The 71,315-nt window shown below is 37.7% G+C and overlaps 5 protein-coding genes across 8 annotated transcripts; 2 read left to right on the top strand and 3 right to left on the bottom strand.

Moving 5' to 3' along the window:
- Nucleotides 1-7,978: 7,978 nt before the first annotated feature.
- Nucleotides 7,979-8,784, bottom strand: LOC115966735 (protein MAIN-LIKE 1-like). The gene is made up of 2 exons (XM_031085907.1): nt 8,674-8,784; nt 7,979-8,554 (listed from the first exon to the last, which is right to left on the bottom strand). Exons 1-2 carry the CDS (start codon nt 8,782-8,784, stop codon nt 7,979-7,981), a joined length of 687 nt encoding a protein of 228 aa, XP_030941767.1.
- Nucleotides 8,785-12,938: 4,154 nt separating this feature from the next.
- LOC115975910 (nascent polypeptide-associated complex subunit beta-like) lies at nt 12,939-33,945 on the top strand. Of its 3 annotated transcripts, none has more exons than XM_031096952.1 (6): nt 12,939-13,139; nt 27,989-28,056; nt 28,597-28,745; nt 28,850-28,906; nt 29,237-29,275; nt 33,523-33,945. In XM_031096952.1, the coding sequence occupies exons 1-6, from the start codon at nt 12,954-12,956 to the stop codon at nt 33,690-33,692; spliced, it is 669 nt and encodes a 222-aa protein (XP_030952812.1). In that variant the 5' UTR covers nt 12,939-12,953; the 3' UTR covers nt 33,693-33,945. The 3 variants fall into 3 exon arrangements, with proteins under 3 accessions (XP_030952812.1, XP_030952811.1, XP_030952813.1); XM_031096951.1 differs by lacking the exons at nt 27,989-28,056; nt 28,597-28,745; nt 28,850-28,906; nt 29,237-29,275; nt 33,523-33,945 and adding exons at nt 13,566-13,633; nt 14,152-14,300; nt 14,430-14,486; nt 14,825-14,863; nt 16,399-16,779; XM_031096953.1 differs by lacking the exon at nt 12,939-13,139 and adding an exon at nt 27,441-27,573.
- Nucleotides 33,946-36,102: 2,157 nt separating this feature from the next.
- LOC115975909 (auxin response factor 8-like) lies at nt 36,103-38,471 on the bottom strand. Of its 2 annotated transcripts, XR_004088206.1 has the most exons (3): nt 37,532-38,471; nt 37,247-37,440; nt 36,103-36,650 (listed from the first exon to the last, which is right to left on the bottom strand). XR_004088206.1 is itself a non-coding variant. In XM_031096949.1 (2 exons), the coding sequence occupies exons 1-2, from the start codon at nt 38,444-38,446 to the stop codon at nt 37,315-37,317; spliced, it is 1,041 nt and encodes a 346-aa protein (XP_030952809.1). In that variant the 5' UTR covers nt 38,447-38,471; the 3' UTR covers nt 36,995-37,314. The 2 variants fall into 2 exon arrangements, 1 of the variants encoding a protein (XP_030952809.1); XM_031096949.1 differs by lacking the exon at nt 36,103-36,650 and having other exon boundaries at nt 36,995-37,440.
- Nucleotides 37,937-41,150, bottom strand: LOC115975908 (pentatricopeptide repeat-containing protein At5g66520-like). The gene is made up of 2 exons (XM_031096948.1): nt 39,145-41,150; nt 37,937-38,508 (listed from the first exon to the last, which is right to left on the bottom strand). Exon 1 carries the CDS (start codon nt 40,800-40,802, stop codon nt 39,195-39,197), a length of 1,608 nt encoding a protein of 535 aa, XP_030952808.1. The 5' UTR covers nt 40,803-41,150; the 3' UTR covers nt 37,937-38,508; nt 39,145-39,194.
- A 4,935-nt stretch (nt 41,151-46,085) lies between these two features.
- Nucleotides 46,086-49,285, top strand: LOC115975911 (nascent polypeptide-associated complex subunit beta-like). The gene is made up of 6 exons (XM_031096954.1): nt 46,086-46,293; nt 46,636-46,703; nt 47,164-47,312; nt 47,441-47,497; nt 47,782-47,820; nt 48,986-49,285. Exons 2-6 carry the CDS (start codon nt 46,636-46,638, stop codon nt 49,153-49,155), a joined length of 483 nt encoding a protein of 160 aa, XP_030952814.1. The 5' UTR covers nt 46,086-46,293; the 3' UTR covers nt 49,156-49,285.
- The last annotated feature ends 22,030 nt before the right edge of the window (nt 49,286-71,315 follow it).

Here is a 71,315-nt window from a genome sequence, read left to right as displayed (position 1 = left end):
GTAATTCAAGTAATGAATGCCACAGGTCATTGTTGAAGACAGTACAGAAGAATGACAAGACCAGCATATGCTACCATCTTCAACAAGGCCCCTAACTATAAGTTATCACTAATATATCATTATAACAAATCTAAATATTTCACTCACATAGTTAGGAAATATAACCTCCTTTATCCACATTCCCAAGCACATCAAGCAGCAGCTGCCTCAGTGGATACTCCCGAGCATCAGCTGGGTGTAATAACTCATCAGTGTCAAGATGAATTATCCAGTCCATGCCAGCATTCTGATGTTTTAATATGCAAGAGACTATATTGAGAAAAATTAACTCGGGACAGACTTGTAAAAAAAATAAAAATAAAAAAAGAGGAATTAGATACAGGAGAATACTATCTTTCATACCCGGGCCATTACAATAGCCATCTCCATATTGAGAGATTGCTTCACAAACAGCTCATAATTGCAAGGCTTGTAAAAGAAACTTGAAAGCCATGTCTCATTCCAAATCCGGCTGATGGTCCCCTAAAAAAAAGGAAAATAAATAAATAAATAAAGACACATTATATATATATATATATATATATATATATATATAAGTAAAAGAAACAAAATATCATATAAACAATTAAAGAGAGGTAATAGAAGAAATACTTCAATGTTTAATAATTCAGGAAGTTACTTGTATCAAATGCCTTTCCCATTTAAAGTTGCTTACATCAAATACAGAAATAACGTTCCAGCAAAAAGAAAGAAACGTAGGGGGAAGCAAAAATGTGAATGACCTGGTGTCTAGAAAACTAAAGAAACGTAGAAGAAAGACTAGTAAATATTCATATGATTAATAGTAGGAGAAAACTGCAACTCTCTATTTTTTTTCTTTATAAGTAATGAAAATTTTATTCAAAACAAAACAAACCCAAGTACAATGGAAATGTACTATCAGAGCAATACAATCAAGAACCCAAATTACAATGATCCAGCAAATCAGGAATAGAAAAACAAAAAAAAAGTTGTCCAAAGCTTTAAGAACAACATACTAGTGAGGAAAAAACTATGAAACGATACCCTACAGTAAGCTTCAATTCAATCATATGTGATTTGAAAATAACAGTGATCAAACCTCTTAGCCTGTTGCTCCTCCAGCTCTCTTGTTCTATATATCACTTTTACTCCCTGAGAAAACAAAATGAAGATCATGCTCAAAGAGGCTCAGAGAAAAAACATAATATAAACCAAAGTAGAACAGCTTCATTTTGAAAAGTTAGCAAACGAAAAGGTCAACAAATAAATGAATGTCAAGCAGTCAGAGAAGAGGATATATATCAACTTACTGGGATAGATTCCAGAACTTTAGACACAGCCGGAGATGCAGCCTTTCCCTCCACAAAAAGAAAAAAGGTTGAGACTCCAATAACCTTATTTTCAAAACATCCATGGCAAGAGCTGCTCTAAACCAGCTGAAGTACTTGTTGTACTCGTAATACATATCTGCAAGTTTAGAAGCAAACTGCACAAACTATAACCAATCATTTAATTCATTGTTAACTGTACAGATGTTATAGTTATTTACATTGAATTCGACAAAAAAAATTATCGTCCAATAATTTGCTTTATTGAATCCATAATATGACTATAAGAAGTAGAAATGGTAACTTTTTTTTTTCGATACAAGAAATGGTAACTTGTAACCCTTTTTTTATATAAATAATAGTATCTTTGAACAATCTGACGCAAATACCAATTTCCAAAAAGCAAAGTCCTAGATTAGATCAATCCAACCATCAATATTAGACCTCTGAACAAATTCTCTATCTCCTACTGTCACAACATTCAAAACATTTAATAGTTAATATATTAGACCTCTGAACAAATTCTCTATCTCCTACTGTCACAGCAATCAAAATATTTAATAGTTAACACCTATTAAGCACAGGTGTGTTCCGGGACTCGGGTGCGGGTGCGGGTGCGGAACACAACAATTTTTTAAAAAAGTGGATGCGGGTGCGACAAGACTCGACAATTAGAAAATTATTAAAAATATTTTTATATTGTGAATTTAATATTTTTATATAAAAAAATTCAATTAAATGGTAGAATTTATTAATAAAAAACAATTATTTATGATTTGTTTTTAATAAAATCAATACTTTTGATAATTGTAAACAAAAAACCACATTTCAAGTAGGTTCCTTTACTCATTTTCCAATTCCCAAGCCCACCCACATTAAATAATTGACTTTCTCAGCTACTTAATTTATATTCTTTTGTTACATACCTTTATTCTTCTTCCATCCTTTTTTTTTTTTTTTTTTTTTTTTGTCTTCTCATCTTCTTCTTCCTTTTTTTTTTTTTTCCTCTCACAAGGCCACATGAAGCAGAAGAATGGCAGCCGCCGCCCATTTCGACTTGTTTCAACGGCTATTTCGGCCAGAATTAGCCTGTTTCGATGGCCGTTTCGGCCGGAATAGGCCGTATCGGCATGTTTCAGTGGCCGTTTCGGCCATATCGGTTCCCGTTTCCACCCAAATCGGCCCATTTTGGCCCAAAACGGTGCGAATTTGGCTGAGTCGGCACAAATCCAAAAAAAAAAAAAAAAAAAAAAAAGGGGAGAGTCAGCGAGTCGAACGCCGGACACCGCGTCAGGCCGCGTCGGACTCTGGTGCGGCGACTAGGTTAACACTGAAGTTATCATATTTACCAAAGGCCACCAAATAATCATTTCAAAACAGATCCCAAAGTCAGAATTTTTCCATTGTTCATAGACCAGAACCAAGTAAACGAGCTGCCACTCAACCAAGCATTAATAAACTAATAACCTCAGTTGATCTAGTTTCAAGAACCAAGAGAAAATAAAGCAAAATCAACACTTTGCTTCCATTTACTTCCAGTCAATGTTCTCGGAAACTTAGCAACCACACAAACGGTTTCCTGTCAATCAAAGATCGTTTCAGCTCAAGTAGCACCTCCTAGTGTTTGACTCTTTGTTTAATTGCTGTCAACTTTACAATAGTACTGCAGAGATGCTAATGAATTTAGCCTGTACAGCATGTACAGTAGATACCTTCAGTCAAATTGCAGATGGTCTCAATTTCCTCCTTTGACAGCTTGAATAGTCTGTCCTTGTCTAAGAGATAACGTATAATCCAGGCTCTTGCTTCTGCATTGTCAAAATCAGTTGGTTAGCCATAAAATTATAGCATTGAAATTGTCAATTAATTAACTAAATATTGTAAATTGCACCGGAGGAGGGCAGGGGTATATAAAGTCTCCTGGTAAGTCGCCTTCGTGCTGCTTCATCAAGTTCTTGGGGTCAATTTGTTGCTCCTAGAAAATGTAACCATTTGTAAAAGTTATAGTACAATTGCCACAAAAGAGATTTGAATAGTAGACTGTTGAGAGTAGTTCATCCAAATTTAAAACACTTTTAAGAGTGGCATTGGATTTGAAGAGAAAGAAACAAAACTGATATCACATGGAACATAAACAGATATACTTAACTCCCACCAAATCGGAAATGGCACCAATTAAGCCCCAAAACATGGTATGATGGGGCTGGCTTATATAGCTTCTATAGTTTGCTTAGCTTAATAAGAACGATAGCAAAACGAAAACAAGTAGCAAGCTAATAAAACGTTAAATTGCTCAGAAAAATAAACTAAAACAAAACATTGAATTAAAGTTGAAGTTTCTAGAAACATAGTGTCTCTAAAAAATAAACTACTGATTTTAAGAACCCTTCATTTAAACAATTTACCTATGAGTAGGATTTGCTCACTGCCACTGTCAAAACCTTCCATTTCAATGAGGAACTGTGTTTTTAGTCGTCTACTTGATTCATGTTCACCTTTTGACTTACGCTGCAACCACACCAAATTTGCCAATGAAATGTAATTACAAGAAAGGAATAGCAACTAATGCAATCATAAACTTGTACTGGTCATTCAGCAAACCACAAAGTATAATCCTCAAGTTTTTTTCTTTTCTTTTCTATAAAAAAAAAATACATAAATAAATAAATTGATTAGTAACGATATTTTATTAAAAAAAGGAACTTACTTACAAAAGAGTAACAAAGCAATCCTAAAGAGACACGATAAGTGATAGTAATAATCTAGAATGGAATATATCTCACTGTCATCCAAATCACAATACTAATCCAACAAAGTTCTTAGGAAAGATGATTTAGCTGAATAATGAAGGCATCTACATCCTCAAAAGTATACTGGTTCCTTTCCTTCCACAAAGGCCATAAAAGACATAAACGAGCTAAGTTCTATCCAAAAAGTAGTTCTACTACACTCTTGGGCATTACCCATTGTACTCCAAAAACTGAAAAGGTAAAAGTCCACATTTCATGAGCAATATCATAATGCAACAACAGATGATCAACATTCTCACCTCTACTTTTACTTGCTACATTGATTTATTAAACTAATCCCTCACTTAATAAGATGGTCACCAGTTGGAATCTTTCCCCAAGCTGCTGTCCACACAAAGAAAGATACCATTTTTGTTGCCTTAGCATACCAAATACTTTTCCAAGGGAACAACATTTCCCTTGTGCCTCTTAAAGCCTCTAAATATGAGCTAACATCAAATTCACCATCACCAGTCACTGTCCATCTCATTCTGTCAAAACCCTTGCTGCTTGGAAAATCGGAGTATAAAATATCAAACAAAGAGTCAACAAACCCGAATTCTAAGTCAGTAACATCTAGAATAATCCTCAAGTATATACTGGCAAATTGCATTTGCTGAAATTCCATGCATATGATCCAGAGGTCTAAGCTTTAGCAAGAAGAAACGGTTTGATTGACAGCAAGAAGAAAATATCTAGCAGTATTCACTAAAATCCAGTCCACAAAAAGCAAAACCCAGAATCAGACAAAATTATCTTGCAAAATTTAATACCAAAGTGCTAAGACCAAGTCCAAGTTCAATACCAATTTGGTGTGCTGTTGCAAGCAACCAAAAATAAAACCTATACTCCTAAAAATATATGTAGTAGTGCGAGTAAGGATCGTTCCCACGGAGAGTATCTAGCCTACAAAATCTCCTAAAAATATTCTCAATAATAATATCCAAATCTAACTAATTAAGGAAAAATATTAAAAATAAAACAAAGTCCTAATATAACTAGGAAAGTGGTGTTTTTCAGCTGGAAATTTCGTGCACCAGATCTGGAAGCTTCTGAAAATAAACCCCATTAGATCTGCGTATTAGAATTGCAGGCAAAGGAACATTCCAGAACGTCAGCAGTGCAGGTGCAGCAACTTCAAGCCCGATTTCGACCTTGATTAAGCCCGTATCTCTCAAAACTCAAAACATGAAAGTTGTAGAGATTTGTCTTGGTGTTCCATAGCATCTTGAATCATCTCAATCAAAGCTTGGACGAGAGAGTTATGTCCAGATTACGAAGTGATGTCAAAATTGTCCAAAATCACCCAATTAGCTACGTTTTGCACTTAACGCCTCCATTTGCATCCTAAATCAAAATATAATAATAATGAGTACATTTAGGCACAAAATAAATATAAAAGACTAAACATTAAGGGAGAAAAATATGACAATTTGCATTCTCATCTCAATTCACAAATCCCACTACCAAACAGTCAACAAGATCACTAGAATCTCCAATGTATGACTTCACATTCACAAATCCAAATTCTTTTCCCAATATACATTCAAAAACACCAAGCCACATTAAATCAGACCAAAATTCATCAAGTCTAGTGATTCATCAGAAATTTACCTCTTTAACAAACCTCCTTTTCAAGGTTCACCAATTTTGCGTTTTTTAACTCTCGTGTAATATTTAGGCGGGGGATGAGGCTGCGAGGCATCATCCTTAGGCTCATCATCATGCTGCAAAGAAATTAGATGTATACAATCAATATTCGGTGTAATGATAAGAATAAAGTGAACTACAAAATATATCATTACATTGTAATTAATGTTATCATACCATAGAACAGCCTTGGTGTCCTATTTTTTGTCCACCTGTCCCTCAAGTGGGTACTCTTCTAGTGCGTTACGGTCTACCTCGTGGGGGTGATGGCTGATGAGGAGGATGCTCGTCCAATACATCAGTATGTGGCTATAGAATGTCAATCCCAACTGGAGGTTCTAAAGGGTCAGATGAGGATGAGGTAGTTGGGTAATGATGCTCTGTGTAGAGACCAGGAGTGGGTGCACTAGAGCTAGTGGGTGGGTATGAGGGTGTCTTGGGGAGAATAGGAGGGGTTAAATTTTGATCAATACCGAGATCAAAATTGGGCTACGAAGGTGGGGTGGGTGAAGGGACCTCGAGCTAAGGAGATGCATTTACCATGGGTAGGGGGACCTCGGACTGAGGAGATGCATCTGGGATGGGTGGAGGGACCTTGGGCTGAGGAGATGCGTGCAGGATGAGTGTAGGTATCTCAGGACTAGTTACAACTCGAAGGGTTGTTGCACGTCGACCATGGCCCCTAGCTGCACTTGTCCTTGGGCTTACTGTAGCATGCCAACCACAACCCCTAGCTACGCTTGTGCTTGGACTTGCAGTAGCACGCTACCACAGGTCGGTGTACTTACAAGTGCTACGCTTGTGCTTAGGGTTGCAGTGGCTGCTGATTCAGTCTCATGCCCATTGTTTACATGCCCATTTGCTGTAGGACCACCACCAAGCTCAGCCACATTATTTAGGACGCGCCGAACATGGTTGTGTTCTTAGCTGCCTTCAAGAAGCATCTCCTACAACACTAAATGGCTTTTAATTTGAAACGGAGAAAGAACCAGTACAATTAGATTAAAGACATTTATGTATCAATTATAGAATGGATAATATAATACTTATTAATCTACTCAAATACTCAACTAAGAACTAAAAGTTTTATTAGAATACTATATGTAACAGAAAGACTTTTTAATTGGATGTCAGTCAGATCAAACCAGATTTGTTGAAAAAAGAAATCAATTGATTCTACATTCGCACATGTACTAAAGAAAAAACAAAGCAGGCAATAAAATCTAATTAGAACACATTACCATCATATATAATTTAGTGTTGTTACGGTCGACATACTTTCGAGTGATCGGACGGTACCAGCGGTAATAGTCATGATCGCGAGGCATCTCACCAGTCTGAGGAGGTGTATGGCAAAGTCGTTGTTGTCTCATATCCCATGTAAGGATATACGGTCCATGCTCCTCCCTCCAATTCTTTTCCACCTTCCCACGTAAGTCTATTCTATGCAGTCTATCATCGTACACAACATGGTCGGGCCACTCCTGCACCAACCCAAACTGTCAAAGGACACGATCTAGGTGGTGTGTCTCTACTATGCAAAAACACACAAGTGACACCCTTGCCGTCCACGTATCCCTCCCTGCAACGCAAAAGTCAAGAAGGTGGTCGAAGTCTACCACATATGGCTGCCACATAATCTACAATAGAAACAAAAAAGAATTATCATGACATCTTAAAATGTGAAACAAGGGAGAATACATAGATAAAGGAAAAACAAAAATTAAAATAGAAGATATGTTAAAGCAATAATTTTAACATGTTCTTAAGAAAAATTAATATAACCAAACAAAATTTTTGTATATTATTACTTGCTCCAACCACATTCTAACTAATTGCTCGTGTTAGTGGATCAACGCCATGTCAGATGGCCTACTCTTCGGGCTTGGCACCCGTACCCACCTACAGTTACGAACGAATAACATAAGATAAGATAATACCACTTAGTTACTGAGAAAAGTACATTGCATAACACACTAAATATCAGGAAAATACTTACTTAAATGCAAGTGGAGCTTTTGGCCATGAGCCATAATCACATCCAGGTGGGGGCTCTATCCTCGAGCATAAGAATGGCAACCTCGCCCATGCCTAATACTAGACCAATTGCAATACCCCACCAATCTGCGATGCCTCTTTATCGCTTGCCCGGCACAACTCTCTGTACAACCATGCCAGGCAACCACTACCCTAACTATATTGTGGCGGATCACGAAGGTTCAGCAGGAACTCCAAGAACATCAAATGCACCCTATCTCCCAACTTGTCCATGAAAATCTTATCCCCTAGTAGCGCTAAAATATAGCATCGGGCATATTGATGTATCTGAATCTCCGTTGCGTTATGAGGTAATGGCTCTGCAATGCACTCAACAAGGCGACTGATGAGAATTCTTCGGCCCACCAAAATTTTGTTGTCATTCGCTGGAACTCCAAAACCAAGAAACTCCTTGCACATTTGCCTCCAATTCCCATCCACCACAACAATCGGCCCAACCAAGACCTCACCGTCTATAGGAAGTTTGAAAATGACCTCCACATCTTCTAGGGTGATTGACATCTCACCATGTGGAAGATGGAACGTATGAGTCTTTGGCTGCCATCGCTCAACTAAGGCCGATATTAGGCAATGACCTATCTCTTTGGAAGGGGCCCTAAACAATCCTTCTAGCCCCACCAACTTAATAATGTCAATCACCTGATTATCTTGCATCGTTATGTTTGACATCTCCTTAGCATGACCACAGCACGTAAGTGGGCCAAGGTCCTGCAAAATCGATAAAAATTATAGCGGTTGTTAGAACTAGATATACAACTTTGAAAAAACTTGCTAAAAGTCAAAGACAACGTAAAAATTAAAGCGGTTGTTAGAACTAGATATTTCACCTCGCCATTCCAAATGTCCTTTGATCGATGATTTCGTTGTCGCGTCAACAATGAAGGATCTTCTGAACTAGGGCGCACGATCTCTGGCTCCTCATCCATCCGAAGCTCCATACTGCAAAGAGTGCTACTGTGAGATCATACATAGTGGCAGACGTACATTATGATCATCGCAAATTAAGCATTACCACAACACACAATGATTTCCCATGAAGATATAAAAAATAGTTCACTGCATAAAAGATTTGAAATATTACAGCTGAACCACCTCTGATGCTCTAAATGAAATGATTTAATATTTGCATAAAAATTAAGAAATGTCTCCTCAAAGTATAAAATGCAGTATTATAAAAAACGTGTGACATCAATGGCAAGAAGAGGAACTACAAATGTGCAGAGATTTATGATTTTTATTTTGGATAAATGGGGATGTGGTTTTAAAAAAATAGATAAAATCAATCTATAAGTTAAAGAAAACCAAAACAAGAAGAACAAATTATTATTTTCTCAAAATATTTTTATAGATAAACGTAAATATACATGTTTAAAACTTGAGCCTTTGCCCACCTGTGCTTAACTCCGTTTGGTCCCCATTACTCACTTCACCCTTAGACATTAGGAAAACACCTTTTTATACAAATTTATAACAAAACATGGACCAAAAGTGAAGCCCCTTAGAAAACTCCTCATAAGACCTAGAAACTTCAAAATCCCCTCTTTGAATCTAATCTAGAAATCATGTTACATTTTCAGTCCATCACATTAAATCAATTAAGAACAATAATGAATGGGTCGAAGCAGCTGAGCCAATATTTGGCAAAATCGATAGCAATATTGGTGTTTGGAAGCAATGACTACCTTAACAACTACCTCTTGCCATCCCTGTATTCTTCCAGCTACACCTATAGCCCCTAGATTATGCAAACCTTCTACCCAATCGTGATACTCGCCATATTTTGGTATATTTCACAATTTTATTTTCTCCATCTTTTTTCTCTTTTATAAATTCATTGAATCATTTAGAATATATATGGGTCTTTATAAACACAATAATAATTTAGAGACTTTAACCTTTGTGTGGGATTAGTGAACAATTTATATGAAATCCCAATCTTTAAGGAAGAGATCGACGATCCCAAGTTCTTTTACTCGAAATGGTTTACTGCATGCATTGTAGGCACTGTACAGTATGGGATTAAGGAAGTTCTTATTAACAGGAGTGGGACTGCTTGGTTGCATCCCATACCATAGAGCTAGTGGTCAAGCCCAGCCAGGAAGGTGTACTGTGGATTATGTGAATCAGATTCTTAGTACCTTCAATGTGTAGCAGCAGTTTTATGGAATGAAATAAACTAATTGTGCTGATGTATCTTCATAGACCAAGAACTACAATACTTTTAAATCAAGCAAATCCCAAAGAGTTAAACAGAATCTTCTGTGTCGGATAGTAAGAACAAATCTATATGCTAAAAGCTGAGTACAGAACAAGGAAAACCCATGAAAGTAATGTCACTTTGAACCCAAGAAATTGTTGCAAACAACTTCAACTGTAAAAAAATCACACCAAAATAAGGTATCAAAACTCAAAAGCCTCAATTTTTTTAAAAATATTTTTGTAATTATAACCCAAGAACAAAAATAAGAGCACAAACAAAAGCACAAATTTCTCTAATTTTGAGCCCAATGAAGAAATTTGCATCATTTCTACACAAACTATAAGTAAAGACATATTACACTGCTCCAAAGAGTTCTGCAACATTTGCAACCACCCCATAACAAAGATTTTACTAGCATAAATCCCAGCAAGTAAACACATATCAAGCATTATTACCCAAAAACCAACAAAAAAGAGAGACAAAAACAGAGATAAAAACAGAACATGACAGCAACCCAAATCATACAACAAGTAACAAAACAAATCCGTCTAACTTAAATCTTACACTAACAAGAAAAACTAAAGCACTAACAAGGGAAATTATCAAACACAAACACTTGGGCTAAACCCAGATGGAATAATTATTTAAAAATCTCAAATTTTTATAAGAAAAACATACCTTCAAACTTGAAAAAATCTGAACTTCCGTTGGTAGGGACAAAAGGGATTTTCAAGGTATGGGTGAGGGTGAAGCCGATTGTGAGGAAAAGGGATTTTCAAGGTATGAGATTTTCAAGTTTGAAGTCGAGGAAAAGGGATTTTCAAGTCTGAAGCCGATTGTGAGGAAAAAGAGAGCGTTTGAGGGTAAGGGTGATTTTTGTTGCATGCCGAGGGGTTGAGAGACTGAGAGAGTGTTTGAGAGACAGAGTGAGAGAGTGTTTGAATTGAGAGAGAGTGTTTGAAAGTGTTAGATTGATATATTGTGCAGATTTCAAGTCTTATAAACTCAAAATCTACCTGGCTAAATTTCGTCCAACTAGAAAATTTGTCCACATAAGTGTATTGACAAACCGGGCAAAACGAGTTTTAAAAACTCGAGTTCTAATTGGATCTTGAGTTTTAGAAACTCGAGGCTAGTTTCATATATTCTTTCAAAACTGGGCAACTAATGAAATTATTACCATAGTAAGAGCATCCACATCAATCCGTGGATAATCTTGCAAAATACAAAAACAGCTCTTTTTACACATTCTGACCCAGAAATGCTCCACATCAGTGCTTCTAAAATTGTGTAAAAATGTGTATATCTCTACACAAGCTACAGTAACCGTGTAAATATACATGGTTACTGTAGCTCGTCCATTTATTATTTTATTAATTTCCCGTTTGCTCCCTTTTTCTCTCTTCTTTGTGCTCAACAAACTCAATAACTTCCCCTCTCCTCATCTTCTTCTTTTTCCTCAGATGCACACAAACACACCCACACACAAACACATCTACACAGAGATACACTTGCTCAAAAAAAAAAAAAAAAAAAAAAAAAAAAGATACACAAACACACCCACACACAAACAAACCCAAACAGACAAACAACAAAGAGACAAATCGATGCTTATCGGAACAATTGGTGCTTGACTGGAACGATCAGAGCTCGTGGGTCTCGCTTGATCGAAGCTCGTGGGTATGGGTCTTGCCTGATCGGAGCTAGGGAGATCAATGCTTATGGATCAGAGCTGTGGATCGGTGCAGCTGTGGATCGGAGCTATGGATCGGTTCTGTGGATCGGTGCTTATAACCGAGATGATGTGGATCGGTGCTTGCGACCGAGAGGGAGAGAGATGGGTATAGAGAGATAGACCGAGAGGGAGAGAGTGGGTATAGAGAGATAGAAGAGAGAGAGCAATAAATCAGAAAAAATGGGTAGAGAGAGAGCGCGCGTATAAAAATGGGTTAGTTGAGAGAAATAATAAAATAATTAAGAAAATTGATTATCTATATATATATATATATAAAACCGAAGTCTCTGCTGGCACCACAATTTTTCACGTCAGTACAATATTTAAAAAATAAAAAATAAAAAAAAAATAAAAACATTATAACACCTCAAAACCCTAACAACCTTACCCTTTTCTCAAGTTAAGAAATAAAACCCTAGCAACCTTACCTCTCTCTCAAGTTAAGAAATATAAAGCCATAGTTTCTGCAAACTCTCTCTCTCCAAACGTAAATATCAAATTCAACCCCTTTAATTTCTCTTTATATTTTTTAGGCTTCTATAGAGTTATAGTGAGTTATGCTGATTTTGTTTTTTGTGTATATGTGTATAAATGGTCATAATACTCCAGTATTCCAAGAGAAGTTTGTGTTTTCGTTAATTGAAGGCCTTAGAGAGATAAGTGTTGCACTTTGGAAAAGCAATACAAAAGACGATTTCATTGACAGCGGAAAGTAATTACTTTGTCTCATATTTTTGTTTTTTGAATTGATTTTGTATGCTTTTTAGACCATTTTGGATCAATTTTGTTAATTGGGTGTTTTTTTTTTTTTTTTGATAGGGTCCAATTGGGGAAGGTTCTTTCAAAGGGTTACGATGATCGCACTTGGTGTCTGTATACTAATAGTGGGGGGTAAGTACTATAAATTACTAACTCTTTTAAGTGTATTAGTTAGAATTATTTTCAAATGATTGTACCAATAAAAGTGAATGTATATAAATTTTGTTTAACTATCCCGTGCATCGTAGTTTAAATAAAAGAGATGATAGAATAGATGAACTGATGTGGGTATTTTATAAAGATGATAGTATAAAATAAAAAAAGTAAGTTTAAAAAAAAAAAAAAAAAAATAGGGGGAATCTTTTAGAAGAGCTGACGTGAATACTCAGTTATTTGGAAAGGGCGTTCAGCTAATGTTTCTTGGAGGAAAGAAGGGTAAAAAAGGAATTAGGCATTCGAGTAGAAGAGGGCATATTTATCCCCTAACTTCGCCTGTCAAACCGAGAGAGCTCTCTTTCTCTTGCCTGCGTACTGCCGCGGCGGCTTTTGCTTCTACTCGTTTCATATTCTGCCTTGCATATTTTATTACCAAAACAAAGGTACTCTTTTTTTTTTTTTTTTTTTTAATGTTGTCTCTGTATTAGGTTTTCTGTCCTAGTTTGATTCTTTTATTGACATTTCTTTGTTTTGCCTCTTCAGTTCACTGTGTTAAGTATTTTCGTTTTATGCAGAAATTTTAGCCCATTTTGCTATTTCTCTTTTTCTTTCCAGTAAATAAGAAAAAAGAAAGGCTCTTGAAATTTTCTCAGCAGCCTAACAGGGTACAGTATCTGCAAAGTGCTAGGGTTTTGGTTAATTTTCTTTTTCTTTAATCTATTGGGTTGAAAAGAAGCTTCTTTTATTTGAAAACCCTTATCCCCCAATTACTTTCATTCACAATTTTGTTGGACTTGGATTCAGATTTGGGACCCAAAAGCATTATATGAATAAGGGTTGTCATTGATTCAGTGTTTTTCCCTGCTCAGATGGACAGGGAGAGGCTCATGAAAATGGCTGGTGCCGTTCGTACTGGTGGAAAAGGAAGCATGAGAAGGTGTGACATTCTTTCTAGAATATGTATACTTTCATTTTGTAGCTTAATCAACTAAACATAAAAGTTTATTTTTCACTAGAAAGAACTGATCATTTTGTAAAAACAAATAGAATGATAGGTGGACCACAACATTGTTCAGTAATAGGAACCATTTTTTTATTCTTTACTTTTTATTTGAATCAATACCAGCTATTTGTTATGGGAGAAGGAAGTGTTATTTGAGTCAGACAAATGTGGGATATGATTATATATGATTTAAACGTTAACTTTGTCTGGAATGAAAATTATTCTATAAATTTTTTTAGTTATAAACCAGTAGGATTTAATTCGATAAACATTTGGAAGAGATTCTCCAAGCTTCATTCTTCTGATTCAAAATTTGATATCAGAAAGATTAAATCATGTGTACTTTTAATTTTCACAAAAACTACATAGTGTATTTGTTTGTTGCTTTTGTTTAATGTGTCAAAGTTTATTTGAGTTTGACACGTAACTGTCTTGTGTGCTTTTGTGCTCAGAAAAAAGAAGGCTATTCACAGAGCAACGACCACTGATGATAAAAGGCTTCAGAGTACGTTGAAGAGGATTGGTGTGAACACTATCCCAGCTATTGAAGAAGTTAACATTTTCAAGGATGATGCAGTCATCCAGTTTCTTAATCCCAAAGGTTAACCTCCTAACCTAAATATGCCTTTGGGATTGTGTAGCCTAAGCTTTTTATCCCAATAATGTTTTTGAAATTGATTTCCTATTTGGCAACCAATGACTAATAAATTTTTTTTATCTTGTATCCCAGTTCAAGCTTCTATTGCTGCCAACACTTGGGTTGTTAGTGGTTCTCCTCAAACGAAAAGTATTTTCTCATTCTCTTCTTCTACCATTTAAATTTGCTAGAATGCTTGTCTGCATTTATTTTTTGGTGGCTTTTTTTCTGTATTTTTATGTCTTTCAAGATGTGGTCTACATTAGTTGCTGAAATAGTAGGTGGCCCATTTAAATGTTGATATATTGCTGAGGGTCTTCTAACTTTATGCTTAGCATTCCCAGATTTTCATTCATGTCATATAATAAGCTTTAAATCAGATCTTTTAAAGGGGCATTGAATTTTTGCCACGGATTTTTTGCTGCATCACATCTATTTCTTTAATAATTTTCAGCGGAAAAGAACTAAGACTTGAACTTGTTTTTCAGAATTGCAAGATATTCTCCCAGGGATCATCAACCAACTAGGTATGATGCCATTATATTTATTTTCCTTACATTTAAATCATAATTTTTTGGTTCTAATAGTTCCATATTAGCATTTGTCAGCTTCCTGAAATTTGGGACCACAGTACAAACAAATTGCTTCTTTGGCTTGCTAACCTGAGGCCTTTTGTCTTTCTAGTTAACTGACATTAAATGTTTCTTAAATGTGCCTTGAATATCTAATTGATTTGTACATAGTAGACTAGTCAATCCAATTTTTCCCTTTTTCTTGGATTAGTAAGTTATGCATGCACCCATTGCCTGTCGTCGAAGTTTTGACATGATAATTTGGTAATTATATGCTAGTTGCAATAAAGAAAATTATGAAACCAGAGCATTGACATCCACTACAAGAAGGAACAATTGCAATAGAGAAAAGCATGAAAAGCCAGGTTTTCCACTACAGGAACTTTATTGTCTGTTATCCATTTCCAGTGAAATCAAAATCCCCAAGATTCAATTTCCTAGTCTTCTTTCTGAATTTAAAAAATCAAAGATGGTGAATCCAAATGATAAAATCTTCAGCTTTTGACTCTCAATTCTTAAACAATGAGATTTTATGTTTTTCATTGCAAAATCCTACAAGAAGTTGCTGGAGGATGTGTTCAAATGTTGGCAATGGCTTGGTTTCATGTGGGTTTGAGTCAGGTTTTAATCCCGGCTTCTGAAAAAAACTACTCAAATCTGGATTTCACCTTTTTATGAAAGAGTTAGGTTTATTCTGTAGAATTATAGCCCCCTTTAAATTTGGTCCATTTCTGATCTCCTTGTTTGAATGCTACATCAAATGCAAATCTTAAGGCTGTACAATGGAAAATATTTAAGTGATGTCTTTTTTTCCCTACTTGACTCTGATCAAATGACTTTATTTTTATTTGACTCATTATCCTGAGCTAGCAGATTACTTTCTTCTTTTTATGTTTGTCTAGCCCCCCTGAGAAACACACACTTGCACGTGCGCAACATGCATTTGAAAAAGGGAAAGAAATGCCCTCGCCCTAATGAATGAGAGAGAGAGGAAATGAAATATACATCTGGTTGGCCTAATTATTGATTTGCATTTTTCCTTGGGCGAAATATTTTATATATACCTTTGATTGTGAATTATCTTAACATACAAAGTTTTTATTTGCCAAGAAAATGACCCTTGGAAAGTTTATATCATATTCATGTTGTTGGAGTTTTTAAATGGGAAATGTCTCTTTTATTCAATAATCTATGCTTATGTGATTCAAATGAAGAGTATTAACAGCTTAAGTGAGAGTAATATAAAATAAATATTCCAGTGCTGATCTTTGATTGATTGACAATGTTAAAGAGGCTATTTTAACCCAAGGAGTTATATTAATTTTATTAGATTATATGGCTGCAGGACATTATTTAGCTGGAAATTACTCTTTTCTAGTAGTCTTGACAAAAACTAATTCTATGGACTTTCTGGAAAAGAATTTATTATGTTTTGTTATCTCAATCCAGTTGACTAACCTACACTGACATATATGGGTTTCAATTTTTAGGGCCAGATAACTTGGACAACCTAAGGAAGCTTGCGGAGCAGTTTCAGAAGCAGCAACCACCTGCTGGTGCACAAGCAACACAAGAAGAAGACGATGATGAAGTCCCAGAGCTTGTTGCTGGTGAAACATTTGAAACTGCTGCAGAAGATGGTCATACTCATACTTCTTAGACTGGTTGTATGAATGGTTTCCTATATCAATTTTAATACTTTGCTGGGCATTTCTTTCCCTTTATGGCCTTCTGCTCTTGTGATAGTCACTTTTCTTGATATGTGTTGTTGAATCTAGTGAAAGAATTGTAGCTTGTATGAGACCTATTATATCATTTGAATGGCAGTTTTATCGAGTCATGCGGCCCTTCCATACACTGCATTATTGCTCTTTCTGTTTCTTTTATTGTATACATTGATGGGCGAGTATCATCAGAGATTATACCAACCCGCCAACCTTTTTTTACCATATTGATTCTTTTTGAAGACATGGCTTCGGAAGTTTTAATGTATAACACTAAATTGTGTTGGAAAGTATCACAATTGCGCCTGTATGGACTTCGCATGACACTATATAAGAGCATTCTCATCAAGAATGCTATAAAATATAGCATTTAACATTTCAAAAAGTTTCTTATTCATTTTAACAACCTACTTTATAATACACTTAACATCAAAGGTTTTATTATCTTACCACTTCATTTAAAATTTTTTTTTTTATTCTTTATTCATTTAAATCAACAATTACATTCATTGTGATATGAAGTAGTCAACAAGCATGAGAAAAATCGTAGTAGTGAAACACCATAAAACTAACTAGTTCTTTTGGCTGGAAAAATCGTGGAATTTTGCATATATCCAGCTGCAAAAACACAAGCATGGGAACAGAAAAGTTTTGGTCCCATTGTGAGGACTGTGGAAGGTAGTCTTGTGTGGATGGAAATCAAATCTAGGAATGTTGTCCTAGAAATGGAGAATTAGAATGGCTTGATAATCAATCGTTCAGTCCTTGTGTATCATTTATAAACACAAACCCATCACTCCGTGCAAGGTCACAATCTTGTGATTGATAAGCTCATAAGAGCATTTGCAGCAGTGGAGCTATAATGCTATAATGCTAAAATTTAGCTCCTCAAACCCAAAAACCTTGCTGCAGCAGTGGAGCTAAATCTAAAAAATTTAGCTCCATTGCTACAGTGCACATCTATAAATAGATGTGCACTGTTTATAACATCTAAAAGAAAAAATATTATTTTATTAAATTTCTCTCTCCTCTTTTATTAAAAAATTATTTTTTCCTTTTTCTTTTTCTTTCTCTCTCTCCGGTGTCTCTTCTTTCTTCCTCTTTCTTCCTCTTCCAGTCCTCCATTTTAATCAAACCGACCTCAGTCCGTTGCTCCAAAGCCCAACGCCGACCACTCCTCACTGCCCAGCGCCGATCGCCGATCGAAGTTCATCCCAGCGCCGACCACTCCTCGCTGCCCAGCGCCGATCGCCGATCGAAGCCCAGCCCAACGTCGACCACTCCTCAACATCGATCGCTGATCGAAGCCCAGCCCAGCGCTGACCACTCCTCGCTGCCCAACGCCGATCGCTGATCAAAGCCCAACCCAGCGCCGACCACTCCTCACTGCCCAGCGCCGACCACTCCTCACTGCCCAGCGCCGACCGAGCTCCACCCTCTCTTTGCAAGGCCCAGCGCCGATGTGGGTTTGTGTTTATGTTTTCTGATCTGTTGTGGGTGTGTTTGTGTTTGTGGCAGTGGGCTTGTGCTCGTTAAGGTTTTTTTTTTTTTTTTTTTTTTAATGCTGTGGACTGCCGGTAGTGGTGGTGGTGGTGGTGGTGGTGGTTGTCTGTGGTTGATGGTAGAGGTGGTTGAGGTTGGTGGTGTAATATTTTTTTGGTAGTAGAATATATTATTTTATTGTAGTAGTTATAATATTTTATTGTGATATTTATATAATTTTATTATGCTGAAAGCTAAAATAGATCCACTGCTGTAGTATGTGTGTAGGTAAAATAGATAAAGTAACTTTTGGTGGAGCTAAATTTTTAGCAATTTAGCTCCACTGCTGTGGATGCTCTAACCTTGTGAGGAGTTGTATCCTTTCTAACAATTGCAAACATCGACAAAGTTTGTACCACTAGCACTTGTCATAGGTCACACCTATCTAGCCAGGCAATACACCTTCATAGAGAATGCATTGAGTGAAGGACCACAATTGTTATGGTACTTGTAGTGCCAAATATACATTATATATATATAATGTCCTCATTGGGAAATTTAGGCAGACAGTTCTCTAAGCCTTCTTCACCCCCCCCCCCCCCCCCCAAAAAAAAATTTTCTAAACCAACTCCTCCTCCAAAAAACTCATCCCAACCAGATAGTGACAACCTTCCAACCCTCCCCTTAAATCTGAGAATAGCTCCAGCTCTGATAATCAAGACCCTTTTGATCCTTGGCTTATTGTGTCTAGGAAAAAGTCTAAGGCTAGAAAAAGCTCCCAAACTATCAAAAACACTGGTCAACCACCTGGCTTCTCTGATAAGAGTCCCACCCAAGAAAAGATCCTATTAATCCAAAGTTAAACAGTGGCTGTGGTAAACGTAAGTTAGTTTACCCTGCTTACCACAACCTAACCCTCCCTCTTCGGCTTTAAAATCCATTTAAGCCCACTAAACCACCAAAGTCCACCCTAGCAAAAGGCTATAGACTTGATCCAAGACTCTCACCTTCTGTCCTTAAACCCTCTCCTACCAGTCATTCAAATTCGCCACCCCCCCCCAACCTCCCTCCATCTTTCTCATTCAAAGCTAAAGGAAACCTTTCTCTCTCTTCTAACTTTCCCTTAGCCTCATCATCTTCTCACCATGTCATGGGTAATTTGGCACAAGAACAAAGCCGTGATTCTAGGAGAGGAGATGATATACACAATAAGGAAGAATCCCCTTACCATATTTAGGGAAACAGACAAGGAGCTTCAGAAAGCATGGAATTTCATCTTTCTAGTGACGAAAAAGAGTATTAGGGGCGACAACCTTCCTCTCTCAAACCCAGCTTGACACCACACTCCGAACCCATGGTGGAGGTTTCCCCTCGATTACCTTCTCCTACTTCCCCTGGACAGGAGCCATTGAGCAGCTTAAGCAATCCTTTGCCTCAAAACCTCTTAGAAATATTGCTGGATTAGCTGGAATTACAATTGGTCCCAGTCTAAATCCAATCCTAGAAGAATCTTCTAGAGCATGCAATAACTCTTGCCCAAGGGATATCAATGACCCACAAGGATTTTTTCCCAAACCTATGAGTCCTTTATCCCTCTTATCTATCCAAAAATGAATATTCTTGTTTGAAACTGTAGAAGGGCAATGAAGCCTTCCTTTAGAAATATGATTTGTGACTTGACATCTTTTCATTCTCTTGGAATTGTGGTGATCACTGAAACTCGCATTTTGGGCAATAGAGCTGGAGACATTCTTCGTCATCTTTCTTTTGATGACATTCATACCACTAATGACATTGGTTATGCTAGTGGTATCTAGCTTTGTTGGCGTAAAGACATAGTTGATCTGGAAGTCCTCTCAGCCACAAAGTAGGAAATTCAAGCCATTGTTAAGTTACATAATTTAAATTTTTCTTGGTTGCTTTCCTCCATTTATGCTAGTCCTAAGTTTGAAGAAATGAAAGCTCTTTGGGAAAATCTCTACACAGTCTCTAGCCTTCACTCCTTACTATGGTCAATAGTTGGTGACTTCAATTGTGTGCTCACAAACTCAGAAAAATCTGAGGAAAACCATGTTGATTTAAGAAGAACCACAGCCTAAAGTGATTGTGTGAAATCCTGCAACATGATAGATTAGGGTTTCTTAGGTCCTAAGTTCACTTGGACTAATTGTAACGGTATTTCAGGCCTCATTCAGTTGAGAATTTGATTGTCGTTAGGCTAATCCAAGATAGTGCCTTGCCTTCCTAAAGGCCCATGTTACTCATCTCCCCAGGGTTAGTTCAGATCATTGCCCTCTCCTCTTCAGCTTGGACAGCTCTATGTCAATCAAACTTGAGAGGCCTTTTCGCTTTGAAAAAATGTGGCTTCATCACCTTGGTTTTCCTACAGTTGTAGAGAAAGCTTCGGCTCCCCCCAATAATCTCGACCAAGGCATTATCTCCTTCAATGCTCTGGCGACCACCTAGAATAAATAAACTTCTGGCAACCGTTTTTCCTGGAAAAGAAATGTCCTTACAATATTACATTGCCTCCAAAAAGCTTTAGCTACTGGGCATTCGTCTTTTCTTATCTCCTTTGTGCAAGAGCTATCCTTGGAATATGTTACTATTCTTAACCAAGAGGAAGATTTTTGGTCCCTAAAATCCCGGCTAAACTAGCAAATTCATGGAAACAGAAACACAGCCTCTTTTCATGTTAAGACGATTACAAGAAGGGAGCAAAACAAAATTTTTTGCTTGCAAAACCATCTTAGGGAATGGTTAAACTCAGAGCAGCAAATTATGGACCTTATCCTTAACGGATTCAAGGACTTATACCAATCCCAACACCTCGCCTCCATCTCCCACTCTAAATTTGATGTTGATTGGGCAAAATCTCCTTCTAGTGAGGATTCCTCCTTTCTTTGGTATGAAGTTATGCCCCAAGAAATCCACTCTACTCTCTTCTCCTTCAAGCCTTATAAAGCCCCCGAAGAGGATGGTTTACATGTAGGCTTTTGATAGATTGGAATGGAGCTTCATTAGAATGGTTCTCATTTACTTCAGCTTCCCCTCAAAGCTCATCTCCTTGATTATGAGCTGTGTTTCCTCCACTTTTGTCTCCATCCTTTTTAATGGTGAGAAACTTGCCCCTTTCAAGTTTTTCCACGGCCTTAGACAAGGGGACCCCTTTTTCCCCTTATTTGTTTATTCTCTGCCTTGAATATTTGGGTTTGCTCATTCAAGGTCAGTTGTCTTTTGGCTTTTGGAAACCAATCAAAGCCTCTCAATTGGGACTTGCCTTCTTTCATCTCTTCTTTGTCGATGATCTCACTCTATTTGCTCATGCCACCCTTTCCAATGCTGATGTTATTAATGAAGTATTTACTAAGTTTTGTCACATCTAGGGACAAAAAGTTATTAAAGGGAAGTCACTCATTCTATTCTCTAAAAATACCCGAGTCATGTCAATTTGCTGTCTACTCTAATCTTGATATGCTTGAAACCAAGAAGTTCGACAAATATTTGGGATTTCCTCTTAAATTCTCTGATCGTAGTTAGAGAGATTTTGACTTCATTCTTCGCAAAGTCCAAGACAAGTTGGCTAGCTGGCAAGCTAACCTACTGTCCCTTGCAAGTAAAAGGGTCCTTATTCAATTAACGTCAAGCCCTATTCCTGATTATGTTGTGCAAAGAGCCTTCATTCCAAGCAGAATATGTAAAGAGATTGATTGTACTAATTGAAACTTCCTCTGGGGTTCTGCAGCTAAGAAAAGGAAGCTTCATTTAGTGAGTTGGGATAAGGTAACTCTTCCAAGAAATATTGGAGTTCTTGGTCTTTATTTTACTAACTTCTTGCCAAGCTAAATAGGAGAATCATTGCAAAACCCGATTCTCTTTGGGTTTGTGTTCTAAAGGCCAAATATCTCACCTCTCATAACTCCTATTCTCATTGGTCTTTTAGGAGACCAGGATCAAGAACTTGGGCTACTTGTAAAATGGCTAAGCCTATTCTTGACTTTGACCTTAGAAAAGGGGTGAATTCTGGCAGTAACACCCTTTTTTGGCATCACAAATGGACATCTCTAGGCACCATTATTTCTTATATCTCTAGATCTCTTAACATCAATGAAGACTCTTCTCTTGTTAATCAAGTTCTAGATGAGAATAAGAAATGGGATTGGAGCTCCCTCTCTTTTGACTTACGTAGATCCATTACTGACAACCTTCAAGCCACCCCTCTCAATCTTTCATCTTATTGTGATGACTCTTAGGCTTGGGGTCCTTCCAAGGATGGAAACTTTACTCTCAAAGCTGCCTACCGCTTGGCAAAAGGATTATGCCCACAAAATCCACCATCATTTTATGCTAACTGGGTTTAGAAAGCTAAGACTACTTAGAGAATCCAATTTTTTCTTTGGCTCTGCTCCTCAACAATATCCCTGTGCGAGATATCTTGAGTTCTAGAGGTTTAAACATTAATGGCTCTTACTCCATTTGCTGTCTCCATGATGAGTCCATCATCTATCTCCTTCGAGATTGCCATTACTCAGCTTCCTTTCAGGAAGAGCTCAGTATTCCTCACAATCTCAAATCTACCTTGCTCTTGCTTATTCATAACTGGCTCCATATAAATGCTACCTCCAACCTTTCCTCCCTCCACCATAATATTCCTTGGTGCACCTTATTTCTCTTCAACCTTTGAGATCTCTAGCTCAACCAAAATTTGGCTACATTCCAAGCAAAACCTCCTAACTCCAATATGTCCAAGGATTGTGTTCTTAAGATTGTTGAATTTCAATATCTAATCTCAGGCAAATCCCCCCTTCGCTCCTGTTGTACATACTACATTTGTTGGGAAAAACCTTCCTTGAGTTGTAGTAAGTTGAATACAAATGATTCGGTCTCTCCCAACTCCGCCTATGCTGCAGGTGGTGGGCTCATTCGTAATTCCAATGGAAATTGGGTTCGAGCCTTTTCTCATGCAATTGGGACTTTTCCATCCTTCTGGCAGAGCTCTGGGTTTTAAGAGATGGGCTACTTATGACAAAATCTCTTAGGATTGAAAAGCTCATTGTCAATGTGGATGCAGCAGATATAATATCACTTGTTTCTAATTCAAATTCTACAAATAGACTAACCTAGCCTCTTGTGGTTGACTGCATGGCCATTCTTCAAACTTTCCATTAGGTGAAAATCGGGCATTGCTTTAGAGAGGCTAATAGAGCAGTAGATTTTCTTGCTAAATATGGTTGTTCTCAAGTAGAACCTTTTATTATTTTTTCTCAGCCTCCTCTTGCTTAGAGGCTTTGCTTTTGGATTGTAATTTGGCTCCTATTCCTCAATCTATTCGAGCTCCCCCTTAACTTTATTTAACAGACTCTCTTATTTCCAAAAGGAAGAAGCACTCTACTAGGCTTATGGTGAGAACATTTTCTGGGGTAGTGTTTTTTTTTGTAACCTTTGGATAGTTTACTTGTCATGTGTCATTCATTAGTTTTAAAATGGGAGAGAACGAGGGACTTATAGACTGGAGGAGAGCCAGACCCCTAGTCCTTACAATGGCTTACGCAAAACATTATTTAAGCTAAAACATGCCTAACAAACTTTTTTTTTTAAATGATTCATATACGAATTAACAATTCATTAATTAAAATGGATTTTTAGATATAGAGATTATCCATAAAGTAGATAACATTGTAGCTTAGGCAAGTTAAATTTTTTTTTTTTTCTCCCTTGTAATCTCTCTCACTCTCTCTTGCACACACCAAACCTGCCATGCTCGAATTCACAAGATTTTGCATCCTCAAAATTCTAGGAGTTGTACACACAAGCTTTTTAATCTTAGTTAATTCATGGTGTAACGAATTGAAGGGTGAACCAACCACATCACTTAGGAATTAGAGTTTTTACATTTTCAACCTTGATCAAATTCTCAAGATCACAGAATATGAATCACTTTTTTAGTCAACCAAGTTCAAAATTCATCCATACCATTCAATGCAAAATTTTGTAAAAATACATGATTACTACAATAATAGTGTAGATTTATACTGGCACTATTTATTTTGCATTTAACTTTTTATTCTTTTTTATGTATTCTAATGATGAATGAAGAGGGTAAATATTGCTTATTGTATACAAAGAAAGATAAAAAAAATAAAAAAAAAATCATTAAAAATTAATATTTTAATGAAATTTAATATAAAATAGATAATCTAATGTGAGATGTTTTAAAAAGTGAGATGTATGACGGAAAAAATTGGTTCTTCTGACAAAATAAATTTTTTGCACAAGCTGATGTGAATGATCTAAGATCTTAGCCTTTTGGCTAAGATCAAGTGTGAAATAGCTCTAATCAATTAAAAAGCAATTGCTTACAAAGACAACCACTTCAGTAAACAATTTTGACCCCTTTTTTTAAGCCTTTCATTGTTCGGTTGGCCAACTTATTATTTGTTAATGTGAGACAAAAAAAGTGATTTTAAAAAATCGTCTCAGATGATAGTCTCTCTTGTTGTTTCAAAAAGTATACTTTAGTCCTTGTAAAAGGATAAATTTCAAAATTAATTAATTTTAATAAGGATTCAATATAAAATCCCTTATATACGCCCTCAAAAAAAACAATGATATATCATTTACAGATTCCCAAATGTCCTCTAACTTCAAATTCCCAACCACTTTCTTTTAAAATTTCTATTCATAATTAATTTCCAATATCAAATAACTGAATAAGTCTCCATGGGCTTCTTTCTAGGGAGAAGTTTCTTCACGTCCAGCAATATATGGGTATGAAAGAATTAAGCAAACTATCTACCGCATTAGAGACAAAGATTTCAATTAGTATGAATTTCTCAAGAGCTTGCTACCTTATTGGTAGTTGAGCTATGTCATCTTCATCGTCATCATCATGCCAAGAAAACTTGAGGTGCGTGTCAATTGCAAGCAGCATTAATCGGTGGTGGAGTTGAATCAATGGCTAGGTTTCAGTGGTTGTTGGGTTAGGATTGGTGTCGGGTCATTTTGATGTGGTCGTTTTGGTGATTTCTAGGTTAGGATTGGTAGTTGCTAGGTTGGGATTGGTGGTGGGTTTCGGTGGTTGTTGGGTTGGGATTGGTGGCAAGGATTCAGTGGTGGGTTGTTTCAGTGGTTGTTTTGTGTGGTGCAACAACGGTGGGTGGTGGGTTGGGATTTTGGTTGTAGGGGGTGGTGGTTGCTTGTAGGAGGAAGAAAGAGAGAGAGTAAATAAAGATGAAAGAAAGAGTAAATAAATAATAATAAAAGAATATTTAAATGAAGAGGTAAAAAAAAAAAGAAAAAAAAAAAAAAGAGTTTAGGATGTTGGTTGTATTGTAAAGTGATATGATATGATAGATAAGGTAACTTTTTAGATGGTAAAATAACAATTATTATGCAAACCCGGATGTGAATGCTCTTCAGAGGAAAAATCAAAACCATCCTATGCACCCAAAATTTTGTTTATAATGTCAATAGTGTGTGTGTATAATGTCAATAGTGGGGGAGGGGGATTTGAACCATATTCTCCTATTAAATAAGAGGAGATTATGCCATTAAATTCCAAGACTATTTACGTGTGGCCAATATGTGTGTGTATGTGTGTATATATATATATATATATATATATAAACAAATAAGAGTATCCGGACTTCTTTGAGCATTTAATAATTCCTTTAGGTGCATGTAGTCCCCCACAAAGATTATACCATTAAATTATAAGACTCTTGACGTGTGGCCAAACTTGAGTGGCTAAAAAATTGTACCCATTTAAAGTTCAACAAGCTACAAAAGAGTAATTTAAACTGAAGTTTAACAAACTACAAAATTGTAGGCAAATATGTCATTTTGATAGTATTCAATTTGATTCTTATTATTTTCAACTTGTAATCAATTTGGTCCATACCACCAAATCACAACTTTTCTTACACTTTCTTAGTAACCAAATACAAATCAAATTTACTAATCTCCAACTCTAATAGACAAATATATACTTAGCAACTAAAACAAACTTAGATTTGGACCCATAATGACTGTAAATTAAAAATAACATTTTTTTTTTTTTTGAGAAGGAGATTAAAAATAACATATGCAAACTTGACTACAGGTTAAAAATAAAAACAATTAAAAAAATTGATTACTACCAAAATGTAATCCCAAAATATATGGAATAATGGCATTTTGGCCAAAAATGAATTAGGTTAGGTCATAATTTTCTGACCTGACCCGACTCGACCTGAAAAATACATGACCCAAACCCAATTTTTTTTTTTACCCAAAACAAAAATGGGTTGACTCGTGAACCGACCCGTGTTTTTTGCGGGTCAACCCAACCCGAACCATTTTTTAAAACTTTTTTTTTGGTAAAAAAAATAATAAAATTAAGACAACATTGGTTTAATTGTTTGTTGCGAGCTTTAAGGAAACAACTGAAACATTTACATAACTGTATGTAAATTAATTGAAAGATGAATGATTAAGCATTCTGTAATGAGTAAAAAATTTTAGATATCAAATAGTAAAGTACATGCCAAGATAATCTTGTTACAGTAGAGTTAAAAACATAGATTTAAAATTATAGACATGTGTGAGAAATATTCATAAGTGTGAAAATAGTGAAACCAAATTATCAAATTAGCATAAATTATGAATGCTTAAACCTATTTTTTAACAATTTATGTCCAAACTAAACGGCTTTCAAAATAAATTATGATATTTCCTAGAGTGTGTGTTGCTTAATAATGATATGATATTCATAAAAGAAACCATATATAAATAAGTAAACAATCAAACTTTAATGTATATCTCAAATTGAAATAGAGTACCAACCACAATTGATAATAGATTATAAAATTAATTTTCAAGATTGTAAGTTTCTTATATGTTTTTATTCTTTATCAAATGAGTTATCCAATAAGTCATTTGTAATTTTATTTTATATTTTGTGATGTTGATATTGTGTAGAAATAAAATTTATGCATTTGTTTTACTTATCTTTGTATTATTTTGTTTTAGATAGCAATGTTAGGATTTGTATAATTTTAAAATTATTGGGTAAATATTAATATAACTGAGTTTATTATTGATATAAGTGGTGAATTCAAAGTAGTGTATTTTACATCAAATAATTTGTTACATGACTTTCTAAATGGCAAATACATGTTATTTTCTTTATTAAAAAAAAAAATATGTAAAAAATATGGGTCAACCCGACCCGACCCACAACCCAACCCGACCCGACCCGACCGTACCGTTTTGCCATGTCTAGGTCCTTACGTTTATTGGAGGGAGGGAGGGTAAAAAAGGAATTAGGCATTCAAGTAGAGGAGGGCATATTTATCCCCTATCTAAATCTTCGTCTCTCAAACCCGACAGAGCTCTCTTTCTCTTGCCTGTTTACTGCCGCCGGTTTCTGCTTCTACTCGTTTCATATTCTACCTTTCATATTTTATTACCAAAATAAAGGTACTTTTTTTTTTAATGTTGTTTCTGTATTAGGTTTTCTGTCTTAGTTTGATTCTTTTATTGACATTTCTTTGTTTTGCCCCTTCAGTTCACTGTGTTAAGTAGTTTCGTTTTATACAGAAATTTTAGCCCGTATTGCTATTTCTCTTTTTCTTTCCAGTATATAAGAAAAAAGAAAGGCTCTTGAAATTTTCTCAGCAGCCTAACAGGGTGCAGTATCTGCAAAGTGCTAGGGTTTTGGTTGATTTTCTTTTTCTTTAATTTATTGGGTTGAAAAGAAGCTTCTTTTATTTGAAACCCCTTATCCTACATTTACTTTCATTCACAATTCTGTTGGACTTAGGATTCATATTTGAGACCCAAAAACATTATATGAAAAAGGGTTGTCATTGATTCAGTGTTTTTCCCTGCTCAGATGGATAGGGAGAGGCTCATGAAAATGGCTGGGGCCGTTCGTACTGGTGGAAAAGGAAGCATGAGAAGGTGTGACGTTCTTTCTAGAATATGTATACTTTCATTTTGTAGCTTAATCAACTAAACATAAAAGTTTATTTTTCACTAGAAAGAGCTGCTCATTTTGTAAAAACAAATAGAATGATAGGTGGACTACAACATTAGTCAGTAATAGGAATCTTTTTTTTTTTTTTTTTTATTCTTTCCTTTTTATTTGATTCAATACCAGCTATTTGTTATGGGAGAAAGAAGTGTTATTTGAGTCAGAGCTCATTGGCACAAAAATGGGATATGATAACATATGATTTAAACATTAACTTTGTCTGGAATGAAAATCATTCTATAAATTTTTTTTAGATTATAAACCAGTAGGATTTAATTCGATAAACATTTGGAAGAGATTCTCCAAGCTTCATTCTTCTGGTTCAAAATTTGATATCAGAAAGATTAATCATGCATACTTTTAATTTTCACAAAAACTACGTAGTGTATTTGTTTGTTACTTTTGTTTAATGTGTCAAAGTTTATTTGAGTTTGATGCACAACTGCCTTGTGTGCTTTTGTACTCAGGAAAAAGAAGGCTATTCACAGAGCCACGACCACTGATGATAAAAGGCTTCAGAGTACATTGAAGAGGATTGGGGTGAACACTATCCCAGCTATTGAAGAAGTTAACATTTTCAAGGATGATGCAGTCATCCAGTTTCTTAATCCCAAAGGTTAACCTCCTAACCTAAATATGCTTATCCCACCAATGTTTTTATAATTGATTTCCTTTTTGGCAACCAATGACTAATATTTTTTTTTTTATCTTGTATCACAGTTCAAGCTTCCATTGCTGCCAACACTTGGGTTGTTAGTGGTTCTCCTCAAACTAAAAGTATTTCTCATTCTCTTCCTCAACCATTGATATTTTCTAGAATGCATGTCTGCCTTTTTTCGGTAGCTTTTTATGTATCTTTATTTCTTTCTAGATGTGGTCTACATGAGTTGCTGAAATAGTATGTGGCCCATTTAAATGTTGTAATATTGCTGAGGGTCTTCTAACTTTATGCTTAGCATTCCCAGATTTTCATTCATGTCATATAATAAGCCTTAAATCAGATCTTAAAGGGGCATTGCACTTTTGCCACTGACTTGTCACTGCTGCACATCTATTTCTTTAATAATCTTCAATGGATAAGAACTAAGACTTGAACTTGTGTTTCAGAATTGCAAGATATTCTCCCAGGGATCATCAACCAACTAGGTATGATGCAATTATGTTTATTTTTTTCACATTTAAATCATAATTTTTTTGTTCTAATAGTTCCATATTAGTATTTGTCAGCTACTTGTATTTTGAGACCCTAGTACAAGCAAATTGCTTCTTGTGCTTGCTAACCTAAGGCTTTTTGTCTTTACTAGTTAACTGATGTTAAATATTTCTTAAATGTGCCTTGAATATCTAATTGGTTTGTATATTGTAGACTAGTCAATCCAATTTTTCTATTATTTTTGGATTTGTAAGTGGGTTAGAGTTTGCTTGCTTAGATGAGTTTGAGAGGCTTTCTCTTGAGGGGAGTTTGAGAAGGAGGAGATTCTTGAGGCTCTTAGGGAGGCAGAGGGTGATCAGGTTCTTGGGCCTGATGAGTTTACTATGGCTTTCTTTCAAAAATGCGGGTTTACTGTGGCTTTCTTTCAAAAATGTTGGAGCGTGCTGGATGGTGATATTATAGATTTTTTTTTTTTTGGGTAGATTTTCATAGACAATGTGTCTTCTCTTAATGCCACTAATGTTTGATCCCTAAGAAGACCAATGCTATCAATATTAATGACTTCTGCCCACGTCTTGTGGGTAGCCTATATAAAACTTGGCTAAGGTGTTGGCACATAGACTTAGTAGTATTCTGGGTCTGCTCATTTCTAACTCTCAGAATTCCTTTGTTGGAGGGAGACAGATCCTTAATTCCGTTTTGATTGCCAATGAATGCTTGGATAGTAGAGTGAGGAGTGGTACTCCTGGTATGATTGTTATGTTGGATATTGAGAAGGCTTATGATCATGTGAATTGGAATGCCTTAATTTAGCTTATGGAGAGGATGGGTTTTGGGGAGAGGTGGGGGAGATGGATGAGTGCTTGTACTACTACAGTTAGGTTCTTTGTTCTTATCAATGGATCTCCAGAGGGTATTTTTAGTAGTTCACGTGGTCTCTGTCAAGGGGATCCCCTGTCACCACTCTTATTTCTCTTGGTAATGGAGGTGTTGAGTAGGTTGTTAAAGAGAACAGAGGAGGGCGGTTTTCTTTTGTGGTTTTCTAGTTGGGACCCAGATGCAAGGGGACTTGAATATTTCTCATCTCCTTTCTGCTAATGATACTATATTATTTTCTGATGCTTCTAGGGAACAATAATAATTATATGTTCGGAAGGTGTTGATCTTCTTTGAAGCTATCATGGGCTCAAAAGTTAATGTTGGCAAGAGTAAGATTGTTCTAGTAGGTGAGGTAGGGTAGGGAATCTGAATACCCTGGCTCATTTGCAATGTTATAGGGTGGGTAGCCTGCCTATGACTTATTTCTTGTGGCTCACTATAAGGATGCATCAATTTGGAATCCTATTATTATAAAAATGGAGAAGAGGCTTTCTGGAAACCTTTATATTTACTAAAAGGTGGCAAACTTACTCTGTAAAAAAGTACTCTTTCAAGTCTTCCTTCTTATTTTTTATCTTTGTTCACCATCCCTCAACCTATGACGACTAGATTAGAAAGGATTCAGGAATTTCCTGTGGGGGAATTCTGAGGAACTTTTAAATATCCGTTAGTTGCTTGGAAAAAGGTTTGCAAGCCAGTGGAAATTGGTGGTTTGGGGATCCAGAAGATTGGGTTGTTTAACCAAGCCTTGCTTGGAAATTGGTTATGGCGTTTTGGGAAAGAGAGTAACAGGTTATGGAGACAGGTTATAGTAACCAAATATGATGTGGCTAGAGGGGGTAGTGTACTAGAGGTGTGAGAGGGACTCATGGATGCGGGATGTCGAAGAACATTAGGGCTGGTGCAGAGAGCTTCTTTGTACAGTAGGGTATGATGCAGGGGAGGGTCAACGCATTCGGTTTTGGCATGATCCTTGTTATGGGCATACTCCTCTCAAGGAACTCTTCCCAAATATGTTTGCATGTTCTTTGTCTAAAGAAGAGTGGATTTCTAACTTGGTTATTTCTGCATCAGAAGGGGAAAGGAGTTGGAATTTACAATTCCATCGAGCTTTTCATGATTGGGAGTTGGGAGGGTGTATGTTCTCTTTTTGAGATTCTTTATTCGAATATGTTGAGGGGTGAGGGGAATGATAACCTGACTTGGAAGTTGACCCGGTCTGGTGTGTTTGATGTGCGCTCTTATTATTTGTTCTTGTATGGTTCTCTTACAGATGATTTTCCTTGGGAGAGTATCTAGTGTGTAAACATACCTAAAAGGGTATCTTTCTTTTTATGGGAAGCAGCATGGGATGGGATACTTACCATTGATAATCTTGTTAAGAGAGGCTGGTCCTTCGTTAATAGGTGTTGTTTGTGTCGTTGTGAAGGGGAATCTGTGGACCATCTTTTGCTACTCTATCATTTTGCTTATGCTTTATAGAGTGAAATTTTTTGGTGTTCGAGATTCAGTGGGTGATGCCAAAGTCAGTTGTTTCTCTCCTTTTTGCATGGAGGAATTAGTTCAAAAAGTATTGGTCAAATATTTGGATTATGGTTTCGGGGTGTCTAATGTGGTTAGTTTAGCAGGAACTATTTGAAGATAAAGAGAAATGTCAATAACTATTAAAATCTCCTCTTTGGTACTCTATTTCTGTGTCTCGAGTTTGGGGTTATACACAATGTATTTCCATTCATGCTTTTCTTCGTTCTATTAGCTTTACTCCTTGAGTTTATTGTATTCATTTCCAGTTCAGAGTGTCCATCATCGTGAACACTTTGAAATTTTTTATCAATAAAATCTCTGTTACCTATCAAAAAGAATTACTAAGTTACACATGCACCCAGTGCCTGTTGTGGAAGTTTTGACATATGATAATTGGTAAGTAGATGCTAATTGCAATAGAGAAAAATATGAAACCAGGGCATTGACATCCACTACAAAAAGGAACAATTACAATAGAGAAAAACATGAAAAACCAGGGCATCTACAGGAACTTTATTGTCTGTTATCCATTTCCAGTGAAGTCAAAATCCCCAAGATCCAATTGCATAGTCTTCTTTCTGAATTTTAAAAATCAAAGATGGTAAATCCAAATGATAAAATCTTCAGCTTTTGACTATTGATTTTTAAACAATGAGATTTTATGGTTTTCATTTCAAAATCCTGCAAGAAGTTGCTGGTGGATGTGTTCAAATGTTGGCAATGGCTCAGGTTCATGTGGGTTTGAGTCAGATTTTAATCCTGGCTTCAGAAAAAACTACTCAAATCTGGATTTAATCTTTTTATGCAAGATTTATGTATGTATTCTCTTAAGGCTAAATGCTGCTAGCTTGAGTTCTGAAGGTTTATTCTGTAGAATTATAGCCTCGTTTAAATTTGTTCCATTTCGACATGAAATGCAAATCTTAAGGCTATACAGCAGCAAATATTTAAGTTTAATGTTTTTTTTCCTACTTGACTCTGATCAAATGACTATTTTTATTTGACTCTTTTTCCCGAGCTAGCAGATTACTTTCTTCTTTGAATGTTTGTCTAGCCCCCCTGAGAAACACACACACTTTTGCACATGCAACATGCAACCCAAACCAGTAACATTTGAAAAAGGGAAAGAAATCCCCTTGCCCTAATGAATGAGAGAGAGAAGAAATGAAATATACATCTGCTTTGACTCTGAATTATCTTAACATACAATGTTTTTATGAGATAAGAAAATGACCCTTGAAAGTTCATGTGTGTACAGTGTTGCCCCCATTCCCCTCCCCCCCCCCCCCCCCTCAACTCCCAAATCTTGGCTTGAGAAGGTCCCAAACAATTCTGCCTGAAGACTCCATAGCTATCGAGCATAGTAGTTCAAATATTGCTTTGAGTGTCATTGATTGCCAGTACCTCTTCCATCTTTGTTGACCTCAGTAGCTCTACGTCTGCTGATGTCAAACAGCTCACACAGAAAATTATATAATATTCATGTTGTTGGAGTTTTTAAACTGCGAAATGTCTCTTTTATTCAATAATCTATGCATATGTGATTCAAATGATGAGTATTAACAGCTTAAGCAAGAGTAATATAAAATAAAAAAAAATACTCCAGTGCTGATCTTTTTGAATGATTGTGGGAAATGAGGCTATTTTAACCCAAGGAGTTATATTAATTTTATTAGATTATATGGCTGCAGGACATTATTTAGCTGGAAATTACTTTTTTTCTAGTAGTCTTGACAGAAACTAATTCTGTGGGCTTTCTGGAAATGAATTTGTTGTGTTTTGTTATCTCAATCCAATTGACTATCTTGCACTGACATATATGGGTTTCAATTTTTAGGGCCAGATAACTTGGACAACCTAAGGAAGCTGGCGGAGCAGTTTCAGAAGCAGCAACCACCTGCTGGTGCACAAGCAACGCAAGAAGAAGACGATGATGAAGTCCCGGAGCTTGTTGCTGGTGAAACCTTTGAAACTGCTGCAGAAGATAGTCATACTCATACTTCTTAGACTGGTTGTTTGAATGGTTTCCAATATCAATTTTAATACTTTGCTGGGCATTTCTTTCCCCTTATGGCCTTCAGCTCTTGTGATAGTCACTTTTCTTGATGTGTTGAATCCAGTGAAAGAATTGTAGCTTGATGAGACCTATTATATCGTTTGAATGGCAGTTTTTATTGAGTCATGCGGCCCTTCCATAAACTGCATTATTGCTAATTCCCTTTTATTGTATACATTGATGGCGAGGCTCATCCTTGGATTATACCAGCCCACCAACCTTATTTTTACCATATTGATGCTTTTTGAAGACATGGCTTAGGAAGTTCACTAAATTGTGTCGGAGAGTATCACAATTGCACTTGTACGGACACCATATAGGTGCACTAGTCCTCACGTTCACAATGGCTTACGCAAAACACTATTTGAGCTAAAACATGCCTAACAAATTTTTTTTTTAAATGATTCATATATGAATTAACAATTCATTAGTTAAAATGGATTTTGAGCTATAGAGATTATCCATAAGTAGATAACATTGTAGCTTAGGAAAGTTAATTTTGTATTCTTTTTTCTCCCTTGTAACCTCTCTCTCTCTCTCTCTCTCTCTCTCTCTCTCTCAAACACACGAAATCTACCATGCCTGAATTCACAAGATTTTGCATCCTCAGAATTCTTGGAGTTGTACACAAGCTTTTAAACTTAAGAAAATTCACGGTGTAACAAGTAGAAGGGTGAACCAACCACATCTCGTAGGAATTAGAGTTCTTGCAGTATAAGTGTTGATCAAATTCTCAAGATCAAAGAATATGAATTTTAAATTTGTCATTTGTCAAGGTAGCAAGCATCAATCCATTGTTAGTCTCAGTCTTGAGCTCATACTCACATTAGTGAATCAAACCGTCCATAGCCAAAAACATATAGAGCAAGGTTTTGTACCTTCAACAAAGATGCGAAGCTAGATGAGAACCCGATGTGTGAGGTTGCTGAAGAATAAATGGGAAAAAAATATTTTAATAAGAGTAGAGAAATGGAAGTGGGTTGTATGTGAGAGTGAATAGGCAAAATAGAAACTGTAGCTCTTTATGTTAGAATATGCCTAAAATTCCTATTAAAAGAAAAAAAAAAATGCCTAAAGCATTGCTAATGCAGCTCCACTACTTTATAGATTTTTCACACGCGCGCATACATTTTTTTTTTTTTGGTGAAAAAAAAAAATGGGTAGAGGGGGGCGACCAGTGTGGCTTCCCTACTTGGACGTAACCATAGTAGCACCCTACCCGCTCCCGGGCGAGACCCCATACTCCCGGTCTGTGAGAAACTCACTTATTATTATTTTGGACTGTTTGGGATGGAGATGGGATATAAGGAGCACCAACACAAAGCTAGTTGTTGAGGCTCGAACCCAAGTCCTGAGACTTGCCAGCTCGAACCAACACACACGCATACATATGAACTATAAACTAGACTGCATATGTAGTTATGTACAGTGTACACACAAAATATGCTTGCACCATTATCCATATGCACACACACAAATACATAGAGTAAGAGCATCTCCAAGAACCTTTTTATTTTCTCACTCAAATTTGAAAAATAAACCAACTTTTCTGTATTAATTATTCACTTTTTTAAAAAACACACCCTCCCAGAGCCTCTCTATCAATCCTTTACTTCATTCAAATTTTTTATTCTTATTATTCAGCATTCACCATACAATACTGCCTTGTTTTAGAGGCACCCTTGAAAGGCCTTAACAATTACAATTGCAATCGCTTCTCAAACCTCCATAGTTCCCTCCACCACCAAGGTCATGGGGTCCATATTGGGTCAAATCAGGATCTCTATCATTTGTTTTTTATTATTCTTTCACACGTTTGTTTTAGTTCTATGTTTTTTATTATTCCTTCACACTTTTGTTTTAGTTCTACGTGTGATAGAATTGTGTTTTCTGTCTTGATTGTGCATCTCCCTCTTGAGCCCAGTATGCTTTGAAGAGAAGACAACTGGATATTTTGTTTAGTTAGTTTAATCACTTTCAAAAATTTTTCAAGGTCTGAAGAGCCACCGTAAATATGGGGAAAAATAGTTTACAAAGCACACTCTAAGTAGATACACAAGACATCGTTCAGCGGAAAGTTAATACACTGCTCACCAAGATCAAACTTCCCCCAATCTCCCCCCACTCAAACCAAAAATAAAATCAAACATCAATTTCATATTTTCGGGCATCAAATTAAACAATGTCAAATATGCTTTTAAGGTTTTTTGAAAAATAAACAAATAAATAATTAGTTATAGCTGTTGTATCAAGGAACCTTTTTACTATTGTTTAAAAAAAAAAAAACTAAATGCAGTGTCTTATATGTATCCACATTTATATCCATAATAAAATGTAGTGTCTTATATGTAGAGTGTGGCGCCTCAAAATGATGGTATCCGCATTAACAAGGACAAACTAAATGCAGCAAACTTGAGTGTCAAATGCTACTTTCATGAAAGCAATACCACCAGCATGATTTTAGGACACAGGTTTCAAGGTGCTAGAAATTCAATAGTTCTAATTTTTTTATCTAGGTAGTGAGCTTATATTTTTCTCCATAAGAGTCAAACCCATTAATACTAGAGTCTTAGAAAAAAAAGGTTATACAACATACTTGCGAGCCAAACAAAGGCAAATAGGCAGGGTCACACACCAAAACTAGTATATCCAATATTTGGATTTATCAGCGAGTGAAACTAGAAACAATTTCTGGGAATATATGTAATATGCTTTTATATTAACCTCAACCTCAGTTCCCGAGCATGCCAAGAGATGGTAGCCCTGAGACAAGGTCTTGAGCTTCACCACTACTGCAATTCAGCCTTTGACCACCTTGTGGGCTGAAGGATTCAACTGCTTGCTCTCCCATTTTATGGACACCCTCGGGTGAAATTATCTTTATATACCAAACATTATTGACAAACGCCCTGCACATGGTCATTTATAGTAAGTGCACAGAAATAGGTCTTGCCAGCCTGTTCTGAGAACCCATGGCCATGGCAATCATTTTATTCTGTTCTATACTATTAAAAAGTACATTCATAGATAAACATATAAATAACCAAGAGGTGAAGGGAAATAAAATCTAAAAAAAATGTTGATAAACAAATATAATAAAGTGATTTCTTGAAATCCTTAAACCCAACTCTCTCAAAGAGGCATCAATAAAATTAAAGAAGCTCATCAGAATGCAATAACAAAGAAAGAATCTTCATCCAAGTTCTGAGTAGACGCAATGGCAATGTTTTTTTTTTGGAGGGGGGAATGTTAGTGGGAACGCCTTCGACTCTACAGAGCATCTGGACCCGTCACTAAACAAGTTTTACTTTGCCTTTTCAAGGAGATCATGGAGAAGGAGAACAGAGAAAAGAGGCTTCATTCACAATCTCAATGTTGTCACAAGAAACCCCAAATTTAACAAAAAACCATTTTCAAACCAATTAATAGATAAACCTTCAAAAGCATCTAATCAAAGGGCTATCCATTGTAAATACTCTAATCAAAGGGCTATCCATTTAAATACCTACTCCCATGGGTCGTCTCCAAGGAGAAGCACATCATTTTCCCTGTCAACACATCCAAGCTACTAGCCTAATATAAGAGGGTCTTCAAACTTTCCCTCAATTCCAAACATCTGCGCCAGCTCCTCTTGCAGCTCATATAGCTGCTGAACCGGGAGATGTCTAGTGAGTGCCCAACCGACCCTGATTTATAAACCTATACAAAAACAGTGCATCATCTAGTCAAGACTACTAAGCAAGCAATAGTAATAATAAATTGAAAGACCCAAATAGCTTGCAGCTCATACCTTGACAAAAGTCTGAGATGGGGTTGGTGGATCAACTTGCCCTGCACTGTTCAATAACTCAGAGGAGTCTTGCTCTGAACCGTACAGAGAATTCTGAAATCCAGTATCCCCTAATGGCATTGAGGACACATCAGCATCAACTGATGTAGCAAAAGTAGACATAGTGGCACGGAGTAGAAGTCCAGATGAATCAACATGAACAACAAAAGAAGTAGGATTCTGAGAAGCAGAGTTACAAATTTCTGGCTCTTCAGTAGCATCTTTCCCAGGATAAGGTGAGTGTGACATTGAGTTGGCAAAATCATCAACCTTTGAATGTGAATACTTTGGAGCCCATGATTGTTGGGGTAACTTCTCAGCTAGCATGGACTGACCAACTCTGGAGAAGTTCAAAATATTGCTACTCCCTTCAGGACAAAGTGAACTGACCATGTTTTGTCTAGGGCTAATGGATGCTGAGAACTTTGTACTTGGATCCATGAAGTCTGCCTTCACAAAGGATGAAGAAGGCACATTTGACTGCAGCCTCTGATGCAGCTGATCACTTCGAATATGAAGTGTATTCTGATAGGTATGTTGCTGTTGCCATGCCTGATCCTCTTGTTGGTTGTTAAGTGATTGCCATATAAGGTGCTGTGGCATGTTCTCTGATAAAACTTGGGTTTGTGCCTGCAGGATATTAAGAGGAATTGCTTCTTCTTCTTGTTGCTGTTGTTGCTGCTGCTGCTGCTGCAAGAGTGAAGTATGGCTCCCTGGCTGTTGAAGACCCTGTAAAGGCTGCTGAAATTGCATAACTTGATGTCTTAGGAGATCTGCACTTCCTAGGTTCTGCATGCCAGCAGCCAACATGGCTTGGTACCCGTACTGCTGATTAGGATAATTTCCAAGCAACATTGGGTCCATTCTCTGCCGCATCCAGGGATACAAACTAACACCTTGAAAATTAAGGGAGTGAAGACCATGCTCTCCAGTTCCCCCTTGAAAAAATCAATAAAAATTAATATTTAATGAAATATAATGTAAAATAGATAATCTAATGTGATGTGTTTTGAAAAGTGAGTATGTAAAAGAGAAAAAATAGGTTCTTATGCTAAAATAGACAAAATTTTGCATGAGGTGATGCAAATGATCTAAGATCTTATCCAAAAATAGCTCTAATCAATTAAAAAGCAACTACTTACAAAGACAACCACTTCAGTAAAGGATATTGACCCTTTTTTAAGCCTCTCATTATCCGTTTGGCCAACTTATTATTTGTTAATGTGAGACAAAAAAAAAGTGATTTTAACAAATTCTTTTAGACAATAGTCTCCCTTGTGTTTTCAAAAAGTATACTTTAGTCCTAGTAAGAGGATAAAATTCAAAATTAATTAATAATAATAAGGATTCAATGCCTGAATGTCCCAATCCCTTATATACGCCCTCCAATAAAACAATGACGTATCATCTACAGATTCCCAAATGTCCTCTAACTTCAAATTCACAACCCCTTTCTTTTAAAAAATTTGTTCATAAGTAATTTCCAATATCTAATAACTGAATAAGTCTCCATGGCCTTATTTTCTATGGAGACAAAGATTTCAATTGGTTTGAATTTCTCAAGAGCTTGCTACCTTATTGGCAAGTGAGCTGTGTATACACCAATTCTCATATCAAAGTTGATTTATTCATTTATCTTATCACAGTCAATGTCATCGTCATCATCATGCTGAGAAAACTTGAGGTGTGTGTCAATTGCAAGCAACATTAACATGATTTCCTCCATAGGCGCATGCGACCTATCTCCAGCTACAAATTCAAAAACCACACCATCTACTTCAATCAAGCTGCACCCGGGAAGCTTCCGTACCCTTTTCTCTTCCATTCCCTTTCTTACCTTTGCGACACCATCCCATTGGTTAGCAGAAGCATACATGTTGGAAAGAAGAACATGAACCCCACCATGGTCTAGACTCTGATGAATCAAGTGCTCAACCGTTTCTTTACCCAACTCAACATCTCCATTAACTCTACAAGCATTGAGCAATGCACCCAAAACATAGGAGTCTGGTTCCATGGGCATCTCTCTCACCACCTTCTTTGCCTCTTCTAGCATCCCAGCTCTTCCTAAGAGATCTACCAAACAGCCATAGTGTTGGACCCCTGGCTCCATCCTGTACTCCTCACTCATGCTATTGAAAATTCTCATACCTTCATCCACCAACCCCATTCGACTGCATGCACTTAATACACATATAAATGTTACTTCATTAGGAAAAACTCCTTCATTCTTCATCCTAACAAACAACTCTATCGCACTACCACTCTGACCATGATTTGCTAGGCCTGAAATCAAAGAAGTAAACGCATAAACATCTCTATTCATATTCGGCATCTCATCAAATACACTACGAGCAGTTTCAATGCACCCGCATTTTGCGTACATGTCAATAAGAGCAGTGCCCAACACTCTATCTAATTCCATCCCATTTCTATCCACATATGCATGTATCCACCTTCCCTGATCCAATGCGCCAAGAAAAGCACACGCAGTGAGTGCACCCACAATACCAGCATGATTAGGCCGAAACCCAGAAACCTGCATATCATTAAAGAGCTCCAAAGCCTCTTTGAACAAACCAACTTGTGCATAACCAGTTATCATCGCACTCCAAGAAACAGTATTCTTCACAGGCATTTGATCAAACAGTTCCCGTGCAACCACAACTAGTCCCGATTTTACGTAGCCATTAATCAAAGCAGTCCACGTAATGACATCCCGGTTCACACTCGTATCAAACAACTTACGAGCTGATTCCATGCAGTCACAAGTCGCGTACAAATGGATCAACCCGTTCTGCACAAAGTCATATGATTCCCAGCCAAGCCTGACGACTTGGGCATGGAAAATTTTACCCAATGAGATATCAGAGAGGTGAGCGCAAGCTCTAAGGAGAAAAGAGAAAGTATAGTTGTTGGGCAAGAAGCCAATGTGAAGCATATTCTTATAAAGACACACAGCTTTAATGGGTTCATTTTTCTCGGCAAAAGCTCTGACCATGGTGTTCCAAATGAGTTTCGATGGATTGGGTAAATGGTGAAAAAGTTGATAGGCGTGGTTCAAGTCTCCATGGTCGGACACTGCGCAGAAGGAGATGATCTTGGTAGCGGCATGAGGATCCAAAAGGGTGCCTGAAACAGTGAGATGGCATTGGATTTGCTTTACATGCGTCATGGTAAGGCTCAGGGATTGGTCCAACAGGGCAAGAGCTCTCTGAGTACTTGCTTTCATCAGCCCCAATATTTTGGAAAAAAATGGCAGCCTGAAAACTTAAACTTTGCCCCCAACATATCAACAAATTAACAACACATATGATACCGCTTCTCTCTCTAAGCTCTGCCACGCAAATTTGCATAATCTCATTCTTCCTCTTCCACTGGTCAATCCCTTCCGTTGGTGGCTTGGCATCGCACCTACGTCGGATCTAGTAGAATCGGCTGAGGTGTGGTGTTCTCCTCTCTAATCTGAGTTTTTTTTCCCTCTCTCTGATGTCTCTCTTTTCTGATGATATCTCTCTATTCTTTTTGGCACGCACACTCGCTCTATCTGCTGCCGCTGGTCTGAGTCTAGGGCGGTAAACAATCCAAGCCGTTCAACTCGGGTTCAGCTCAATAAAAAGACCGTTTATATTCATTTGTTTATAAATAAGTCAAGTTTGAGCCTTAGTTTTAGGCTTATTTGATAAACAAGATGAGCCTAAGTAAAAGAAAATTGTTGGTGAACAAACTCGTAAACAACAGGACTCGATACAAAACATGCCAACCTTAGGCTCGTTTATAACTTGATATATGTTTACTAAATAAACTCATTATTATGATATTACACATTTTGGAATGTTAATTTATAGCTTGTTTATTCATATATGTTTTGGAATGTTAATTTATTTAAATTTATGAAGATTATAGTTGCATAAATGACAAATGTGGATATAAAAATTGCATTTTGAACAATTACTCAAGCTATAGAAAATGAATAATGAACAGATGGATTTAATTATGTAAAGTTGTAATTTAAACAATTTCTAATCACGGGTGGAATTAGAAGTATTATAAAATGAGTATATTATTTTCTTTTCTTTTCTTTTTGTTTACTTGATTTTTGGTGATAAGTACATGCAATGTTTTTGGATCCCAAGCTAAAAAGCTTAACTTTAGCTCAAGTTTGAGCTTGATATTAACCTCGAGCTTGGCTTAACTAATTAATCAAACTAAGCCAAGCCAAGCTAAACTCAAGCTTTTTGGCATTCTCACAAGCTCAAGTTCAAACATTGTTTTTAAGCTTGTCTCAATCTTGAGCCAAGTTTGAGCATTTTATTTTTATTGACGAGCCAAGCTCAAATACACATTACTCGGCAAAGCTTAGCTCATTTACAGCCCTATTTGAGTCTTGACTCTTGTGTTTTGAGTTCATTTGCTTTTTCTTTAATACAGTATTTTAAATTTGGACTTAAGGGAGGGAGGCAAAATTGGATAGGACCTACGAAACCCAACATGACACGCTACGAAATTAACAAGTCATGAGTTGAGGTTTAATGAGTTGATGTCATATTCGAGTTGACATAACTTACCTGTTTAATAAACAGATTAGGTTAGTGTCCAATTCATGGAATCCGTTTGAACTAGCTGAACCTTTTAATTAAATGACAAATTATTAATATACTCTTCAAATTCTAGGTATATAAACTTATTAGTTATTGTGATTTATTTTCTTTGACATATTATGATTGATTATTTGTGATATTGAAATATACTTTAGTTTTAAATGATTATTTGTGATACAATTACTTATTCTGAATTTTATATTAAAAATATTTATTTTTTTGGTTTTTAATAATTCAATTTGGTTAATACTTCTTTTTTTTTTGGGATAAAATTTGATAAATAGATCGACATGATTGACCCGTTTAATAAATGAGTTTTGTTAAGGTTGAGAAATCTTGACTCGTTTAATAAATATGTTGGGTTAGTGTTGACTCATATAGTCAGATACTCATGAGTCGACATAAACCTGACAGGCAAACACAAATTGACACCCCTATACTAGACTATGGTTGATTGACGTTGCTGTTAATCAGACTTGTGGGTGGTGTAGAAATAATAATACTTGGGGAAAAAACAAAAGAAAAATTAGTCATTTTGCATGTTGAGGAAAAAAAGATATATTAGTATTATAATAACTTGAATACAAAAATTTAATTAAATAGTTTGCATTTAAAATGTAATACACACACACATATATATATAATTTGATAGTTACAACAATGGGAAAGGGGATTTTGAACTTTAGTTCTTCTCATAAATGTGATTAGGCAATGTCACTAGGGTCTTAACTCTTAACAATCCATAATAAAGCTCTACAAATCGACAAATCACGTATGAAATTCCTTTTATAAGATCACATTTTGAAAATTTTGTGAACATATGTAAAAAGTATGGGGAAAGTTTTAGGAAAGGTCGTTTGGAAGGATAGGGAAATTGTCTTGATTTTTTTACCTGAAGCTATGTTTGTATTGAGCAATAGTGTCATTTTCTCACTATAGAGAGGGTAATTCCATTTTGCAAGTAGTGATATGTCTCCCTCTGGCACATCATCAACTTCAAGACTGTGGGCTATTAAAAAACTCATATTATGGGTGCTTATATGACATTTAATAATACCAAGCATGGATGGAATGCCATTTTTCCAAAAGCTAAGTACTCATCAAGAGTATAAATCTGAATTTTAAAACATTAAAGCATTAGCAGCGGGGGTATAAAGCCCTCCAAATTGCTATTTTCAACCTAAACCATTAAAAAACATGCAAAAAATGGATTATTATATGTAAAAAATTATACCAACCTACTACAGTAATTTGGTACTTTTTCAAATTACTATTCATAGTTGGTAAACTTAAATTCCAATATTTTATTAACTCTCACTCTCTCTCATTTATGACTCTCCCTCTTCTCTCTATATTCTCTTTATTTATCTTCTTTGTCTCTTCACATTTTTGATTGGGTTCAATCAATGGCTAGGTTTTAGTGGCGAGTCTTTTTAGTGGTTGCTAGGTTTGGATTGGGGGTGGGATTTTGGTGGTAGCTAGGTTTCAATTTCAATGGTGGAGTTGAATTGGTGACTGGGTTTCGGTGGTGGCCCATTTCAGTGGTATTTGGGTTTTAGTTTCGGTGATGGAGTTTAATCGATGTCTGGGTCTCGTTGGTGGAGTTGAATCGGTTGTTGGGCTGGGATTGGTGGTGGGTCGTTTTGGTGGTTGCTTGGTTAGGATTAGTGGTGGTAGTTTCAATGGTTGGTGGGTTGAGATTGGTGGCTGGGTTTTGGTGGTGGGTTGTTTCGTTATTTACTGTGTGTGGTGCAGCGGTGGTGGTTGTTGGGTTGGGATTTTGGTTGTAAGGGATGATGGTTGCTTGGAGAGAGAGAGAGAGAGAGAGAGAGAGAGAGAGAGAGAGAGAGAGAGAGAGAGAGAGAGAGAGAGAGAGAGTAAATGAAGAGTAAATAAATAATAATAAAAGAATTTAAATAAAATGGTAAAATAATAGAGTTTGGAAATTAAGAGCATCCATATCAATGGTGTTAAATATCTATTTTAATACTCCAAACACCCAACATCCAACATCAATGGTGCTAAACTTAAAATTTTTTTACCAATCTATAATAGTGAACTGCTAGTAGTACCAATTCACTGTAGTGAGCCACTACTGGTATTATATTATTTCTCTTTCTCCCTCTCAATATTAAATTAGTTTATTCTTTCTCTCTCCATTCCCCCTCTTTCTCCTTTCTCTTTATCTCTCTCAAGTCAGTTCTCTCTCTCCCCTCTATTGCTTCCTCTCCTTTCTCGCCTCTCACAACAAAATGGTGATAATGGCTTCGAGATCAATGTGCGATGACATGTGGTGGTTGTTGAGATTGGCATTGACGTTTTGAATTCTTGGGTTTGGGTTGTTCTAGCATTCAAGTTTGGTGCATTGTGGTGGAGTTTTTTTTGGTGGGTTATGGGTTTTGTGAGTTGTGGCTTACTGGGTTTTGGGGGTAATTTGGCATCGACAATGATGGTGCTGGGGTCGTTATGTTAGTGCTAGGTGTGGCGAAGGGTAGTGTTTGTGCTTGGTTGTTTTACTAGGTGGTAGGGATGGTGGTGGGAGTGGTTGTGGTTGTGGTTATGTTAGTGGCTTGTGGTTGTGGTGGGTTGTTGATCGGCTTTTGGTGTGGTTGGGTTTCAGTGGAGTTGTGGTTTGTGTGGTAGTTTTTGGCTATTTGGGTCACTAGGTTGTGATGTGGTTGGTGGCGGTCTGGTTGTGGTATGGATGGTGGGTTTGTGGTGGTTGGATTTTTTTTTTTTTTTTTAAATTATAGTTGCGGAGGTTTTGGGTGGGTTTGATATGGAAATTTTTTTGGGACAGTGAGTTTATGACTATGGGTTGTGGCAACTGGTTTTGCTAGTAGTGGGTTGTGCGTGATGGCTGTGAGTGGTTGTTCTTGCTGGTTGTTATTGCTACAAAGAAGAGACAAAGAGACAGAGAGGAAGAGAAAGAAAGAGAAATAGATAAAAATAAATAAATAAATAATATTTAAATGAAGTGGAAAAATAATAAAATTTTTAACGTTGGAAGTATTGTAAAGTGAAGTGTTAGAATAGATAAAATGACGTTTTGAGTTGCTAAAAGTTAACTTTTTAGCACCACTACTGTAATTGCTGACATACAGTCAAGTTGGTCAAAGTTATTTTTAATTTATACTATTCTAGGTCCAAATCTATTACAATACACTATTCCAATTTACAATACACGGTCTCTCAAAATAAGAAAAAGCAAATTAGAGGCTGTTTGGATTGAGTTTTTTGATAACTCAATTCTCTATTTCCATAACTCATAACTCAAAAATGGTGGGACCCATAGTAAAAAGGTTGTTTGGCCAAACGATAACTCTGTTTCCATAACTCTATTTCCATCACTCAATTCTCTGATTTTTGAGTTATAAGTTATAGAAACTGAAAACAACAAAAGGCTGTTTTCAGTTTCCATAACTCATAACTCAATGGCATTTCCGTAAATAAACACACATGAGGGACCCACAGCCGCAACTTTTGACCACTTTTTTACTTTTTTTTTTTCTTTTCCTGGGTTGGTCGTTCAGTTTTTTTTTTTTTTTTTCTTTTTCTTTTCCTGGGTTGGCTGTTCGATTTGGTTTTTATATATATATATATATATATATATATATATTAGCTTCAGTGAGTTGGATACTAAAAAAAAATAAAACTGTACTGGTTGATAGGTGTGGGACCCATGAATAGTGTGAAAAAATTGAGTGATGAAAATAAAAGTGATGTTGCCAAATGAGTGTGAAAAAATTAGTGATGAGTTATGAGTTATAAGTGATGAGTGATGAGTGATGAGTGATAAAAATTGAATGACGAAAATTGAGTAATGAAAAATCCTTACCCAAACAGGCTCTTAGTTTCTCGAAAAAGAAAAAGAAAAAGAAAATTATAATACACCCAATATCGAATGACTTCTTGGCCAAAAATGAATTAGGTCCTAATGTTTACTGGAGGGAGGAAGGGTAAAAAAGGAATTGGGCACTCAAGTAGAGGAGGGCATATTTATCCCCATCTTCATCTGTCAAACCGAGATTGCTCTCTTTCTCTTGCCTGTGTACTGCCGCGGCGGCTTTTGCTACTATTCGTTTCATATTCTACATTTCATATTTTGTTACCAAAACAAAGGTACTTTTTTTATAAAAAAGAATTTATTATTTAGTGTTGTTTCTGTATTAGGTTTTCTGTCTTAGTTTGAATTTTACACATTTACTAACATTTCTTTGTTTTGCCTCTTCACTGTGTTAAATAGTTTCATTTTGTACAGAAACTTTAGCCCATATTGCTATTACTCTTTTTCTTTCCAGTATCTACAAAATGCTGGGGTTTTGGTTAATCTTCTTTTATTTGAAAACCCTTATCCCCCAATTATTTTCACTCACAATTTTGTTGGACTTAGGATTCAGATTTGAGACCCAAAAAATTATATGAAAAAGGGTTGTCATTGATTCAGTGTTTTTCCCTACTCAGATGGATAGGGAGAGGCTCATGAAAATGGCTGTTGCTGTTCGTACTGGTGGAAAAGGAAGCATGAGAAGGTGTGACATTCTTTCTTGTTCAATAGAATATGTACAACTTCATTTTGTAGCTTAATCAACTAAAAAAAGTTTATTTCTCACTAGAAAGAGCTGCTCATTTTGTAAAAACAAATAGAATGATAGGTGAACCACAACAATGGTCAGTAATAGGAAGCATTTTTTTATTCTTTCCTTTTTTTTTTTTTTGATTCAATACCAGCTATTGTTATGGGAGGAGGAAGTGTAATTTAAATTATCCTATAATTGTTTTAGATTATAAACCATTAGGATTTAATTTAATAAACAGTCTGAAGAGATTCTCCAAGTGTCATTCTTCTCATTCAAAATATGATATCAGAAAGATTTAATCATTTTGTACTATTAATTTTCACAAAAACTACATAATGTTTTTGTTTTTTACTTTTGTATGTAAGTTTAGTTGAGTTTGATGAGCCTCTGTCTTGTGTGCTTTTGTACTTAGAAAAAAGAAGGCTATTCACAGAGCCACGACCACTGATGATAAAAGGCTTCAGAGTATATTCAAGAGGATTGGGGTGAACACCATCCCTGCTATTGAAGAAGTTAACATTTTCAGGGATGATGCAGTCATTCAGTTTCTTAATCCCAAAGGTTAACCTCCTAATCTAAATATGCCTTTAGGATTGTGTAGCCTAAGCTTTTTACCCCACCGATGTTTTTGTAATTGCTTTTCTATTTGGCTACCAATGACTATTAATTTTTTCTATCTTGTATCCCAGTTCAAGCTTCCATAGCTGCCAACACTTGGGTTGTTAGTGGTTCTCCTCAAACAAAAAGTATTTTCTCATTCTCTTCTTCTACCGTTTATATTTGCTAGAATGCTTGTCTGCCTTTTTTTTGGTGGTTTTTTCTATATATTTATGTTTTTCAAGATGTGGTCTACATGAGTTGCTGAAATAGTAGGTGGCCCATTTAAATGTTGTAATATTGCTGAGGGTCTGCTAACTTTATGCTTAGCATTCCCAGATTTTCATTCATGTCACTGATTTGTTGCTGCTGCACATCTATTTCTTTAATAATTTTCAATGGAAAAGAACTAAGACTTGAAATTGTGTTTCAGAATTGCAAGATATTCTCCCAGGGATCATTAACCAACTAGGTATGATGCCGTTATGTTTATTTTCCTTGCATTTAAATCATAATGTTTTTGTTCTAATAGTTCCATATTAGTATTTGTCAGCTACCTGTATTTTGAGACCCCAGTACAAACAAATTGCTTCTTTGGCTTGCTAACCTGAGGCTCTAATTGGTTTGTATATAGTAGACTAGTCAATCCAATTTTCCCGTTCTTTTTGGATTAGTAAGTTATGCATGCCCATTGCCTGTTGTGGAAGTTTTTGCACAATATAATTTGGTAGGTAGATGCTAGTTGCAATAGAGAAAAAATATGAAACCAGGGCATTGATATCCACTACAAGAAGGAACAATTGCAAAAGAGAAAAGCATGAAAAGCCAGGGCATCCACTACAGGAACTTTATTGTCTGTTATCCGTTTCCTGTGAAGTCAAAATCCCCAAGATCCAATTTCATAATCTTCTTCCTGAAATCTGAATTTAAAAAATCAAAGATGGTGAATCCAAATGATAAAATCTTCAGCTTTTGACTATCGATTTTTAAACAATGAGATTTTATGGTTTTCATTTCAAAATCCTGCTGGTGGATGTGTTCAAATGTTGGCAATGTGTGTACAGTGTTGCCCCCCCCCCCCCCCTCTCTCTCTCCCCACATCTTGGCTTGAGAATGTCCCAAACAATTCTGCCCGAGGGATTCATAACCCACTTGTGGACTGTTATTGAGCAAAGTAGTTTAAAAATTATTTTGTGTCATTGATTGCCGGCACCTCTACCATCTTTGTCGACCACAGAAGCTCTACCTCTGCTGATGTCAAACAGCTCGCACAGAAAATTATGTCACATTCATGTTGTTGGAGTTTTTAAACGGGAAATGTCTCTTTTATTCAATAATCTATGCTTATGTGATTCAAATGAAGAGTATTAACAGCATAAGTAAGAGTAATATAAAATAAATATTCCACTGCCGATCTTTGATTGATGGATTGTGGAAATGAGGCTATTTAGCCCCAAGGAGTTATATTAATTGTATTAGAATATGGCTGCAGGACATTATTTAGATGGAAATTACTTTTTTCTAGTAGTCTTGACAGAAACTAATTCAATGGGCTTTCGGGAAATGAATTTGTTGTGTTTTGTTATCTCAGTCCAGTTGACTAACTTGCATTGACATATACGGGTTTCAATTTGTAGGGCCAGATAACTTGGACCACCTAAGGAAGCTGGCAGAGCAGTTTCAGAAGCAGCAGCCACCTGCTGGTGCACAAGCAACGCAAGAAGAAGATGACGATGAAGTCCCAGAGCTTGTTGCTGGTGAAACCTTTGAAACAGCTGCAGAAGATGATCATACTCGTACTTCTTAGGCTGGTTGTATGAATGATTTCCAATATCAATTTTAATACTTTGCTGGCATTTTTTCCCCTTATGGCCTTCAGCTCTTGTGATAGTCACTTTTTTTGATGTGTTGTTGAATCCAGAGAAAGAATTGTAGCTTGTATGAGACCTATTATATCGTTTGGATGACAGTTTTTATCAAGTCATTCTGCCCCTCCATAAACTCTATGATGCACCAATATGGGTATTGGTACAATACGGGTACAGGGATCCAACAATTTTTTCAAAAATCTAGGATACGTTACATTGGGGATACGGAAATTTATTAATTAACTAATGTTTATTTTTAGGTATATTTAAATATTTTTGTACATAATTTATGTTTATTTTAAGTTTTAAAATTAAGTAATAATAACATTAAAATGCTTGAAAACATATCTAAAATTAATTTAAAGGCAATACTAAACAACAAACAAGTACAATGACATTATGAAATGTTGTTTCAAATACAAACCAAGGGTTCAAATAAACAAACACACAGAAAGTGCTGTTTGAAGTACAAACAAAGAGTTCAAAGTTTCAAATAACTACATTCAATATCAAACAAAAAACAAAAAAAGAAGACAAGACTTCAAGATGATCATATAACAACATCATCTTCTTCAACATTTTCCTCAAGCATAACCTCCAACTCTAGCTCATCTAGTGATAAAATTTCAAGCAACCCAGATCCTCTAAATGGTTCATCCCAAGAATCACCACTAATGTCCCACTTTTGAGATTTTCCTTTAGTGTACTCATCACTCTTTCTTGAAAGAAGTTGAAAATTAGAATAAACAAATACTAAATCTTTAGCACGTTTAGGACTAATTCTAAGTTATATCTTTCTTCCATGTAATGAGCATCATATGACATATGTCCTGAAAATAAACCAAACTCTGCGTGCACCTTCCTTCTATCTTCCATATCTGGAAAAATATCTTTTTAAGCACTTGTTTCTCTCATCAAAAATGTCACGATCCTTATGTGAAGGAACACAACCTTTTACCTCAACAATCCATTGATTGGTATAATACCTAGTAAAAAATAAGTATATAAGTAGTAATAATAAAAATGAAGTTATTTATTTCAAAAGGAAGAAAAGAAAAACTATAATAGAAAGGAATTTTACTTAGGATTCAAGGAGTGAGCAAGGCAATGAAGTGGTGTACAATTTTTGTTCCACCAATCAATGAGTATATTGTATACCACATTAGAAAATGTACTCAGACTCATGTTCTTGCTTGCCTTCAAACCGGTATATTTCTTTCTTCACTTTTTCTAACACTAAATCCCACATTTCATACACCTCATGAAGAATAGCTCTATCCGTGTCAGCCACTTAAAGCATGTCATAAATAGGTCCTGTGAATCGAAGAATATAGTTAACCTTGTCCCACCATACTTCATCCAAAATATAATCTCTCACGGTTTGAGCTTTTCCAACATCATCTTCTCTATAAGATGTTTGTTGCTCACTAATGACCATGCTTTGAAGACCTCTTCTTATCAGTTTCAATCTTTTAAGCGTGATTATTATTAAAGCAAATTGTGTATCAGCAGCAAGAAGTAATTTCAAATGGGAAAATTTATTAAAAATTGTCAATTTCATTGAATGATTCATGATGAAAACACAAATGAAAGATACTTCATCAGCAATCTTTGTAATCCTTTGACATTCATCATATGCGACCTCATTATGAAGAGAGTATTTGGCTGCACATATGTTCTTCAAAGCTAGATTGAGGGTATGCACAACACATGGTGACCAAAATATAGTGGGATATTCAGCTTCAACAATAGATCTTGCAAACTTCATAACAGGTGCATTATCAGTAATGATTTGAACAACATTGTGACATCCAACCTCAGCTATGACCTCTAGAAAAAAGTTTGAAATGTAGCGCTTGACTTTGTACTCTTTTGTACCATCAATGGATTTTAAGGGCGCCTTGTTCTGATGTAGCCATAAAATTGATGAGTGGCCTTCTCTGGGGATCTGTCCACCAATCACTTACTAATTACTATGCTTAAACCCTTTTCTTTCCAAGTTTCTTTAATTGACCCTAACAACTTGTCAACATGTCCCCTCTCTTTTTGTAAGAAAGTAGTTCTTGATTTATTGTAACCCAGGGGAGTATAGCTCGCTAAACTATTATTAGCAGCATATTTAATCATTTCAATAAAATATGGGTTCTCAGCCAAGTGAAAGGGTAACCCAGTAGAATAAAATGTCCTAGCAACAAGACTATCTAAATGGTCTCGACATTGATTGTTAAAAGCCCTCTCCAAAGGATGTTCCCCCCCCCCCCCCCCCCTCCAGTCAATTTTATTTTCTGAAATGGTTGACTTGTACCTATAATACCGTTAGAAAGAATAGGACTAGGAGTAGGACCGGTGGGTAAAAGTACTAGCTTAGGCTTACTCCTCTAATTAGCCTCTTGGCTTGCATTTTCTATTTGATGCGTCTCTACAAGACACTCAATTCAAACCTTAGAGCATATATTTACTCCATGTTTGTGACTTTTTAACAAATGTGCTCTCACCCTAGAATAAGACTCCTTGAAAACCTCAAGTACAGGCCCAATCCATTAGCCTCCATATGCTTTAAGAGTATAGGGCCCAATTCTAGGTCAAGGCCCATATCAATTTGAGGGACCAGTGCCTGGTCGGGGTCCAATACCAGGTCGAGGTCTATATCGGATGAGAACGGTAATGCTTTAGGGGAAATCGCCTTCCAAACACCGTTTGGCGACGGGTGCAAGTTTCAAAAGAGTCATATCAGTCACAAGAAATGGGTCTCATCTGGTCAGGAATCTAAAGGGACCCACCAACATGAAAAGCCACCCCCTCATCATGAAGACCCCACTAAGGGAAGTCTATAAATAAAGGCCGATGGTGTGAGGGAAGTGATTGGCAAATTTTGGGGGGAGGAGAGATACACGAGAGAAAAGAGAGGAACCATAAAAAAGGGGCGTGGGTTCTTTTTTTTTTTTTTTTTTTTTTTTTTTTTTGACAATACCCAAGCCCGAGTAGAGATAGGGATCCTAGGCCTTATGCTTATGGTTTGGTGGACTAGGCTTGGTTCAACGCAGCTATATTGGACTGATTACGAACCAAGTTGTGCACAAAACATGGATCCTACAACACATACACATCCATACATACAAAATATATACATATTGTATAGTAAGGAACAGTAAAGGAACAGTAAAAGGTAATTTAAAACGTTAGGGATCCTTAGAATGATAAATAATACTTCATTATTTCTTGAGTTTTTAAATACATTAGGTCCTTTTTCCACTGGGATGTGTTACAAGGTCCAAATAAGTTCAAAAGTTACAGAATTAAATAGCTCTTTAAGGCTTCTAAGACTTGTGAGGTTTGAATCCCTTTAAATCCAAGTGTATCCTCTAGTGTCTGTCTCAAGATCCCTCACAGAGTTTTCCCTATTTTTCCCTTTTTTGAATTCTAAAGGAGTTTTCTAAAGGATCTTTTCACTCTAATTCACTCTTGTTGACTGGTTTTTCCTGTTGACTCCATCCCCTTTTATAGTGTCTCCCTAGGGCTTTTAGGGTACCACTAATTCCCTACATTTGTTGCCCTAGGTACCAAAACCAATGTTGTGTCAACAACATTGGTGGCTGATCCCTTCCTTATTTTCTCATTATTTCCCCTTTTGAGGTTTCCCCACCAAAAGTCCCCAGCTAACCTTCCCCTTTTAGGAGGTCCTATGGGCAGACTTTCAATTCCCTTTTTCCAAAACTCTTAAATGCTACTTTTCAGATCCACCTTTTAGGCTGCTTAACCTTTTGTCATTTTCTATAAATGGGCAGATTCTTCTTTGTCAGGATGAAAGATCCTCAGCCACCTTCTTTCATGGACCACTTTCCTGCATTTCCCAAGGTACTAGGCTTTTTCTTTAGGAATGCTGATTCCTAAGCCATCAGCCTTTTTCTGAACCATGGGTGGCATATGGGACACATCCACCTTCATTCTTTATGTCTATGAGCATGCTCCCTTGAGCTGTCTTAATCCCAGCTGACTTCTTTCTGCATATCTCGAGGATCCCGGGCTTCTGGGAATCCCCAGGTATCCTGGTCTAGTCCCTTTCTGGGCTCCCCAGTAAGTTTTCTTCACAATGGTTGGGCTGAACTTCCTTGTTTCATTTTTCTTTATTTTCTAAGGCTCAAAACTTACCCATTCAAGGGTCTCGTCCTAAGGACAAAGGAGGTTAGAAAGGGAACGGAAAAGGAAGAAGGATCACATGTAAGATGAGCACGAGCCAAGGGTGGATTCGGATGAGGCTTCTTCACAAGGAGAAAGATTGGTTTCCTACATTCCCGAGCATTCGTATCATAGTGAACGAGACCAGGAGATAGAAAACTTACAAAAGCAAGTTAAGGAGCTGGAAATAGAAATAAGGGGGTGACGTCGAAGAAGGGATTCAGAGAAGTCGTCTAGTGATCCTGAATTTATTGGCGGCAGTACGGGAGAGCCGTCCCATCAAAGTCATTCACAGTAGTCAAGAGTAGATCTAATGAGATTATAGGGCGTCGCTCTAAAATATCGAGAAAAGAAAGACACGGGCACCCCAGCACTGCCTTAGATACCATGAGTTTGGCACTTCGGAGAGCCGCCTGATCACCGTTTTTTTACTAGATAAAACGTAACAAGATGCCTAGGAATTTCAACCGTCCCCCGTTTATTTGCTATGATGGCAAAACTGACCCAGTGGAGCACGTCAGTCATTACATTCAGCTAATGTCCTTATACTCTCGGAATGATGGGCTAATATGCAAGGTGGTCCCATCCAGTCTCAGGCCCACGACAATGAGATGGTTCAATGGTTTAAGGAAAGGGTCCATACACAATTTCGAAGAGTTGATTCAAGCGTTTGGGGCCCATTTTATCACTTGTAGCTGGGTCCCCCAGCCCATTAATGCGTTGCTGTCTATGAAGATGGGGAACGGGGAGACCCTCTGGTCTTATGCCAACAGATACTAGGGAGCTATATAATGAGATAGGTGGAGGGAATGAGTAGGTCGCAACAAGTACATTTAGAGCATTGCTGATTATGCGACTCCCCAAGAACATGCACCAGCTCATGAGGAGGATTGAGGAGCATAAAAGGTTGGAAGATGACCGATAGCAAAGTAAAGGGAAAGCTCCGACTACCTCTCAATATAGTAGGGATCAGCGGCCCGGGGGCTTTCAACAAAGACCTAGGAGGGAAGTTAGGGCACCAGAGCCTAAGGTCTGTACAAGAGGTGTTAACGTAGCATTCAAGGAGCTAGTCCACAAGATTTTAGAGTGAATAAAAAATGAACCTTACTTTCGGTGGCCGAGTAAGACGGAAGGGGACCCATATAGGAGGAATTAGAGCCTGTATTGCACATATTACCGAGAGAAGGGTCACACCACCGAACAGTGTAAAGTGTTCAAGGATCATTTGAAACAACTCGTAAAGAATGGACATTTGAAGGAGTTTATAGTTGGGCAAGGAGGTAACCTGGCAGGGCAAACCTTAGGAAACCGAGGAAATGCGCTCCCTTCAACCCTTGGAATTATTGAAGTTATCCACACAGCCTCCATCAACGCAAGTGTAAGTCGCCAAAAAGGGGTTCTGAGCATTACTCCATAACAAGGCTTAGAAGCTACAGATCAGCTAGAAAAAAGGCTGAGGCTGTCTAGAGAACCGATCGCTTTTGACGACGACGACCTCGAGGGGACGTCCCAGCCACATGATGACACCCTTGTTGTGGCATCAAGAATTGGTGGCTTTTTGGTCAAATGGGTGTTGATAGATCAAGGGAACGGGACTAAGATAATATACCCCAACCTTTATACGGGCTAAATGTTAAGGTCTAAAAAGGATCATAGTGAAGGAAGCCCAAAAGAATAAGTCAAGCCCAAAAGGATAAGTCAAGTCCAAAAGGAAAAATCAAGCTAAGCCCAAAGTAGTAGATACAGGAGACCTATGAGGAAATAAAAGAAAGGCCCAGAGGATCCTGAAGCCCAGAAAAAGAAGCATCCAAAAAAGAGGACCACGGCAAGGGATAAGAAGCAAGGATCCTCAGGAACCATCAATAGGCGCGGATCCCTTCAGGCACAAAGAAAAAGGAAGACTGGGACAGCTCGAAAGAAAAAGATAGAAGAAGAAAACAAGAAACAAAAGCAAAAAAGAACGCAAACGCCAGAAGAACCCAGCGACCTCTCATGGCACAGACAGAAAAAAAGTCTCGAGGAACCAGAACGAAGAAGCATAAAAGAAAGAATGATAACAAGCGGCTTTCAAAATGGCAGAACAGGATTCCACCCAGATGGAAAAAAAAAGGGAAAAGTGGGAAACGCCAGAAACGGGGATGCCGAGAAGGGCATACCTCAGCACATCCCAAAGAAGATGGCCAACCAGGAACTTTCAAAAGAATTAGAGCTGAAAGAAGGAAAGAATGAGAAAAAACGGAAATGGGACTTACCAAGATGATGGATACAGGACGTGCTCTGTTTGCAAAAGGGTAAAACAGGAGAACCAACGGTTCCCTGGGAAGACCAAAAAACTCCATTATAAAAGGAGGGGATGGGTTATGAAGAAAAGCAGCGGAAAAAGGGAGAAACACAAGAAAGAAGAAATTCTCTAGAAAAACTGTCAGAAAAATCTGTGGAGAATAGAAAATACTAAGGGAAAAACAAATATTGCTTCCCGGTATCCTGTAAAAGCCACTATTGCACATACTCGGATTCAACGAGAATCAAATTTTGCAAGTTTTGAAGGCTGAAATAGCCATTCAAGACTGCAATTTTTGAGCTTGATTGAACCTTGTATCACGTCCTAGTGAGTTTTTTGTAATCAAACAGATTATGTACTAATGAAACATTGCTTCATATTTCCCAGGATCCCCTCAGCATTAATTTCTTATCGCTTTGCTAATCCTATTTCTTTCCTTCTGAACTTACCTTGTTAATTTTTGGCACTCTTCAATATCCTTGCTTGTCATTTTTTATTTTGTCAGGAGTATCCCCTGTATACCACTTGACTCTTAAACAACTCGTTAGCTGCGGTGAGTTAAGGCCCGGTTCACCAAATCCTCCTTTTCATTTAGGCCCGGGATCCTTGGGCCTGAGTGTCACGAAAAAGGCACTCTCACAATGTGCCACTTTAAGTTGAGGGCAATAGCCTCATCCCTACCATCCGATCAGTACTTCATATCCTCAAAGAGAAGCAAGGCCTGCCCCCAAGCTATCCGCGACCCAGCCGTCGAGCTCGTTTCTCCAAATCTACATGAAATAATTTGAAGGGAGAGGCACGTCCCCTAGCCTAAAGGAGCTTCGCTAACATGAGGATGGGAAAGTATAGGATGAAGCCATGTTGGCACTAGTGATGGCCGGTCGGCCAAAGGTCCTCGGTCCCAGAATAGTGCCACGAGTTGGGGGAGGATTCGTGATAGCTGTGACTGGAGAAGGGGTGCGGTTAGTAGGGGGAACGTCAGGCTTCTAAAAGGGTTCATCAATAGTTCTCGATCTCTTGTTGCGGCCTCAAGAAGCTAGAAGTGTAGCTTGTTGGGGGGTCATCTGACCTCCAGCTGGCTGAGCTTCCAAGAAGTAGCGCTTGATACTCATGTTACATCGTTGGACCATGGTGGTGTCTAGAGCTGCAACAATGGGCCCTTCTACTGGTATGCTCTACTCTACCTTGGAAAACTGTATCCCCAGAACCGTCACTGATCGGTGCCAAAGAACTTTCCCTTATAAGAAAAGGTCCTCTTTCCCGAGCTTCACCCACAGTAAGGCCTCTTAGTAGGAATCTAGGAAGGTAGACATCTATGTAAGATAGCATGGGGCTGTCAACTATCAGAGCGAGTCCCTGATCCTATTAGCTTGTGTAGGATGGAATGTAGCTAAGAATCAAGTGTGAAGTTCTAAGCTGCCCGTCATAGTGGATGAAAATCTTTGAGCACAACACAAAGTTCAGATCCCGAACATGCACAGTGCCGAGATCCTGTATGAAACGCTTGGAAACTACGTTGAAAATAGAAAACCAAGTAAGTAGAGAACAAATGTTAGCAAAAGAAAATTCAAAAAAAAAAGAGAGGATATATACATATATATATATATATAACACATATACAGAATATGATGGAACATATGCAAAAATAATATGTGGGGGGGGGGGGGGGGAGAGGTAAAGCAAAAAGTGGTCAACCCTACACTACTCATGCTCAGAAAAATGAAGGTACCAACCAATTTGCCGAGGCGATGTTGGGCACATGAGTTCACCAACGAGCCAGTTCCCACTCACTTTTATGAACTCCCCCGCAAAGTTCCTATTAGAGCCGGGGAGGCATGAGATGAGTCTCACTACGGGGTCTCGAATTTTTAAGAAGTAGCCGTTTTCAGACTACCACAAATACCGTACAGGAAGTTGATGTCATGGTGGTTGAGCCCTAAGTTGTATAGTTCATTAAGGCAACTCACACTACTCACTACTCTATAGAAATTAGGGAGACACTGGTCGGGGCTAAGCCCATAAAAACTAAGGGTCTTAAGTAACAAAGGATCTACAAGGAATCTAACTGCACCCTCAAGGATGGCCATTAGGGGAAAGAATACTACCCTAGGACGCCTATCGTTTTCTATATTCCCTTCAAGACAATATTCAATATCTATGTCCTGAGGCATATTAAACCTGGTCTTAAAGGCCGCCACAACGGCTTTAATACCTAATAGATGAGCAAAACCCATTTTTGGGGGAGTCTAAAGATAAATTTTGAATAGTAAGGGAAAGGTTAGAGAACTTACAACGATGCATTTACATCTAAAGGGATGATCACAGGGGAAGGATTATGGCTCAGGACGATGAAATGAAGGAGGCTAAGAGAGAAAAAATGAAATAAAGAAACTAATCAATGGAGGTTTGGCCTTATTTATAGGAGAAGTGGCTTTAAATGCTTTTGGAGGGAAATTTAATAACTTCCCCCTTGTTATCCATTACACTTGTGCCTCGTTATACAAAACATCAGATGATCCTGGTCGGCAAATATGACAGCTACAGTCACATGTGTGAAGTGTACAAATTGTCTTTTCTATCACATTTAATGACTGACGGTTGGTTTTCCCAAGGGGAAACAGTACGCTGAGTACACTTCACCAACATACACGAGTTAAACCTAACCAATCCTTTACCGATGTATAGGAGTTAGCCCAAATCCCAATCCAATCCATTAGCCTCAATATGCTTTAAGAGTATAGGGCCCAATGCCAAGTCGGGGCCCATATCAATTTGGGGGACCAATGCTTAGTCAGGGTCCAGTACCAGGTTAGGGTCTATATCAAATGGGAACGGTAGTGCCTTGGGGGAAATCGCTTGCCAAACACTGTTCGAAAATGGGTACAAGTTTCAAGAGAGTTGCATCAGTCATGAGAAGTGGGTCCCTTCTGGTCAAGAATATATCCTAGAAGGACCCACCAACATGAAAAGTTTCCTCCTCATCATGATGACCCCACTAAGGGAAGTTTATAAATAAAGGCTGATGGTGTGAGGGAAGTGGTTGGCAAATTTTAGGGGGAGGAGAGATACATGAGAGAAAAGAGAGGAACCATCAAAAAGGGGTAAGCTCAGCACTACTAAGCTTGAGTCTTCTCGGGAAGCACATATACAGATGTAGACACTCGATTTTGCACCCATGATTTAATCAAGAAGATTTACTAAACAATTAAAATTAATTAAATAATTTTGTGATTGGTTAATGATTAGTGTCAAAAATAGGATTGCTTGCATGGGAATAAATGGGATGGTTGGATAATAATAAAATTATGGATAATCTAGACTTTATCAAGATTTATTTTAGAAATTTATCTACGAGATAATTGTTACTGAAAAGACCTGAATTATATAGAAAAGAGTTAAAAATCTTAGAATACAGATTGAAAACATGTCTAAGTGCAAGTCTCGGCTCAAGAAAACCTAAAAAAGGAGTCCAAAACGCACCCAAACACGAAAGCGCGATTGGCATCCAAGAGTACCATTCGGCACTTTTGGGGTGCTAATTGGCACTTTCAAAGTTCCGAATGGAACCTATTAAGGCTTCGGCCTGACAGTCTTCGGGTGACAATAAAACACATCCTTTTTGACTTTTTAGCACAAGGACGCGTCCCAATTCGTATTCTAATTATCTTTGCCTATTTTTTAAGCATTCTAGCCTCCATAAATAGGGACTAGATCTCAAAATTCAGCACACTTTTTCATGCTCTCAAATTTCACATATTTCTTACCCCCCTTTATGAAATTCTCTCTCCTACGTTAAAGAGGTTCTGGAGGCTTTAGTCTTAAGAATTTCTTTTTTGTAAGCAAGGGTTTTTAGGTTTCAAAGAAAATTGCAAAAATTTATTTGAAACCTAAAATATCCCCTCAAGAAAAAGAGTGCTGCATGCAAGAGGTTGTTTCTTATCAACCCTTTTTCTTATGTTTCTCTTATTGTGATGATGCATGTTTATATATTTCTTTCAGTTTAGTTGTTTTAAATATTCATATCATGAATTGTTGATTTATTTTGTTAAAATACGTTCTTGATTCTTTTTATTATTGTCATGATCTATTTTTAATTACAAAAATCTGCATGTTATCTACATCTTTTTTTAAATCAAAAACTGATTTGCATCTTCCTTAGATGCAAATCAGAATTTTTTAAACAAAAACTGATTTGCATCTTCTTTAGATGCAGATCTAAATTTTTCTCAAATAAAAAATATTTAAAAAAAATTATATAAAAAAAAAAAAAAAAAACTGATTTGCATCTTCATTATATGTATATTTGAATTTTTTAAACAAAAACTGATTTGTATCTTCCTTAGATACAAATCTGAATTTTTCTTATTTAAAAAACTGATCTACGTTTTCTATAGATGTAGATCAGATTTTTTTAACATAGCAGATTTCGAAATTAAAAAAAAAAAAAAAAAGGGTCATGAGTGGTTTTGTTTGTTTGTTTAGTGCATGTAGCATAGATTTATTTCATGAATAAAGTCCTCTTCTTAAAAAAAAAAAATCTTTTTCTTAATATTGTTTACACGTATAAAAACAGATCTAATTTTTTTTATATATATCACAAAACAGATCTGATTTTTCTTTCATAAAAAAACCAATTTCTTTTAGTTCTCAAAAACAGATCTGATTTTTCTTTCATTAATAAATCACTTTTTTTAGTTCTCAAAAACATATCCGATTTTTTTCTAAACCCAATTTAATTTTTTATCACAACACAGATCTGATTTTTTTTTTTTTTTTTTAAACAAAGAAGAGGGCATATTCATAAAATAGATTCATTTGAGACAGTTTTGATTAGTTTTGTTCATGTATGCAACATATCATTCATGTCATACATAAAAGGAGTAATACATTGGTTACAAGAGTCTAGAAGACCAGACTTTGTCTGGGCAGAATGGGTGTCTAACACCTTCCCATTCTGTAACCTAGCCTTCGAATTTAGTGTCTTTGGATAGGTAGACCTAGGCTTTATCATTTTTTTTTTTTTTTTTTTGTAGTTTGTAACTAGGACCCAAAGCCATGTAATACTCAATTTATCAAGCATGTATTCTTTTTTTATTATTATTTAATCAATGAGAATGAAACAATTCAGTCATGTATTTTGTATTTAGTTTTTTCATTTTTTTTTTTTTGTATAAAAAATAAGTGGTGACTCCACACCATTTACCCAAAAAGAGAGGTTCCCCTAAAAGCACTTAAAGATCTCTCTTTTTTTAGAGGAACTTTTGCTGTCTCTCACAACAAGGCAAAAGAATACCAATTGGGCCTGAAACACTTTTTCTTGGGCCGTTGGGTTGGCTTTAAGAAGTTTTCCCATTGTAGGAAATTCCACACCCCTCAAAACAAGTAAATTGGGAGCCAAACTCAAAAATTCATCTAGTACCTTAGGCCTAGCACCTCATTTTCCACCACCACAAACTGCTTTATCCAATATAGTAACAAATCTCCATAAAGGAAACTTTTTTCTTCTTATTTTGACTCAGGCTGAATATTAGCAAATTTATCGAACATTTTTTGGGTATTCATTTTACCAACAAATTTCATGAACAATAAATATATACTACCTCCATCCTAGTTTGTTTGTCCTCTATTCCATTTTGGGATATCCCAAAATATTGTCCTATTTCTAAAAATAAAAATTATTATTTTACTAATGTTCCTATTATACCTCTACTTTATTTTCAAAACTATTTGAAAAGAAAACTAACAAATATTTTAAAAAAAATCAATTTAATTGGGGCACCTTTTTAGTTGCCTCATTAAGAATAACTCTTATTAAAAAAGCTGATAAATTTATTTAAGGATATGTGAGGGACTTTTTTTGGACAGTACCCAAGTCCAAGTAGAAACAAGGATCCTGGACCTTTTAACAAAGATCCTGGGCCTTTTACTTGTTGTTTTGGTGGACTGGGCTTGGTTCACCACAGCTAAATGGGGCTGATTACAAACCAAGTTGTACGCAAGTCACATAAAGCTCCTCAAGACGAAAATGCGATTCCTCCTAAGCAATAAAAAATGTCATTATAAGTGTTTTAATGTCATAAAATGACTATTTACTCTTACAAAATAAGTATTCATAATATTCATAGTGAGAAGGAGATTAAAATAGAATATTTAAGGCTTATCTTTTATTGTTTAAACGTTTAAAAGAGTTCTTTCACTTGGTACCCCGGATGTACTGTCGTGGTACACTGGGCGTATTGTCGTGGTACCCCAGACGTACTGGGCCTGTAAGAACCCAAGATGTACTTTCCCCATGCTTATTATGCAATGGAGTTTTGTCATTTCCCTTACCTCTATAGGTCCTAAATAAGAACACATTATACAATACACATATCTTCAAATAATTATTAGTTTCTTAGATTTGGATATACATTTTAATACATATACATATATGTAAATGAATTTCATGAGAATGATTCAGCCATGAGGATCCTGGCCCCAATTCTCACAAACTTAGTGCTTTTGCACAAGACTTGTGGGATTTAGAACTCAAGTCCAAGTGGCTTTGCTTGTGCATTGCCTTCCAAGATAGTTAGGTGAGAAGGATTTTTATGGGAGAGAGTGATATCTGATGTGTGCATGTTTTGGCATATGTTTCTTTGGAGGCTAAATGTGTCCAAGGCCCAAGTTGAAGTGAGGACCTCGGTAAAAAGACTCAGCTTCTGGCTGAGTAAAAGAAAAACTAGAAAGCAAGAATATATGTATTGAAAAACAAGAAAGCAGCAAAGGAAAACAATGTAATAAAGAAACACACGAAATAACTATTAAGGATCCTCAAATCAGTATGAAATATTTCATTATTTTTCTTAATTGTGGATTACAATGTACTCACTAAGATGTGTTACAAGGTCCAAATAAGCTCAAAAATTACAGACTTAGATGGCTATCTAAGCCTCTAAGACTTGCAAAGTTTGAATCCCTTTGAATCCAAGTATGTTCTATAGTGGCTATTTTTGGGATACCGGGCAATATTTCCCTACTTTCTTTGAGTTTTTAACAGAGTTTTCTCAATAATTTTGTTGTGATTTTCTATTGCTGAATCCCCTTTCAATGTTGGCTGTCTTCCTCTTTTATTGTGTCATTTTAGGGTTCGGGGTACCACTAATTCCCCCCCTTTGGCTCTCTGGATATCAGAGCCCCTGTTATGCCAGTCATTCTGATGGCCGATTCTTTCTCTATTTCTCATAGTTTTCCTCGTTTAGTCTTGTTTTCCTAAAAGCCACTTGCTGACTTTCCATTCTAGGGTGTCCTTGGAGGGCTGACCTTCACCCTCTCTTCTTTCAAGGCTTCTTACCTTTTAGACTCAGCTTTTTGGCTGTCCTTCTTGCTATCATTTTTCCCAAGTAAGCGGAATCCATTCCTACTAGGTTGAAGGTTTTCCCAGCCACTTTCCCTTATAGTTCTTCATTCTGGGTTCCCCGAGGTACCAACCTTTTGTTCATGAATTGTCACTCTCCAAGCTTTCTAGTTCTTTGCTACACCACTGGGTGCTTGAGAAAGACATATCTGTTCTTCGTTTCTTGTATTTCGTGTTACCCCTTTTGAGCTGTCTCAATCCCACTTTAGCTGTGCTGCACGTCCTGAGGATCCCGAGCCTCTAGCAGCCTCTAGGTATCCCAGCCCAGTTCTTTCACTGGACTCCCTTTGATTTTCTGATTCTGGATAGGCTGGGCTTTTTCTTTCCTCCCTTCGTTTCATGGGCCCTAAGGCTTGTCCCTTCATGGGTTTTGGGTTTCAAATCTTTTGGACTTACCATCATTTTCCCTTGTGGTGAGCTCAACCCTTTTAATATTACTTTCTACAAGGTTGGCCCATTGTGCTATTTTTGGGCCTTGGTGTTATGAAATTTTGGTCCTCAACTAGGTAGTTTTGTAAACTTAAACATTTTTATAAGGCAGACAAGACAATAAATGATATTCCCTTAAAATGTTTGACTTTTCAAACAAAACAAACAAATTAGGACGGAATGAGTAAATTATACAACACTAATAACTGTATAACAACAAACAACTGTGCAATTAAACGATGTCACAATGGCTATAACCACCAAAAAGAAAAATTATATTTATTATTTTATTTAATATGATTATATCACAGACCCCACAACAATATATCATAAATCCACAACAATGCAAATAGCCAAATATATATCCTAAATCCTAATACTCAAGTCAAAACAAACATGAGGCAACATGAAAAAACAGAGAGAGAAAGGCTAAGGTAGAGGCAAGGCGAAAAAAGGAAAAAATTGCCAATTCGGTGATTCTGATTCAGAACAGAGGCAAGGCGAGAGGCTAGGGCGAGAGAGTGAGAGTTTGAAAGACTTGCTAGCAAGAAGGAGGAGGAGCTCTAGCGTCGACAACTACAAAGGTGGGAGAGAAAAAGAGTTGCGATCTGGTTAGGCAAATATCGAAGGCGCTAACTCAGTTCAAACTTTAAAGCAGAGATCGAGAGTGAGAGCATAGAAAGGAGAGAGTGAAAGGCTAATTGTGTGAAGCTATATTAGGGCTTTTAGCCCAGCTAGGCCGATCGATGGTCAAAAATCATCCAAGTGTCAAATTTTTCTCTTTTTTCCCTTCTCTCGTGTCCAATTGGTACTCGCTGTATCTCAGACGTATCTTGCATGTATCCAAGCCGTATGTAAACACTCGATTTTGCACTCATAATTTAGTTTTGGAAAATGACTGAAATGACCCACTTCAAATACCCAAAATCATATTTGCATTACATGCATTAAATCATTCATTGCACATCATAAAAATGATCTTGAAATTCTAATGGTTGCGATGGTATGCCCGATTCCCAAATCAAACTGTCGGATTGAAAGATATCACAAGATCAAGTTTTCATGGTCTACATGCATTATATGGGGGTGAAACTGATCACGTGTGATTAATTGGAATTGTACGAGGATTGGGCCCTTGAACTCGCCTTCCTCAGGCCCAAGCCCCACAGCACATCATATGACTGTCCTCATTTTTGGACCTTAAGCCTCGACCTAGATACCTCCGAGCCCAATTTGGCCCCAAAAACTTAAATAAGACTGCATTAGCTTGAACACCTCAATCAAACCCCCCCCCCAAATAATTTATAACCTAGATGGGAGCGTTATTTCCTAGAGACGCCCCATGCGTAGCTACCCGGCCGTGCCCTTGACAACATCACTGCCGAGCAGGCAGCGGAAGTGGGAATCAGTTCCAATGCCACTCCAACCATTCCTGACGAAGCATCCACTTTAAGATGATGGAATTGGACCCTCATTCGCACTAAGAAGGAGAAGTAATCATAGCTCCTCCACTCATCTTAGCCTATAAATAGGAGAAAAGAATGAGGGAAGGGGATTGGCAATTTTGGAGAGAACATGGAAGGAAGAGGGTAGTCACTTTGAGGAAGGAAAGGAACAACTCTATGAGGTAAAGAGAAGGGTTTGAGTAAACAGGAGTGTATTTAGGCTGCCCAGCAAATAATCACCTATAGTAGGAAACCCAAAGCCCACAATACAAATAGATTGTGAGCCTAATTAGTGCTTGAGCCCAACAGCCCAATTTTGGGTTCCCACAATTGGCGCCATCTGTGGGGATCTCCTACGAAACTATGGTTCTATCGGGGCATGCACGGGAAAATGTCCGAAGGAAAATCTGGGAGCTATGCTTAAAGTGGCTCAGGAAGATCTTCTCGGGGATCTACTTGGGGGGAAAGAAGGCAGAAGCAACACGAAGACAGGGAGTATGAGGAGCAAGGGAAATTTGGACTTGGAAAGGGATTGTTTCAAACATACCAGAAAATGTCTGATGCCTCGGGGCACAACCGTTTCGACAGAAGGGATGAAGAGCTTGAGCAAAGGGATGAGGAGCTCGAGCGCCTATGCAGGTTGGTGAGGGATTTGGAGTTGGTAGCAAGAGGTAGGTGTAGGAAAAGGGACAACGAGGAACGAGGAGAAGGGTCGACCAGTGTGAGGGGCCATCATGGAGTAGGTTCCTATCAATCTAGGTCTCATCGCCACCGGGATCGCTCGTGCGAATATGTAGACCGGGATTCAGTTTCCCTGAAGGAGCAATGACCCCGGAATGCAGCCATGGATGCTATAAGCCGCGCATTGCGCCGGGCCACCCAATCACCATTCTTGAGAGACATTGAAAGGGCACCTATACCGAGCAAATTTACACGACCCCCGTTTAATTCTTACGATGGAAAGACAGACCCGGTAAAGCATGTGAGTCATTATATTCAAATGATGTATTTACACACTCATAACGACGCATTGATGTGTAAGGTATTTCCTTCGAGCCTCAGTCTCACAGCACTAACGTGGTTCAATGGGTTGAGGAAAGGCTCAATTCACATTTTTTCTGAGTTGATTCAAGAGTTTGGTGTCCGGTTCATGACCTGCAGTAGGGTCCCACAACCCATGGATGCGTTGCTGTCAATGAAAATGGGGGCTGGGGAAAGCCTATGTAGCTACGCGAACCGGTACTGGGAACTATACAATTAGATTGACAGAGGTAATGAAAATATTGAGGCAAGTACTTTTCGGATGGGGTTGCCCGAGGATTCCGAACTGCGAGATTCTTTGACAAGAAGGCCTCCCGAGGATATGAGGCAACTAATGAGGCGTATTGAAGAATACAAGCAGCTGGAGGATGATCAATTACAAAGCAAAGGCAAGGCCCCGGTCATAAATCATCCTCAACAGAGTGGTTTGTAGTCCAGACCTCGGAAGGATTTAAGGATTCAAGAATCGGGTCCACAGATGGGGGAAGTGAACGTAGCTTTCAAGGAGCTGGTGCACAAGATTGTGAATTGAATCAAGAATGAACCGTACTTCTAATGGCCGAGCAAGATGGGGGGCAACCCTTCAAGGAGGAATCTGAACCTGTACTATACTTACCATAGGAATAAGGGGCACACAACCGAATAGTGCAGGGTATTAAAGGATCATCTGGAACAGTTAGTGAAGGTTGGGTATTTGAAAGAGTTTGTGATGGACCCCAGGAGTCAGGAAGTCAGGCAAGGTACTCGATCATGCGGGAATCCTCTCCCGCCCCCTTTGGGAGTAATAGAAGTCATCCACGCTGCCCCAAAAGGCTCTCAGGTATCCAAGAGGAGGGGGATGCTGACTGTCATATCAACGGAGGGCAACACGGGTGATCGCCCTCCAAGAAGAAACTGAAGTACACTCGGGAGCCCATTGCTTTCAATGATGATGATCTAGAGGGCACGATTCAACCACATGATGATGCCTTAGTGATTGCAGCCTGAATAAATGGTTTCATAGTGAAGAGAGTGTTGATAGATCAAGGGAATGGTGCCGAGGTAATGTATCTTGACCTGTTCAAAGGGCTTGGCTTAAAGAATAAAGATCTCACCAAGTAAGATACGCCCCTGATGGGGTTTGATGGCCGTATGGTGATCCTAGAAGGACAGATCTTGCTTCCCGTGAATATGGAAGGTAAGGAGGTGATGGTAACGTTTATAGTGGTCGCTTCTTTCTCCCTGTACACAACAATCTTTGGAAGGCCGTGGATTCACGCAATGGGGGCTATACCATCCACCCTGCATGTGAAGGTCAAGTTCCACACCGAATAGGGAATCGCCATGGTATGAGGTAGTTAACAAGTGGCCAGGCAGTGCTTGGTAGCCGCAGTTGACTGAGGAATAAAGTAAAAGGAGTTAGCCGAGGAGACTCATTTATAGCAATTACAGGGACCCCAAGAGGAAGCGGGGGCCAACTGTGTCGAGGACTTGGTAAGAGTGAAGATATTACCGGATAAGGATAGGAGTTTTTTAATTGGAGCAAGTGTGAAGGGCAAAGAAAGGGTAGAAATGTTGTTATTTCTTGTGCAAAATGTAAACGTGTTCACTTAGAGTCCGTATGAGGTGCCTGGGGTGGACCCCGAGTTCATAGTTCATAAGCTCAACGTGGATTCCTTGCATCCTCCCAAAAAGTAGAAGCCGAGGAGATCAGCTAAGGAGCACGTCAATGCTGTCGGGCAGGAGGTCAAGAGGTTGAGGGAAGCCGGGGCTATAAAAGAGATTTTCTTCCCGGAGTGGCTTGCAAATACCGTGGTGGTAAAAAGAAGAATGGCAAATGGAGGGTTTATGTTGACTTCATCGACATAAACTGAGCATGTCCAAAGGACCCATTTCCTGTGCCAAAGATTGATCAACTAGTAGACACCACCTACGGACACCCGAGGATGAGTTTTCTGGACGTTTTTCAAGGCTATCATCAGATCACTTTGGCTACCGAGGATCAGGAGAAGACGGCGTTTATTTCACCTGACGCTAACTATCATTATACCGTGATGCCATTTAGGTTGAAGAATGCTAGGGCCACGTATCAACGGATGATGACTAGAATGTTCAGAGACAATATCGGGCATACAGTTAAGGTGTACATTGATGATATGGTGGTGAAAAGCAAACGCGTAGTGCAGCACATCGATGATCTTAAAGAAGTGTTTGAAGTACTTCAACGGCACAGGTTACTTCTAAATGCCGATAAGTGCACTTTCGGAGTGGGAGCTGGCAAATTCCTAGGATATTTGATCACTAACCAAGGAATAGAAGTTAATCCCGACCAGATCGAAGCCGTAAAACGCCTCAAACCGCCGAGCAGTCCAAAGGAAGTCCAAGTACTGACCGCTTTTGAAGAAATGGAAGGGGTTCCAGTGGAGTGAGGAGTGCAACAGGGCTTTTCAAGAACTGAAAGAATATTTGATGCGAGCACCAATGATGACAGCTCTAGAACCTAGGGAGGATTTGTTCATGTATCTCTCAGTGTCAGAACATGCTGTGAGCGCTATGCTTTTGAAGGACCAAGGAGTACAACAGCCAGTATACTACATCAGTAAAACCCTAGTTGATGCCGTGATGAGGTACTTGCCCTTGGAGAAGTTGGTGTTAGCACTAGTGCACGCCACGCGGAAGCTACCCCATTACTTTCAAAATCACACCGTTTATGTATTGACCGAGTACTCTCTGTAGTCGCTATTGAAGATATCTGACTTCACGGGAAGGATAGCTAAGTGGGGAACTCGACTGGGTTCTTTTGATATTAGCTACAGGCCAAGAAGCCCGGTGAAGGGTCAGGTTCTCACTGATTTTGTTGCAGAGTTCTCCTCGAGAAGGGGAAAGGAGATGTTTTGCCCTGTAGAAGTAATCCCGTGGAAGGTATTTATGGACGATGTGTCCAGTGCATTAGGAGCCGAGGCAGGGATTGTGGTGATCACCCTAGAAGAAATAAAATTGGAACATTCCTTTAGGTTAGGTTTTAAGGCCTCCAACAACGAAGCTGAGTATAAGGCCTTGCTGGTCAGGTTGAGAGTTGTATCAAATCTAAGTGCTAAAGAGGTAGAGGTCTATTCAGATGCTCGACTGGTGGTCAATTAGGTACAGGGAAACTTTAAAGCCAAGGATCCTCGGATGGTGGAGTACTTATGGTTGGTAAAGCAGACTATGTACCGCTTTCTGAGCGTCAAATTGGTTCAGGTGGCAAAGGGGTAGAACCGGCACGCTGACTCTTTGGCCACATTGGCGTCATCATCAATTGAAGGAATTCCTCAGTTAATAAAAGTGGAGTTGGTGGCAGAGCCAAGTATCAGTGTAGGAGTAGGTGTCTCACTAGTGGCAATGGTTGAGCATGTTGGATGGACCCGATCATCAATTTCTTAGCCAAGGATCGAGTGCCGGCTGATGAGAAGAAAGCAAAAAAAGTGCACCGGACAGCTGCTCGATATTGGTTGTCTGCCAATCGTAAGCTATATCGAAGATCTTTTGATAGGCCTTAGCTACAGTGCTTGCACCCTAGCAAGATTGAGGAACTCCTAGTCGAGCTACATGACTGTGTGTGCAGCAGTCAAGTGGGGGGACATTCGTTGGCTCACTGGGCAATAACTCAAGGATTTTGGTGGCCATGAATGCAAAAGGATGCTAACGAGTATGCACTGAAATGTGAGCAATGTCAGAAGCATGCCCTTATGATCCACCAACTGGCAGGAAACTTAAATCCCATTAGTTTCCCCTAGCCCTTTGCACAGTGGGGGCTAGATATCATTGGTCCATTCCCTCGAGTAACAGGGAATCGGAGGTTTGTCCTAGTAGCTGTGGATTACTTTACCAAATAGGCAGAGGCAAAGGCACTAGCAAACATCCGGGATGTAGATGTTAAGAAGTTTGTATGGAGGAATATAGTGACGAGATTCGGGGTGCCAGAGTCCCGAGTGTCAGATAACAGGTTGCAGTTTAACAGCAAAGCTTTCCACAAGTTTTGTGGCAACCTCGGCATCACAAATCGGTATTCCACCCCAGCATATCCACAGAGCAACGGCCAAGCCTAGGCCACCAACAAGGCCATTGTGAACAGTTAGAAAAGGAGGTTAAAAGGTGCCAAGGGCAGGTGGGCAGAGGAGTTAACCAGTGTTCTATATGCATACCAAACTACCCCGAGAAGGTCCACGGGAGAAAGTTCTCCCTAACATATGGAGCGGAAGCAGTCATACCAACAGAGGTGAACTTATGCAGTGCTCGAGTTGCGGGATTTGGCCCCACCGAGAATTTGGATTTGATGATGAAACAGTTGAACCTGTTGGAAGAACGTGGGGAATCATCGACTATACAACTGGAAGAGTATTAGCAAAAACTTGCCCGGAGATACAACAAGAACGTGAGGAAAAGGGAGTTTAGAGCGGGAGATCTGGTACTTCGAAAGGTAGTGGGAAATACGCGGGACATCAACGTAGGGTAGTTAGCACCAACTTAGGAGGGGCCATATAGAGTTACCGCTATTGCAAGCGCAGGAGCATATTATTTGGAGGATTTGGACGGGAGACCTCTCCCCCAGCCATGGAATGCCCATAATCTGAAGAAATTCTACCACTAATTATCAGTGCACGGGGGTACATATTGAGAGTAATCTTATGTGTGCGTATTGTTAATTAATACAAAAGCTATGTTTATCCATGCAGGTGTATTCCTACTTATAACTGCGTCTTGATTGGCCTTGGCTTCTACTGGCTCGGCTACTTAGGTAGGGGCATCAGGCACTTCAATGGGCACATTGACTTTGCAGCTTTGAGATACACGCTCTACTGATTCATCCCGCACCAGTGCATGGTCCTCTGTGGTGGTATATCTGGGGCCGAGGTCCTGAGCTTCGCCAACAGTCAAGGATGATAGAAGGAAGTTGGTGTGCCTGACGTCAATATAGAAGAGGAGGGGACTATCTACTAGTAAGGCCTGGCTGAACGCCTACTAGGTGGTATACACGAGATCAACACCGAGTATCAGGTGGGATGCTCGGAGCTATCCGTCCGAGTGCACAAAGATCTCTGACCTCAGGACAAAATTGAAATCCTTCACATGCGTGACTCTCAGGTCCAGTTTAAGTCTTTTTCCTTCTACAGTAAATCAATATAAGAATTAGTTAGTCCATGTGCGAATAAACCAAACAAAAATGGTAAACATAAAACAAGTAAAAGCACTCTGTACCGACCAACTTCACGAGGTGAAAGAGGGCAAGGGAGTTCATCGGCAAACCAATTGCCTCTCACCCGGACAAATTCTCTCACCGAGTTTCTATTGGAATCGAGAAGGCACAATATG

The sequence above is a fragment of the Quercus lobata genome, chromosome 2 (genome assembly GCF_001633185.2).
Source record: "Quercus lobata isolate SW786 chromosome 2, ValleyOak3.0 Primary Assembly, whole genome shotgun sequence".
Taxonomy (NCBI): domain Eukaryota; kingdom Viridiplantae; phylum Streptophyta; class Magnoliopsida; order Fagales; family Fagaceae; genus Quercus; species Quercus lobata.
The sequence above is the reverse complement of the archived record's forward strand: the minus strand, read 5'-3'. Positions and strand labels throughout refer to the sequence as shown.

Coding starts and splice junctions, on each gene's coding strand:
- LOC115966735 (XM_031085907.1), bottom strand. CDS start 8,784: ATGGAGCTTCGGATGGATGAGGAGCCAGAGATCGTGCGCCCTAGTTCA. Junction 8,555..8,673: donor AGGACATTTGGAATGGCGAG/GTGAAATATCTA, acceptor TCGATTTTGCAG/GACCTTGGCCCACTTACGTG.
- LOC115975910 (XM_031096952.1), top strand. CDS start 12,954: ATGTTTCTTGGAGGAAAGAAGGGTAAAAAAGGAATTAGGCATTCGAGT. Junction 28,746..28,849: donor CCAGTTTCTTAATCCCAAAG/GTTAACCTCCTA, acceptor CTTGTATCACAG/TTCAAGCTTCCATTGCTGCC. Junction 29,276..33,522: donor AGGGATCATCAACCAACTAG/GTATGATGCAAT, acceptor TTCAATTTTTAG/GGCCAGATAACTTGGACAAC.
- LOC115975909 (XM_031096949.1), bottom strand. CDS start 38,446: ATGCGGCAGAGAATGGACCCAATGTTGCTTGGAAATTATCCTAATCAG. Junction 37,441..37,531: donor CATCTCAGACTTTTGTCAAG/GTATGAGCTGCA, acceptor GTTTTTGTATAG/GTTTATAAATCAGGGTCGGT.
- LOC115975908 (XM_031096948.1), bottom strand. CDS start 40,802: ATGAAAGCAAGTACTCAGAGAGCTCTTGCCCTGTTGGACCAATCCCTG.
- LOC115975911 (XM_031096954.1), top strand. CDS start 46,636: ATGGATAGGGAGAGGCTCATGAAAATGGCTGTTGCTGTTCGTACTGGT. Junction 47,313..47,440: donor TCAGTTTCTTAATCCCAAAG/GTTAACCTCCTA, acceptor CTTGTATCCCAG/TTCAAGCTTCCATAGCTGCC. Junction 47,498..47,781: donor TGGTTCTCCTCAAACAAAAA/GTATTTTCTCAT, acceptor ATTGTGTTTCAG/AATTGCAAGATATTCTCCCA.